Source organism: Procambarus clarkii, chromosome 42 (genome assembly GCF_040958095.1).
Source record: "Procambarus clarkii isolate CNS0578487 chromosome 42, FALCON_Pclarkii_2.0, whole genome shotgun sequence".
NCBI classification, from domain to species: Eukaryota; Metazoa; Arthropoda; class Malacostraca; order Decapoda; family Cambaridae; genus Procambarus; species Procambarus clarkii.
The window spans coordinates 24,071,691-24,133,697 of NC_091191.1; the positions used below are offsets into that span (position 1 = coordinate 24,071,691).

The following is a 62,007-nucleotide window of genomic DNA, read 5'->3' on the forward strand; positions in this document are numbered from 1 at the left end:
CAGCAGTGCAAGGACGCAGCAAACAAGTTTGCCCCAGTCCAAAAGGAAAACAGAGAAATGACGATGAGAAACCCATGGTTTAATCAAAGATGTAGGCTAGCTAAGCAGCAAAGTAAAAGGGCATGGAGAAACTATAGGAATAACAGGACACTGGAGAGCAGAGAAAGATACCAGAATGCCAGGAATGAATATGTCAGGATGAGAAGAGAGGCAGAAAGACAATACGAAAATGACATCGCAAGCAAGGCAAAGACTCAGCCTAAATTGTTGCATAGCCACATTAGGAGAAAAACAACAGTAAAGGAACAGGTTATGAGATTAAGGATAGGGGCGGAAGGATTCACTACAAATGACAAGGAAGTGTGTGAGGAATTGAATAAGAAATTCCAGGAGGTCTTCACCTTAGAGCAAGGAGAAATTCCAGAGGTAAGTGAGGGAATAGCTAACCAGGAACCACTGGAAGAGTTTGAGATTACCAGTGGGGAAGTAAGGAAGTGTTTACTAGAGTTGGACGTGACGAAGGCTATAGGCCCAGATGGAATCTCCCCTTGGGTTCTAAAGGAAGGAGCAAGAGAACTGAGCCTACCACTCTCCATAGTGTATAACAAATCACTGGCAACAGGGGAACTGCCAGATATTTGGAAAGCAGCTAACGTAGTCCCGATATACAAGAAAGGGGATAGACAGGAGGCACTGAACTACAGGCCAGTGTCCCTAACCTGCATACCATGCAAGCTGATGGAGAAGATTGTGCGAAAAAAACTAGTGGAGCATCTGGAGCGAAGGAACATTGTAACACAGCATCAACATGGGTTCAGGGATGGCAGGTCCTGCCTCACAGGGTTACTTGAATTCTACGACCAGGCAACAAAAATCAGGCAAGAAAGAGAAGGGTGGGTAGACTGCATATTTTTGGATTGTCAGAAAGCCTTTGATACAGTGCCACACAAGAGGCTAGTGCGAAAGTTGGAGATGCAGGCTGGAGTGAGAGGGAAGGTACTCCGGTGGATAGAGGAGTACCTAAGCAACAGGAGACAACGAGTCTGTGTGAGGGGTGAGGTCTCAGATTGGCGAGACGTCACAAGTGGAGTCCCGCAGGGGTCAGTCCTTGGACCTATACTGTTTCTGGTATATGTAAATGATCTCCCAGAGGGTATAGATTCGTTCCTCTCAATGTTTGCCGACGATGCAAAAATTATGAGGAGGAATGAAACAGAGGATGATAGTAGGAGGCTACAAGATGACCTGGATAGACTGAGTGAATGGTCCAACAAATGGCTGTTGAAGTTCAACCCGAGTAAATGCAAAGTAATGAAACTAGGCAGTGGAAACAGGAGGCCAGGCACAGGATACAGAATAGGAGATGAAGTACTTAATGAAACAGACAGAGAGAAAGATCTAGGAGTTGATATCACACCAAACCTGTCTCCTGAAGCCCACATAAAGAGAATAACGTCTGTGGCATATGCGAGGCTGGCTAACATCAGAACGGCGTTCAGGAACCTGTGTAAGGAATCATTCAGAATCTTGTACACCACATATGTAAGACCAATCCTGGAGTATGCGGCCCCAGCATGGAGCCCGTACCCTGTCAAGCACAAGACGAAGCTGGAAAAAGTCCAAAGGTATGCTACTAGACTAGTCCCAGAACTAAGAGGCATGAGTTATGAGGAAAGGCTGCGGGAAATGCACCTTACGACACTGGAAGACAGAAGAGTAAGGGGGGACATGATCACAACCTACAAAATCCTCAGGGGAATCGACCGGGTAAACAAGGATGAACTATTCAACACTGGTGGGACGCGAACAAGGGGACACAGGTGGAAGCTGAGTACCCAAATGAGCCACAGAGACGTTAGAAAGAACTTTTTCAGTGTCAGAGTAGTTAGTAAATGGAATGCATTAGGAAGTGATGTGGTGGAGGCTGACTCCATACACAGTTTCAAATGTAGATATGATAGAGCCCAATAGGCTCAGGAATCTGTACACCAGTTGATTGACGGTTGAGAGGCGGAACCAAAGAGCCAGAGCTCAACCCCCGCAAGCACAATTAGGTGATTAGGTGAGTACACACACACACACACACACACACGCACTTCTCAGTAGGCTGAGAAGTGCGTTCTGGCTACTAGGTGCGACATATATATATATATATATATATATATATATATATATATATATATATATATATATATATATATATATATATATATATATATATATATATATATCCGAGTGCCAGCGGGGAAGTGGTTCAAATAGCTTCGGCTATCACTTCCTTATGTCCGGTCGTGATGGTCAAGCGGATTAAGGCGTCCTGTAGATACCAGTTGCGTTGCTCCTGGGAGTATGGGTTCGAGTTAATTCTGGGGTGTGAGTTTTGTCACATATAGTCCTGGGGACCATTCAGGCTTGTTCGCATTTGTGTTCCTCACGTGTGTCCCAAAGAATGAGGTGATTTGATAAAATGCTATGCCCAAGATTACCATCCTAGTGCCGGGGAGGAAGTGGTTCAAATAACTTCGGCTATCACTTCCTTATGTCCGGTCGTGATGGTCAAGCGGATTAAGGCGTCCTGTAGATACCAGTTGCGTTGCTCTTGGGAGTTTTGGTTCGAGTCACTTCTGGGGTGTGAGTTTTCAGTCTCATATAGTCCTGGGGACCATTCAGGCTTGTTCGTATATATATATATATATATATATATATATATATATATATATATATATATATATATATATATATATATATATATATATATATATATATATATATAATTCCGGTGGCTCTAGGAATCACATGAGAGAAGCCCATGACATCACCCTAACATGAGAAATGCTGAATAAAAACACTTGTATAATAGATAAAGCCCAAGATGAAAGATGATTACAAATTCATGAATTACAATTACAAATCAATTACCATTGAATACAATTGAATTACAAATCCACATAGAAATAGGACAACCTACCATGAACACCCAAATCACGGAACTATTTACTCTACCCGCCATGAGAGTAAGAACAAGACCGGAACATAACGATGCCAACACAGAAGACACTGCTCAACATAATAGGCTTACTACACCTGATTAATTATTTGATGTGCCCTTATTTTCCCCTTGCCTTTTTCCTTTATTCTATTTGTTTGTTCACCTGACCCTGTACTTGTATCAATCTAAGGCGTAGTACATACAGAGTATGTACATACAGAGCCATCGCTCTGTATGTACTACAACAGATTCTTTGTCCTGTTTGTGAAAGATAGACTAAGATGATAGCTTTGAAAAGCAAATTCAATCCCTATATGATATCTAACAGATCTCTTACCCTGTCCACCCCCCACCCCCCCCCAAAAATGTATATATTCTGATTAGAAATATAAATGTATAGCCAAGTCTGTGGTTGAAAAGATATATAATAAAAATAGTGATTAGTAGCCCCTAAAATAGTCTTTTTGGTAGATGTGTGTACAACATGTGTTGCCATCACAGAGACGTCTCGGGTTCGCATCTCCATGTCTGAAGCAACTTTGGCTGACTTCTGTCATGTCATGTACAACTGTATCTCTGACACCTGTAGTGAACCACATCTCTGACACCTGTAGTGAACCATATCGCTGACACCTGTAGTGAACCACATCTCTGACACCTGTAGTGAACCGTATCGCTGACACCTGTAGTGAACCGAATCTCTGACACCTGTAGTGAACCGTATCGCTGACACCTGTAGTGAACCGTATCGCTGACACCTGTAGGGAACCGTATCACTGACACCTGTAGTGAACAGTATATCTGACACCTGTAGTGAACAGTATCTCTGACACCTGTAGTGAACTGTATCACTGACACCTGTAGTGAACTGTATCACTGACACCTGTAGTGAACTGTATCGCTGACACCTGTAGTGAACTGTATCGCTGACACCTGTAGTGAACTGTATCACTGACACCTGTAGTGAACTGTATCGCTGACACCTGTAGTGAACTGTATCGCTGACACCTGTAGTGAACTGTACCGCTGACACCTGTAGTGAACTGTATCACTGACACCTGTAGTGAACTGTATCGCTGACACCTGTAGTGAACTGTACCGCTGACACCTGTAGTGAACTGTATCGCTGACACCTGTAGTGAACTGTACCGCTGACACCTGTAGTGAACTGTACCGCTGACACCTGTAGTGAACTGTATCGCTGACACCTGTAGTGAACTGTACCGCTGACACCTGTAGTGAACTGTATCGCTGACACCTGTAGTGAACTGTACCGCTGACACCTGTAGTGAACTGTACCGCTGACACCTGTAGTGAACTGTACCGCTGACACCTGTAGTGAACTGTATCGCTGACACCTGTAGTGAACTGTACCGCTGACACCTGTAGTGAACTGTACCGCTGACACCTGTAGTGAACTGTATCTCTAACAACTGTATTGTGAGGCATCATACCCTTATTGTGAAGTTTTGTGATGCTTTGTGACGCACCGAAATGCCTTAATTGTGGCACATGGTGACTGAGTCAAAACAACTGCAGGGTGAAGGGACTATTTATCAGACAGAGCTGCAAGTTGGCATGACTGGGAGTTTATGATGTAAACAACTGGAAGTCCACTGGCATGGGAGACCACTAACATGGGAGGCCACTATCATGGGAGGCCACTAACATGCTAGGCCACTAGCATGGGAGTCCCTCTCTCACCAAACATTCCAGTCATATCCTAACAACGCAACCATAGACAATGCGGAGCTGAAATATTTTCCCAATTTCCTGGTTGACGAGTGGCTTCTGAATTGAGATGTGTAACAGTAAACAGGAGAACATGGCCAGAAGTACCCTGGCCGCCCCGCTGTTAGTGATCACCACCCTTGTTGTTGCGTATCAGTTGAAGGTCAGAAGCCAGAGAGGTAGGTGTGTGTGGGGCGCCTCTTGCCTGCTGCACAACACAGTGTTGTTGATGTCAGTGGAGCTGTCTTTATTTATTAAGCAATATTTATTAACAGGCCTGTGGTGTGGTCTTGAGTAAGCCTGGTGGTGTAGTGTAGCTATGGTAATCTTGGAACAAAAATCGGGAATGTAAATTAAGCGGGAGTAGGTCGGAAGGGTTGGAAGTTCAGGCAGAATGTGAACATTATTGAAGGTGATCTGGGTTGAAACCATCAGTGATAAACCATCAGCACATTATATGACAATGTTAACGTAAAAATTACAGCTGGGGTCTGATAAGTCCTGCTTTGTCTTTACTAATCACTTTGCGCTTCCCGTCACAGTATGAGTATGGTGCACAACAAAGTAGACGCCTCCAGCGGCAACAATTAAAAGTGATCTGTACATAAATGAATTTATTAGAGCAAACTTTAACTCCTAACTGACCCCGAATGTCGCGACACATCTATAAAATATATCTAGAATCGTCTAAGTCCGGCATTTCCAACAATTGCACCACAAAATATGATTGCAATGGCCTAGCAACTGTGCAGGTGCCGTGAGTGTTGCTTGAGTGCCAGCTAAGGTAGCAGGTGGAGAGGATCCTTGTGTTGAAGTAATCAATGTATCAGAGTAGTGGAACCAGTGGTGTTGAGCATGTGTGAGCGCCCTGTGTTCTACATGGGGGATACAGGTGTTTGACGACCTCTACGATGGCAGTTTACAAGTCCCTAAACTCCCCCACAGGTTAACTAGTAACTATCGGTGCTGAAGAATCTTATGAGAAAGAGTCAAGCACTGAGAGTATAATGTTGGTTTGTGGAGTTTTGATTGATTAATTTACTTGAATTTACCTGAGGGGCACAATCGTACTAGTGACCTCGAACGAGAACAGGAAGCCGGTGGCTTGTCAAATGTCCCCCAGTTGTACCTGATGATTTAATCCAACTGGATCTTGAATTCATGCAATGCTTCGGCATTTTCGTGTTAACTCCAGTACTGTTTGTTGTTTGACGAGACAGTCACTGTCACGTTAAGGTCAGACCGCAGGGGACAAGAAAAGTAACCCTTAAAGTTTCAGCATGAATGACAGGCATTAGGACTGGTGCTCTTGATTGTAATTACGAGTTCTTGATCTTTCTTGGTGTTTAATAGCCGTCAGAGTTAACCATGAGACTAAATTAATTCTTAACACCTGGTGTTGGTGTGAGACGCCATGGTTGTGTGCATCAGGCGAGAGAGAGAGATCTCAGGGAATGATTGGGAAGTTGAGAGTCGAAATGAGCAGTAGAAAGATAGTGAAGGGAATATACATAATAACCAAACACATCCTCTTTAATATGATAGAAAATAGTCCAAGAGGACATCAGTAGAAACTCGAAATACAAATGAGTATTTTCATTTACTTGAATTTACCTGAGAGTCACCATCTCTATATTGACCCCGACGAGGACAGGAATCCGACGACTTGTCCGGTCACCTCATTTTTCCTTATTATTTTATTTAGCAGAATTTTGAACTACAACAATATCCTGGCATTTATGACTTCTGCGGGTAGGCGGTTCCAAGGTTTTAAAACTCTATGGGTAAAAACGCATCTCCTGTTTTTTGTCCTACATAAATGTAGCTTCTTGAGCAGAAGACCGTTGTTCATCGTGTGTGCTGTATCTGATCTTTTAAAGACGTGGTCTGGATCAGTATTTTACTTGTTCAGTATTTTAAGTTTCAGTGAGATCCGCCCTCTCATGCCTAGTTTGTAGTGTTGTTAACCCTGTGGCCCCTCAACCGTTCCTGGTACGAGAGACCACTTAATTCTGGAATGATTTTTGTCGCTCGGCGTTGAACGTTCTCTAAAGCAGCTGTGTCTTTCTGAAGATGAGGTCTCCATGTGTGGATGCAGTAGACGATGAGTCACAATCACGTGGCTGAGGATATCATGACCAAATTACACATCAGAAGATGGAGAAACGACGACATTTCGGTCGGTCCTGGACCATTATCACGCCAAAACGTCGACGTTTCTCCACCAGGCGGGGGTCGCAACAGAGTATTTATTATTTATACAGTAGAATAAAGACTTATTTTCTTTGAAGTCAAAGGTTTGTTTGACTATTCCTAGAGTTTGGTTCGCTTTTTTTTCTGGAGCTCCCACTTGAAGTGGAGCTCCCACTTGTTGTGCTACTTTCAATGACTTCAATGGTTCTGACGCCAAGGTTCTTTTCTTCGTCAATCTGCTGCAACATAATGTTGCTAATTGTGACGTACACTGTTTTACTCCTTTGCAAGGTCTGCATTTTACAGTCCCAGTGGTACAGTGGTAAAGAACTCGCCCGGCGCTTCTCGAGCGCTTTGGCCTGGGTTTGTATTCTGGCCAGGGAGGATTGGGAGGCGCCAATCCTTGATTGTAGTCTCTGTTCACCAGCAGTGAATGGGTACCTAGGTTGTTAAACGATTTCACAGGTCGTACTCCTGTGGAGGGGGATTAGGATTTAGGACCTGCCACGATGCATGCTAGTGGCTGTACAAGATTGTAAGAAATCTTGTATATAAATAAATAAATAAAATATATTTTCATTATTAAAAAGTATTTGCCACTCTTCCGGTCATTTCAGGAGTTTATGTAGATAGTTTTGTACGGCCAAAATATTATTTTCACTTCCCAATTTACCATAAATCTTAGTGTCATCTGCAAATTTGATGATGTTAGTAATATTCTCATCTATATAATTGATATAAATTACAAAATGTTTGGCCTCAAAATGGGGAAAAGCCAGACAGAAGACCTCAAGTGACCCCAGGACATCACACCGCATCACCACTAGTCCTCCTGCCGCTGAAGAAGAACTCAAGCTATAGGCTTTGACTGAAAAAAAACATCTCCAATCCGCGGTGGACAGGCCACCAAACTATAAGCCTCCTCTCTCCATTTCCAAAACCTCTTCCAAGAATTTTACCGCCCCATCCTTCTTCCTCTCACATCCTCTCCAAGCTCTTTGGACATCAAAGCTCAAAATGAGCCCCTGAGGCACCCCGGCCGCTCACCACATTCCTCAAGTCAGATTGATTTAAATTTAGGATGACGCATTGCTTCCTTTGTTTTAACCATTGTTTTATTTATCTCCCATTTATTCCATGTGTTTGTAATTTCCTTGCCAGTCTTCCATGTGGAACGTTATTAAATTACACCACAGGTAAATCAGAAAAGTCTATGTGTACTACATAAACTGAAAGTTCTTTGTCTGAAAAGTTGAACAGCTGAATTATTGGTTAGTAGTCAAAGAAATGTATGAAAATACTGGTGCCCAGCACGAGGTCAACAAATTAAATGCATTGAAAGAGGAAATCGTGGAACCAACCTGTAAAGCCAGACACGACAAAGAACTCGGACATCAGTAAAGCTGAAACAAGCGCACCAAGCACAGGAGGGCTAGGAGGCTGCACATGCAAGGCTAGACTTCACCTCCCCGTGATCACTGCTGGGTACGGGCCACACACAACTGATGGAGGTGGATGAGCTAGGGCAGGCGAGGAAGGGAGGGAGCAACTGGTGTCAGGAACATGGATGGTCGCAGGGGAGGGGTAGGGAAGGTGTGTACTTGTGACTCGCAGGGGAGGAGTAGGGAAGGTGTGTACTTGTACTCACCTAGTTGTGTCTGCAGGATAGAGCATTGACTCTTGGATCCCGCCTTTCGAGCATCGGTTGTTTACAGCAATTGACTCCTGTCCCATTTCCCTATCATACCTGGTTTTAAAATTATGAATAGTATTTACTTCCACAACCTGTTCCTGAAGTGCATTCCATTTTCCCACTACTCTCATGCTAAAAGAAAACTTCTTAACATCTCTGTGACTCATCTGAGTTTCAAGCTTCCATCCATGTCCCCTCGTTCTGTTACTATTCCGTGTGAACATTTCGTCCTGTGTCCACTCTGTCAATCCCTCTGAGTATTTTATACGTTCCTATCATGTCCCCCCCTCTCCCTTCTTCTTCCTATTGTCGTAAGGTACAGTTCCCTCAGGCGCTCCTCATACCCCATCCCTCGTAGCTCTGGGACGAGTCTCGTTGCAAACCTCTGAACCTTTTCCAGTTTCATTATATGCTTCTTCAAATGGGGACTCCATGATGAGGCGGCATACTCTAAGACTGGCCTCACGAAGGCAGTGTAAAGCGCCCTAAATGCCTCCTTACTTAGGTTTCTGAATGATGTTCTAACTTTTGCCAGTGTAGAGTACGCTGCTGTCGTTATCCTATTTATATGTGCCTTAGGAGATAGATTAAGTGTTACGTCTACACCCAGATCTCTTTCGCGCGTCGTCACAGGTAGGCTGTTCCCCTTCATTGTGTACTGTCCCTTTGGTCTCCTATCTCCTAGTCCCATTTCTATAACTTTACATTTGCTCGTGTTGAATTCCAGTAGCCATTTCTCTGACCATCTCTGCAACCTGTTCAGGTCCTCTTGGATGATCCTGCAATCCTCATTTGTCACAATTCTTCTCATCGACTTTGCGTCATCCGCAAACATCGACATGTAGGACTCTACGCCTGTAAACATGTCGTTAACATATACAAGAAATAGAATTGGTCCCAGCACCGATCCTTGTGGTACTCCACTTTTTACTGTTCGCCAGTCCGACTTCTCGCCCCTTACCGTAACTCTTTGGCTCCTTCCTGTTAGGTAGTTCCTTATCCATGCTAGGACCTTTCCCCCCACCCCCGCCTGCCTCTCGAGTTTGAACAGCAGTCTCATGTACGGTACTGTATCAAAGGCTTTTTGGCAGTCCAGAAATATGCAGTCTGCCCAACCATCTCTGTCCTGTCTTATCCTCGTTATTTTATCATAGAATTCCAGAAGGTTTGTTAGGCACGATTTCCCTGTCCAGAACCCATGTTGATGTTTGTTCACAAACCTAATGTTCTCCAGGTGTGCAACCAGTCGTAGCCTAATTATTCTTTCCAGTATTTTACAGTGGATGCTTGTCAGTGATACAGGTCTATAATTAAGTGCCTCCTCCCTATCGCTTTTCTTGAAGATCGGCACGACATTTGCCTTCTTCCAGCAACTGGGCAATTCTCCCGACATAAGTGACTCATTAAAGATCATTGCCAGAGGCACGCTGAGGGCCTGTGCTGCTTCTTTTAGTATCCACGGTGATACTTTGTCTGGTCCAACTGCTTTAGTTGCATCTAGAGTTGTCAACTGTTTCATTATCCCCTCTGCTGTCACCTCTATATCTGATAGTCTTTCATCTAGGGTAACCCCTTCCAACAATGGGAGCTGCTCAGGCTCGGTAGTGAACACTCCATGGAAACTGGCATTCAGTGCCTCGCAGATTTCCTTGTCACTTTCAGTATATGCCCCCTCTGTCTTCCTTAGTCTTGTCACTTGGTCGTTCACCGACATTTTTCTTCTTATATGACTGTGTAGTAGCTTAGGTTGTTTTTTCGCATTGATTGCAATATCGTTCTCATAGTCCCTTTCCGATGTTCGTCTTATGTTAATGTAATCGTTCCTAGCTCTGTTGCATCTGATCCTGTTGTCCTCTGTCCTTTGTCTTCTGTACTTCCTCCACTCCCGCCTGCTGGCCATTTTTGCTTCCTGACACTGTCTATTAAACCATGGGTTATTATATTCCTTCTTATTTTTTCTCTTTACTGTTGGTATAAATCTCTCTTTGGCCTCCTGGCATTTCTGTATGACTAGGTCCATCATAGGGAGCCGGTCGGCTGAGCGGACAGCACGCTGGTCTTGTGATCCTGTGGTCCTGGGTTCGATCCCAGGCGCCGGCGAGAAACACTGGGCAGAGTTTCTTTCACCCTATGCTCCTGTTACCTAGCAGTAAAATAGGTACCTGGGTGTTAGTCAGCTGTCACGGGCTGCTTCCTGGGGGTGGAGGCCTGGTCGAGGACCGGGCCGCGGGGACACTAAAAAGCCCCGAAATCATCAAAAGATAACCTCAAGATAAGATCATATCTTGGACTGTTTTTCCTCTAATTTCTTCCTCCCACTGCACTTCACCCAGATAGTCCCCTTTCCTGTAGTCCACTCTCTTTTCCCAGATCTCTTGTCCCATGGTCATAAGTTTGAATTCCATCATGTAATCAAAGACTAGGACACAATGGTCACTGGCCCCTAGAGGTATTTCATGCTCTAAATTCTCGATATCTTCTACGTTCTGGGTGTAAATCAGGTCTAATAGGCTCGGTGCATCTCCTCCTCTTTCCCTTGTGTCTTCCTTCACATGTTGTGCTAGGAAATTCCTGTCTATAACATCTACTAACTTTGCTCCCCACGTTTCGTCCCCTCCATGGGGATTCCTTGATTCCTAATTTATCTCTCCATGATTTAGGTCCCCCATGATCAGCAGCTTCGCTCTCATTCTGTGGGCTAGTGTTGCTGCCTTCTGCAATTCATCTATACATGCCTTGTTGTTGTCATCATACTCCTGCCTGGGTCTTCTACTGTTTGGTGGGGGATTGTAGATTACCAAGATCACAATCTTCCTCCCATCTACTGTCAGAGTTCCATGTATGAAGCTTGTGCACTCATTGGTAACCCGATTTCCCAGGTCTTCAAACTTCCATTTCCGCTTTAGTAGGAGTGCTACTCCCCCTCCCTGTCTCTGTGTCCTCTCTTTTCGTATCACCTGGTACCCTTCAGGAAAGATTGCATCTGAGATCATGTCATTAATTTTAGTTTCCACAATTGCATCTATATCAGGATCTGCCTCACTCACTCTTTCTTTTATCTCTTCTGCTTTATTAGATACCCCATCAGCATTGGTGTACCAAACCTTGAGACTCTTCATGGAAACTCCTGTACCAGAGTTCTCCCTTTCTCTGGGGGTCTGGGGGGATCTGGGGGATGTCTGGGGGGTAACTGGGGGCAGGGGGGATCTGGAGGGTGTCTGGGGGATGACTGGGGTCGGGGAGGATCCGGGGGTGTCTGGGGGGGTCCGGGGGTGTATTGGGGGTTAAAGAGGTCAGGAGGAGTGCTTGGGAGGCTAATGGGGGCTGGGCTTCTAGGAAGGTAGGTAGGAGGGTCTGGGGTAGGGCCTGGGTAGGTAGGTCTGGAGTAGGAAGGGCATACTGGGTCTGAAGATTAGGGAAGGTCTGATAGGCATAGAGGGGTTGGGAGATAGCGTAAGGTTGGGAGTCAGATAGAGGTTGAGAGGTTGGGAGGGGTAAGGATAGAGAGGGTGGGGGAACCTCCCACCCCCCTCGCAACGGTGGGGGGTCACATGGAAGGAGAGGGGATGAGGAGGGGTGAGGGATGGGTAGGTTTTGGGGGTTGAGGGGATGAGGGCTGGGTGGGTTTTTGGGGTTGAGGGGATGAGAGCTGGGTGGGTTTTGGGGGTTGAGGTGATGAGGGGGCCCTTGGAATGACTCGCAGGGGAGGGGTAGGGTAAGTGTGTACTTGTGACTCGCATGGGAGGGGTAGGGAAGGGGTAGGGAAGGTGTGCACTTGTGACTTGCAGGGGAGGGGTAGGGAAGGTGTGTACTTGGGACTCACAGGGGAGGGGTAGGGAAGGTGTGTACTTGGGACTCACAGGGGAGGGGTAGGGAAGGTGTGTACTTGTGACTCACAGGGGAGGGGTAGGGAAGGTGTGTACTTGGGACTCACAGGGGAGGGGTAGGGAAGGTGTGTAATTGGGACTCACAGGGGAGGGGTAGGGAAGGCGTGTACTTGTGACTCACAGGGGAGGGGTAGGGAAGGTGTGTACTTGTGACTCACAGGGGAGGGGTAGGGAAGGTGTGCACTTGGGACTCGCAGGGGAAGGGTAGGGAAGGTGTGTACTTGGGACTCACAGGGGAGGGGTAGGGAAGGTGTGTACTTGGGACTCACAGGGGAGGGGTAGGGAAGGTGTGTACTTGTGACTCACAGGGGAGGGGTAGGGAAGGTGTGTACTTGGGACTCACAGGGGAGGGGTAGGGAAGGTGTGTACTTGGGACTCACAGGGGAGGGGTAGGGAAGGTGTGCACTTGTGACTTGCAGGGGAGGGGTAGGGAAGGTGTGTACTTGTGACTCACAGGGTAGGGGTAGGGAAGGTGTGTACTTGGGACTCACAGGGGAGGGGTAGGGAAGGTGTGCACTTGTGACTTGCAGGGGAGGGGTAGGGAAGGTGTGTACTTGGGACTCACAGGGGAGGAGTAGGGAAGGTGTGCACTTGGGACTCGCAGGGGAAGGGTAGGGAAGGTGTGTACTTGGGACTCACAGGGGAGGGGTAGGGAAGGTGTGTATTTGTGACTCACAGGGGAGGGGTAGGGAAGGTGTGTACTTGGGACTCACAGGGGAGGGGTAGGGAAGGTGTGTACTTGGGACTCGCAGGGGAGGGGTAGGAAAGGCGTGTACTTGTGACTCACAGGGGAGGGGTAGGGAAGGTGTGTACTTGGGACTCACAGGGGAGGGGTAGGGAAGGTGTGTACTTGTGACTCGCAGGAGAGGGGTAGGGAAGGTGTGTACTTGTACTCTCAGGGGAGGGGTAGGGAAGGTGTGTACATGTACTCGCAGGGGAGGGGTAGGGAAGGTGTGTACTTGAGACTCACAGGTGAGGGGTAGGGAAGGTGTGTACTTGGGACTCACAGGGGAGGGGTAGGGAAGGTGTGTACTTGTACTCTCAGGGGAGGGGTAGGGAAGATGTGTACTTGTACTCGCAGGGGAGGGGTAGGGAAGGTGTGTACTTGTGACTCGCAGGAGAGGGGTAGGGAAGGTGTGTACCTGTACTCTCAGGGGAGGGGTAGGGAAGGTGTGTACTTGTACTCGCAGGGGAGGGGTAGGGAAGGTGTGTACTTGAGACTCACAGGGGAGGGGTAGGGAAGGTGTGTACTTGGGACTCACAGGGGAGGGGTAGGGAAGGTGTGTACTTGTGACTCACAGGGGAGGGGTAAGGAAGGTGTGTACTTGGGACTCTCGCTGGCACTGCTCGCCTCACACCACTTTGGTTCCCTCGCATAATAGCACTATTAAGGACACTTTAACTATATCATTACATTATACGTGACGAGCACCACACAGTAACACTTCATGTTCAGTCGCCCAGGAACAACACTGGAGAGTTAGCAACGTTTTCAATAAGCAAGTTATGCACGGACTCCAGAAGTTTACCCACCACTGTGTGTGTGTGTGTGTGTTTGTGTGTGTGTGTGTGTGTGTGTGTGTGTGTGTGTGTGTGTGTGTGTGTGTGTGTGTGTGTGTGTGTGTGTGTGTGTGTGTGTGTGTGTGTGTGTGTGTGTGTGTGTGTGTGTGTGTGTGTGTGTGTGTGTGTGTGTGTGTGTGTGTGTGTGTGTGTGTGTGTGTGTGTGTGTGTGTGTAGGTGTGTGTACTCACCTATTTGTACTCACCTATTTGTGCTTGCGGGGGTTGAGCTTTGGCTCTTTGGTCCCGCCCCTCAACAGATCAGTCAACTGGTGTACAGGTTCCTGAGCCTAATGGGCTCTATCATATCTACGTTTAAAACTGTGTATGGAGTCAGCCTCCACCACATCACTGCCTAATGCATTCCATCTGTTAACTACTCTGACACTGAAAAAGTCCCTTCTTACGTCCCTGTGGCTCATGTGGGTACTCAGTTTCCCCCTGTGTCCCCTTGTTCGCGTCCTGCCAGTGTTGAATAGTTTTTCCTTGTTTACCCGGTCGATTCCCCTGAGAATTTTGTAGGTTGTGATCATGTCCCCCCTTACTCTTCTGTCTTCCAGTGTCGTAAGGTGCATTTCCCGCAGCCTTTCCTGATAACTCATGCCTCTTAGTTCTGGGGCTAGTCTAGTAGCAAACCTTTGGACTTTTTCCAGCTTCGTCTTGTGCTTGACAAGGTACGGGCTCCATGCTGGGGCCGCATACTTGTGTGTGTGTGTGTGTGTGTATACTCACCTAATTGTGTTTGCGGGGGTTGAGCTCTGGCTCTTAGGTTCCGCCTCTCAACCGTCAATCTACAGGTGTACAGATTCCTGAGCCTATTGGGCTCTATCATATCTACACTTGAAACTGTGTATGGAGTCAGCCTCCACCAGATCACTTCCTAACGCATTCCATTTGTCAACTATTCTGACACTAAAAAAGTTCTTTCTAATATCTCGGTGGCTCATTTGGGCACTCAATTTCCACCTGTGTCCCCTAGTGCGTGTGCCCCTTGTGTTAAATAGCCTGTCTTTATCTACCCTATCAATTCCCTTGAGAATCTTGAATGTGGTGATCATGTCCCCCCTAACTCTTCTGTCTTCCAACGAAGTGAGGTTTAATTCCCGTAGCCTCTCCTCGTAGCTCATACCTCTCAGCTCGGGTACTAGTTTGATGGCAAACCTTTGAACCCTTTCCAGTTTGGTCTTATCCTTGACTAGATGTGGACTCCATGCTGGGGCTGCATACTCCAGGATTGGCCTAACATATGTGGTATACAAAGGTCTGAATGATTCTTTACACAAGTTTCTGAATGCCGTTCGTATGTTGGCCAGCTTGGCATATGCCGCTGACGTTATCCTCTTGATATGGGCTTCAGGAGACAGGTCTGGCGTGATATCAACCCCCAAGTCTTTTTCTCTCTCTGACTCTTGAAGTATTTCATCTCCCAGATATTACCTAGTATCTGGCCTTCTTATGTTCTTAAACAATGGGTATAAATTGGATAAGTTAAGATTTAGGAAAGACCTGGGGTAAATACTGGTTCAGAAACAGGGTTGTTGATTTGTGGAAACAATTACCGTCTAACGTGATGGAGGTGGGGTCCCTTGATTGTTTCAGACGTGGATGGACATGTACATGAGAGGGATTGAGCGGTTATAAATAGGAGCTGCCTCGTATAAGAACATAAGAACAAAGGAAACTGCAGAAGGCCTATTGGCCCATGCGAGGCAGCTCCTATCTATAACCACCCAATCCCACTCATATACATGTCCACCCCGCGCTTGAAACAATCGAAGAATCCCACCTCCACCACGTTACGCGGTAATTGGTTTCACAAATCAACAACCCTGTTACCGAACCAGTATTTACCCAAGTCTTTCCTAAATCTAAACTTATCCAATTTATACCCAATGTTTCGTGTTGTCTTGTGTTGATACTTTTAATACCCTATTAATATCCCCTTTGTTATGTCCATTCATCCACTTGTAAACCTCTATCATGCCACCCCTAACTCTTCGCCTTTCCAGTGAATGCAATTTAAGCTTTGTTAATCTTTCTTCATATAAAAGATTTCTAATTTGTGGAATTAACTTAGTCATCCTACGGTGGACACGTTCAAGTGAATTTATATCCATTCTATGGTACGGCGACCAAAACTGATCTGCATAATCTAAATGGGGCCTTACCAGAGCAAGATATAGCTGAAGAACCACACCAGGTGTCTTATTACTAACGCTTCGATTAATGAATCCCAGTGTCCTATTTGCCTTATTACGAACATTCATGCATTGATCCTTTTGTTTTAAATTCTTACTAATCATAACTCCCAGATCCCTTTCGCAATCCGAATTAGAAATCTCAACACCATCTAGCTCGTATCTTGTAACTCTACCATCATTACCTAGCCTCAGAACTTTACATGGTATGGGCCAATAGGCCCTCTGGAGTTACCATTATTCTTATGTTCTTTGTTATAAACCTTTCCTCCTGTGGAGGTTAGTTCCTATTATAAATTGTTGGTGGACACATTGGAGAATGTTTTCTCGAAATAAATCTGCAGCTGATAACTGGGAGGCCGCGAGTCACCAGTAATACTCCGCCAAGCAAAGTAGTACCTTCTCAGCTGGAGATTGTTTATGAATAATGTGTACCGGAATAGCCAAACTATGTGAGGAGAAAATGGACTCAATCAAAAGGTATGCATGGGGGAATATGATAAATGAAGTCAATAAAAGATTTGATTGGAAATGTATAAAACAGAGTATTCGATGGGGCGATGAAGTCGGTCAGGTGAAGTCACAGTGAGAGGTTGTGTTAACCGGAGCTCCTGAGTGTTGTTATATTATCATAGCAATATGGAAGTTGTAGTGAAGGACCTGGTGACTCTAGTGGGAGCCCTGAGGACAGAGTTGGACTCTCTGCGGGAGGAGGTGCGTCAGCTTAAAAAACAACGAGAAGTAACGAAGGAGGAGACCAGCAGTAAAGGGACCTCGTCTTGGAGAGTTGCGAAAGACAGGGGCCTTAAGAAGACTTTGATAAAGCCGCCTTCAAACGCCATAGCAACTTCAAATTCATTTGACGTTTTGGAGGACGAGTGCTGTGGAGAGACTGTGGATCGCGCAAAAGGGAAAGCAACGAAGAGAAAGGAAGCGCAGGCCCCTCAGAAAGTAAAGGAAGTACCTAAGCAAACATTAGTTGTGGGAGATTCCCAGATAAGGTATTTGGATAGAACGTTTTGTGCTAGAGATAGGGGGAACAGGTTAAGGGTTTGCTATCCCGGAGCTGGCATTGGTGATATTATAAACAACATGAATGATATTATGGCTGGTAATGGGAACAATCCCATTATTTGCATTAGCGTGGGAGGAAATGATGTTGGTCGAGTCAGGAGTGAGGAACTGATTCAGAGGTATAAAACAGCCATAGAGTTAGTTAGGAGCAAGGGAGGAATCCCGATCATATGTGGCATTCTTCCAAGAAAGGGAGTGGGAAATGAATGGATATCGAGGGCACTTGGTGTCAATTGCCGGCTGGAAAGATATTGCAAATCAAATGCAATATCTTTCATAGACAACTGGGAACACTTCTATGGAAGAAATGAAATGTATGCTCGTGATGGGGTGCATCTATCGAGAGCTGGGGTTGTTGCTGTTGCGAACTCGCTAGAAGAAGTGGTTAGAGGTGTTTGTTTGGGTTTAAACTGTTAGTAGATAGAGGTATGGGAATTGATTTGGAGGAAGGAGGTAATAAAAGTATGTGTTTGTGGGAGAAAGGAATTGGCAAAACGATCAGGGAAAGAGAAGGTCCGCAAAATAACAATTCACTTAGGGTATATTACACTAACAGTAGAAGTCTAAGAAATAAAATTAACGAATTAAATGCTCTTGTCTGCACAGAAAAAATAGATATTATTGCACTTACCGAAACGTGGATGAATGTAGAAAATAGAGAACTATTAGCTGAATATCAAATATATGGATTTAAACTATTTCACACAGATAGATATATTAGACGAGGAGGTGGAGTAGCCATATATGTTAGGGACAATTTGAAATGTAGTCTCAAAGAGGGAATCAAAACAGAGCCACACACAGAAACTATTTGGATTGAATTAAACGAAAAAGCTAATAATATTATAATAGGAGTAATATATAGGCCACCAAATTTAGACAGAATGGAAGCAAAGCATCTATGGGATGAAATATCTAGAGCATCTAGATCTAACAGTATTTATGTCATGGGTGACTTTAATTTTAGCGGAATAAACTGGTTGAACAAAACAGGGAATAGTGAAGCAGAAGATTTTCTAGAATTAATTGACGATTGCTTTCTTACGCAACACATTAAGGAACCAACACGGGAAAATAATATTTTAGATTTAGTGTTAACTAACAGGGAAACGCAAATTAATGACATCGAAATAGGGAGTGAGCTAGGGAGCAGTGATCACAAAGAAATCAGATTTAGCATAGAATGGAATAGACCAGTAGGAGAAAATTCTGTTAAAGTGCCAGATTTTCGAAAAGCTGATTTTAATAGCCTAAGAAATTTTTTGGGTCAAATTGATTGGAAAGTCTTGGGTATGGGGTGTGGGCCGGTCTTGGAGCGAGACATGAACCCAGCGATAGGTGACTTAAATGGTGATTTCGATGTGGATTCAATATATAACTTATTTAAGAATATTCTAAACAAAGCACAGGAACGTAGTATACCATACAAATTGAATAGATCGTATACTAATGACCCAAAGTGGATAACAAAGAATTTGAAGAACCTTATAGGTAAAAAGAGAGCTTGGTACAAAAGGATTAAAAATGGGGAGGTCACTTTAGAACAGGAATTCGTACAACTGGTTAGAAATGTTAAAAAAGAGATAAGGAAAGCAAAAAGAAACTATGAAGTTCGCATAGCAGGGCAAGCAAAGACAAATCCTAAAGGGTTTTTTCAGTTATATCGTACTAAGACTAGGGAAAGGATAGGTCCATTAAAAACTGTGACAGGTCAAATAACAGATAGTGATGAAGAGATGAGTAGTATTTTTAATAAATATTTTGTATCTGTATTTACTAAAGAGGAACTTAACAATATGCCTTCAGCCGAACAAGTCTATGTGGGTGGGGACGAGGACAGGTTGACGAGTTTAGCAGTTACCAGGGAGGATGTTCTTAAACAAATAGTAAAACTCAAACCAAACAAATCCCCAGGGCCGGATGAAGTGTTTGCTAGGGTGCTTAAAGAATGCAAAGAGGAGCTTTGTGACCCACTGTCAACCATATTTAATAAATCAATAGAGTCAGGCAGAGTGCCAGAGTTTTGGAAAGTTGCTAATGTGATACCAGTTTTTAAGAAAGGAGATAGATCACTTGCGTCTAACTATCGACCAATTAGCCTAACGTCTATTGTGGGAAAGTTACTCGAATCTATAATAGCAAATAAAATTCGTCTTCATCTTGAAAAACATAAATTAATAATTGAGTCGCAACATGGTTTTATAAATGGCCGTTCATGTTTAACAAATTTGTTATCTTTTTATTCTAGCATTGTTGAGGCAGTTGATAGTGGTAAGGATTGCGATGTTGTATACCTTGACTTTAGCAAAGCTTTTGATACAGTGCCACATGAAAGACTGATTAAAAAGATAGAGTCTCATGGTATTGGGGGTGCTATATTAAGCTGGATTAGGACATGGCTATACCAAAGGAAACAGAGAGTTAGTATAAATGGAATAAAGTCAGAGTGGGAAAATGTTGTAAGTGGAGTGCCTCAAGGCTCTGTCCTGGGACCTCTGTTGTTTATAATATATATAAATGATTTAGATTCAGGTTTGAGTAGCAACATTTGCAAATTTGCCGATGATACGAAAATCGGTAGGGAAATTAATTCGGAGGAGGACTCACTATCACTTCAAGTTGATCTAGATAGGGTTTTGAAATGGTCAAAGGATTGGCAGATGCAGTTTAATGCTGATAAATGTAAAGTTCTGAGGTTAGGTAATGATGATAGAGTTACAAGATACGAGCTAGATGGTGTTGTGATTGCGAAGTCGGATTGCGAAAGGGATCTGGGAGTTATGATTAGTAAGAATTTAAAACAAAAGGATCAATGCATAAATGTTCGTAATAAGGCAAATCGGACACTTGGATTTATTAATCGCAGCGTTAGTAACAAGACACCTGGTGTGGTTCTCAAGCTATATCTTGCTCTAGTTAGGCCCCATTTAGATTATGCAGTTCAGTTTTGGTCGCCATATTATAGAATGGATATAAATTCACTTGAACGTGTCCAGCGTAGGATGACTAAGTTAATTCCCCAAATTAGAAATCTTTCATATGAAGAAAGATTAACAAAGCTTAAGTTGCATTCACTGGAAAGGCGAAGAGTTAGGGGTGACATGATAGAGGTTTACAAGTGGATGAATGGACATAACCGGGGGGATATTAATAGGGTATTAAAAGTATCAACACAGGACAGAACACGAAACAATGGATATAAATTGGATATGTTTAGATTTAGGAAAGACTTGGGTAAATACTGGTTCAGTAACAGGGTTGTTGATTTGTGGAACCAATTGCCGCGTAGCATTGTGGAGGTGGGGTCCCTCGATTGTTTCAAGCACGGGTTGGACAAGTATATGAGTGGGATTGGGTGGTTATAGAATAGGAGCTGCCTCGTATGGGCCAACAGGCCTTCTGCAGTTGCCTTTGTTCTTATGTTCTTATGTTCTTATGATGACACAAGAGTGGTGAACACAATCTTTGATTTAAGGGGAGGTGGAACGCTGACGACCAGACCTTGCTTACTGAGGGTTTTTCTTCGGCCGTGCAATCAGATAAGCGATAGTTTTATCTTAACAGGTTTGCAAGATAAGTTAGAGTGCTCAGGCAGCCTATGGTGCTGTTTTATGAGAGAGTCCAGGTTGTTGTTGTTGTTTAAGATTCGATACTCAGAACAATAAGTTCCAGTAGCACGGGCTATGGTGAGCCCGTAAGTGGAGGCTCTTTGGAACCATTATCTGTATCAGTGGGTGATACTAGAGATCTGGCGATGGATCGGGGTCTTCATGATGGTTTTCAGCCTGGGGGGCTGGCTATACCAGTTATGGAGCTGGTGGGATTAGTGTGGACCTCTAGATTTTCCGTTTTTTCTTTGCCTGCGACTTTGGTTGAGCAGTGCTGTCGTTGGAGTTTGGCGACGTGGCCTACATGAGGAAGTCTTAAACCGTGTAGGTGTCGTATTTATGATGCGGCAGTGGAGATCCTTCTGTGATTTCCTCGTCTGAGGAGTCCGTAACCTCCGTAGTGGGCGTTTTTGTCTTTCGCCTCGCAGCCTTAGGTAGGCTTAGGTGTCGTTGATTGGTGGTTGTAACTATTTCAGGAGCGCTTGTGATGCTGTTATCGTTTGTAGACAGCACGTCTGCTAGCGCGGCTGCTGAGATAGTGATGGTAGGAGTGTTAGGAGCTGGAGAAGGAATTACCTCTGTTTGTGTCGCCCGGGTCATGGGCGGTTCTGGAGTCGGTGTTGAAGTTGACCACATGGTTGTCCTGGTGGTAGTCTCCGGAGTGGTAGAGGAGGCAGTGAGATTTACGCTAGTGGCTATGATGGGGGCCAGGCCATTGTCTATGTATAATGCGTTTAGTTCACTGACAAAGCGCTGGTTGTCTGGTCCTGCTAGCCTTTCCGCAAGTCTAATAAGACCAGAGATAATGCCTGCACGTAATGCAGGGGGCTGTAAAGGAGTCTGCCAATGAGAAGGCTGTGTCGCCTGCTGGGAGGAGCCACATGTTGGTAAGACTGGAAAGGCTTCTGGTCGACTAGTGGGAGCTAAGGTGGTGGGTTGAACGCTTGGGGCTCTGGTTAAGGAGGTAGAAGGGTTGTTTCTCTTGGCTTCAACCTGGGCCTTGATGCTTTCCTATCTGCGAGGGCAGCGTTAGGAAATTGCAGGGTGATTGTCATCACAGAGCAAGCAGCAATGGACTGTTGCCTTGCATATGGAGTAGTGATGGTCCAGTGCGCACAGGCTGCACCTCTGGACAGGGTGCTGACACTTGTTGGTCGGGTGGGAGAGCTCGTAGCACTTAAAGCACTGCTGGATCTCATGGTATTGTTCCTTTTTTATTTGGTGGGGTGGAATTTTTAAGCCAAAGCAGTAGAATCCTTGTGTGGCAGCCTGGGTGGCCGCAGCTATGGTGGTGAACGTAATCTTCATTGATGTTTTGTTGGTGTTGGAGAACTCTAGTTTGAATACAGCCAGGTTTGGATTTTCGTCCTCGATATTGTCCTTGATATGATGTTGAGGTCGGTCAGCGATCCACTGGCTGGTCCTGCTGATAAAAACAGTTCTTCCGGCCAGGAACTGACGTGGGAAGTGAGGATGTAGGTGGTGCTCTCTACGAAGAATGGCATCGTTAGTCAGGAGTTTTTCTAGCTCCTCTTCACATGAAAAGAAGAGCACGATATCTTCACCTTCCTGACTAATGTCAGCGGGTTCGAGGCCAGTAACGTCCTTCAGGATCTTTAAAATATTGCTTCTCCCGATAGCATGACCGTCAAGTGGAGTAGCTCTGACCTTAAGACGTTTGGGTCGTATTGTGACCACACTGCTGCTTGTGGTGTGTGGTGTCAGACTGGACCACTGCCGGACTGTGAGAGTCCAGGTTTCCTAGTTGTTTATATGTGTCACCAGATGATAGGTTCGGTGGCTGTGAGGACAGTTGTTGGAAATTTCCAACACCCAAATACCAAACCCTAGTGCAATATTATGAATTTATTGTACTAAGGAATATAATTTACTAATACTACTAACCCGTAGTGTAGCAATTATTAATTTATTTAACTAAAGGGTAATAACGGCAGATTCTTCCTAGAAATTATGGCTGCGATTACGTCAGCTACCCAGCCCAGGAGAATAAATTCCACATATTTATAAATTGAATTAAATTCAATCCAACCTTGTAGTATTTATTAAGGAATATCGATTGGTAATAGATTTATTTCTATTTAATAAATTATATAGCTATTTAATGTGGTTATTTTTTATACAGCTGCGATCAGCTGTTCCAGTAAATAAAGTAATGAACTGAATTTCCATTACGAATATTAATTTCCATCTAACGTCATTTAGGTTAAATGATTTGCAGGTGGTTCGCAGGTGGTACTTTGGTGTGAATTGAGCGCACTGAGCGTCGGTACAGTATCTCGCAAGTGTCTGCTCTAGACCACACTTGAAAGTAGACTGGTTAATATTTTGATTGATAAAGATTAAGCCACCCAAGAGGTGGCACGGGCATGAATAGCCCGTAAGTGGTACAATTTTTTTTTCTCAGGATTCTGAGGTTGCATTTAACCATCAAGCTGTTATCGCGGGGGAGGATACTGCTTCACAGTCTTTATGAGGGTGTCCAGCTGCTGGACACCTTTGTTGACCAGGAGAGTGGCTGTGTTGATGGCTTCAGGGTGGCCACTGCATGATTCAGGAACTCTTAAAGCTCTTCTAAGGTCATTGGTTGCTTCACATTCCAGAAGATAGTGAAGTAATGGCTTTTCTGTGACAGTTTGGCAGAAGATGCACTCTCTCTGTCGGGGTTCACCAATCTCCCAGTTGCATCTGTAACCTAGACGTAGTCTATATAACCTAACTGCTATTTCCCTGTGGATTCCTTTTGGGATATTTAACCTTTCTAATTTGGTTGCCTGAAGATACCATGTTGCAGATGGCGAACCTTCAGCTATTCTCTGGTGCAGGTCGGCTTTGTTGAGATGTGAGAGTTTTTTGGTGATGATGTTTTTTATGTTCTCTAGGCTGGGTTGAATTGTTTTATGTATCACTGGATGACGAGTTGCCAATTTAGCAATTTCATCAGCTTTTTCATTTAATGGGATTCCAATATGGGATGGGATCCAGTTTAAAGTTATGTTGAGTCCTTTGCCTTTAGCGACTGCTCCAAGATACAAAATGGTGGTAAATATTTGCTATTCTGCTTCTTATATGCTCGGGCAACACCTCACCGGGTTGCTCGGGCAACACCTCACCGGGTTGCTCGGGCAACACCTCACCGGGTTGCTCGGGCAACACCTCACCGGGTTGCTCGGGCAACACCTCACCGGGTTGCTCGGGCAACACCTCACCGGGTTGCTCGGGCAACACCTCACCGGGTTGCTCGGGCAACACCTCACCGGGTTGCTCGGGCAACACCTCACCGGGTTGCTCGGGCAACACCTCACCGGGTTGCTCGGGCAACACCTCACCGGGTTGCTCGGGCAACACCTCACCTCATTCATCTCCAAAGGTTGACAGGAATATTAACAATGCATTTGGAGCGAGTATATTATTAACCCTCAATATATATAACCCTCGTTGTATACGATTATACAACGCGGGTTATACAACCCACGTTGTATAACCATCAAAGTTAACTACCTCTTCTTCGCTGATGTCATCTAACTGGGGTCGTAGGGTAGGAGGTCGCACTGGATCGTCCGTCGTCGTAGGATCAGGTGGTGGTGCAGCTGGTTACTGGAGATGTAGGGTTGGAGGTCGTACAGGATCGTTCGTAGGTGGTGGTGTTGCTGGTAACTCCCGATAGCCGCCGTAGAAAAGTGAACGGCGGTGTCGGCGGATGTGTCTCTGGAGGGATGTCTGGGGCAGCATCAGTGTGCTGGTTTAAGGCGATCGATGGAGATTTTACAAGCTGTCCTCGGCGTTCAATGGTGAAGAACTTCGGTGTTCGAGAAACCACTTTAAATGGTCCTTCGTAAGGTGACTTTAATGAGGTGACTTGATAAAATGCTATGCCCAAGATTACCATCCGAGTGCTGGCGAGGAAGTGGTTCAAATAGCTTCGGCTATCACTTCCTTATGTCCGGTCGTGATGGTCAAGTGGATTAAGGCGTCCTGTACATACCAGTTGCATTGCTCCTGGCAGTATGGGTTTGAGTCACTTCTGGGGTGTGAGTTTTCAGTCACATATAGTCCTGGGGACCATTCAGGCTTGTTCGCATTTGTGTTCCTCACGTGTGCCCCAAAGTATGAATTGATTTGATAAAATGCTATGCCCAAGATTACCATCCGAGTGCCGGCAGGGGAAGTGGTTCAAATAGCTTCGGCTATCACTTCCTTATGTCTGGTCATGATGGTCAAGTAGATTAAGGCGTCCTGTATATACCAGTTGCATTGCTCCTGGCAGTATGGAGTTCGAGTCACTTCTGAGGTGTGAGTTTTCAGTTGCATATAGTCCTGGGGACCATTCAGGCTTGTTCGCATATATATATATATATATATATATATATATATATATATATATATATATATATATATAGACATATGTCGTACCTAGTAGCCAGAACGCACTTCTCAGCCTACTATGCAAGGCCCGATTTGCCTAATAAGCCAATTTTTCATGAATTAATGATTTTTCGACTACCTAACCTACCTAACCTAACCTAACCTAACTTTTTCGGCTACCTAACCTAACCTAACCTATAAAGATAGGTTAGGTAGGGTTGGTTAGGTTCGGTCAAATATCTACGTTAATTTTAACTCCAATAAAAAAAATTGACCTCATGCATAATGAAATGGGTAGCTTTAGCATTTCATAAGAAAAAAATTAGAGAAAATATATTTATTCAGGAAAACTTGGCTTATTAGGCAAATCGGGCCTTGCATAGTAGGCTGAGAAGTGCGTTCTGGCTACTAGGTACGACATATATATATATATATGTCGTACCTAGTAGCCAGAACGCACTTATCGGCCTACTATGCAAGGCCCGATTTGCCTAATAAGCCAAGTTTTCCTGAATTAATATATTTTCTCTAATTTTGTTCTTATGAAATGATAAATCTACCCATTTCATTATGTATGAGGTCAATTTTTTTTTATTGGAGTTTAAATTAACGTAGATATATGACCAAACCTAACCAACCCTACCTAACCTAACCTAACCTATCTTTACAGGTTAGGTTAGGTTAGGTAGCCGAAAAAGTTAGGTTAGGTAGGTTAGGTAGTCGAAAAGCAATTAATTCATGAAAACTTGGCTTATTAGGCAAATCGGGCCTTGCATAGTAGGCTGAGAAGTGAGTTCTGGCTACTAGGTACGACATATATATATATATATATATATATATATATATATATATATATATATATATATATATATATATATATATATATATATATATATATATATATATATATATGCCGTACCTAATAGCCAGAACGCACTTCTCAGCCTACTATGCAAGGCCCGATTTGCCTAATAAGCCAAGTTTTCATGAATTAATGTTTTTTCGACTACCTAACCTACCTAACCTAACCTAACCTAACTTTTTCGGCTACCTAACCTAACCTAATCTATAAAGATAGGTTAGGTTAGGTTAGGTAGGGTTGGTTAGGTTCGGTCATATATCTACCTTAATTTTATCTCCAATAAAAAAAATTGATCTCATACATAATGAAATGGGTAGCTTTATCACTTCGTAAGAAAATAATTAGAGAAAATATATTAATTCAGGAAAACTTGGCTTATTAGGCAAATCAGGCCTTGCATAGTAGGCTGAGAAGTGCGTTCTGGCTACTAGGTACGACATATATATATATATATATATATATATATATATATATATATATATATATATATATATATATATATATATATATTTTATTAAATATGACCGAAAAAGTAAGATTAATAATTCTAACACGAATTTTCTCAATCTTTCGTACATTATGCTTCACTGTTGGAGGTAAATCAAAAATCACTTCTCCAAAATTCATTTTTATTTCTAGTCTGACGCGACACGGGCGCGTTTCGTAAAACTTATTACATTTTCAAAGACTTCACAAATACACAACTGATTAGAACTTGCGTTTCCCTGATTTTATATCTACATTTGAGTGAGGTGGGAAGGGTGATGTGGCATTACATTTGAGTAAGGTGGGAAGGATGATGTGGCATTAGAGGATATTAATAGGGTATTAAAAGTATCAACACAAGACAGAACACGGAACAATGGATATTGAATAGAAGTGTTTGTAGAAAGCCTATTGGTCCATATTTCTTGATGCTTCTATATTGGAGCGGAGTCTTGAGGTGGGTAGAATATAATTGTGCAATAATTGGCTGTTGATTGCTGGTGTTGACTTCTTGATGTGTAGTGCCTCGCAAACGTCGAGCCGCCTGCTATCGCTGTATCTATCGATGATTTCTGTGTTGTTTACTAGGATTTCTCTGGCGATGGTTTGGTTATGGGAAGAGATTATATGTTCCTTAATGGAGCCCTGTTGTTTATGCATCGTTAAACGCCTAGAAAGAGATGTTGTTGTCTTGCCTATATACTGGGTTTTTTGGAGCTTACAGTCCCCAAGTGGGCATTTGAAGGCATAGACGACGTTAGTCTCTTTTAAAGCGTTCTGTTTCGTGTCTGGAGAGTTTCTCATGAGTAGGCTGGCCGTTTTTCTGGTTTTATAGTAAATCGTCAGTTGTATCCTCTGATTTTTGTCTGTAGGGATAACGTTTCTATTAACAATATCTTTCAGGACCCTTTCCTCTGTTTTATGAGCTGTGGAAAAGAAGTTCCTGTAAAATAGTCTAATAGGGGGTATAGGTGTTGTGTTAGTTGTCTCTTCGGAGGTTGCATGGCTTTTCACTTTCCTTCTTATGATGTCTTCGATGAAACCATTGGAGAAGCCGTTATTGACTAGAACCTGCCTTACCCTACAGAGTTCTTCGTCGACTTGCTTCCATTCTGAGCTGTGGCTGAGAGCACGGTCGACGTATGCGTTAACAACACTCCTCTTGTACCTGTCAGGGCAGTCGCTGTTGGCATTTAGGCACATTCCTATGTTTGTTTCCTTTGTGTAGACTGCAGTGTGGAAACCTCCGCCCTTTTCCATGACTGTTACATCTAGAAAAGGCAGCTTCCCATCCTTTTCCGATAAATGATAGCCGACAGAGTGTATCGTGATCCAGCCTGTACTCCTCTTGACATGCCAGAAAGTATTCTGAGGAAACTACTCCAAGCTTGTACTAAAGAGGCACCCTTCTTGAGCCCGGATGGGCACATGTATAAGCAAGTAGATGGGGTCGCTATGGGTTCTCCCCTAGGTGTCCTGTTTGCAAACTTCTACATGGGTACCATCGAGCAAAAAGTCTTAGTCGACATGAACTTGAAACCGGCCATATACTGCAGGTATGTTGACGACATTTTTACACAGGTACCTGATGTCAGACATCTGCAGGAGCTGAAGGAGGCATTTGAGCAGAGTTCCGTGCTGCGTTTCACTTACGAGACGGAAAAGGATGGGAAGCTGCCTTTTCTAGATGTAACAGTCATGGAAAAGGGCGGAGGTTTCCACACTGCAGTCTACACAAAGGAAACAAACATAGGAATGTGCCTAAATGCCAACAGCGACTGCCCTGACAGGTACAAGAGGAGTGTTGTTAACGCATACGTCGACCGTGCTCTCAGCCACAGCTCAGAATGGAAGCAAGTCGACGAAGAACTCTGTAGGGTAAGGCAGGTTCTAGTCAATAACGGCTTCTCCAATGGTTTCATCGAAGACATCATAAGAAGGAAAGTGAAAAGCCATGCAACCTCCGAAGAGACAACTAACACAACACCTATACCCCCTATTAGACTATTTTACAGGAACTTCTTTTCCACAGCTCATAAAACAGAGGAAAGGGTCCTGAAAGATATTGTTAATAGAAACGTTATCCCTACAGACAAAAATCAGAGGATACAACTGACGATTTACTATAAAACCAGAAAAACGGCCAGCCTACTCATGAGAAACTCTCCAGACACGAAACAGAACGCTTTAAAAGAGACTAACGTCGTCTATGCCTTCAAATGCCCACTTGGGGACTGTAAGCTCCAAAAAACCCAGTATATAGGCAAGACAACAACATCTCTTTCTAGGCGTTTAACGATGCATAAACAACAGGGCTCCATTAAGGAACATATAATCTCTTCCCATAACCAAACCATCGCCAGAGAAATCCTAGTAAACAACACAGAAATCATCGATAGATACAGCGATAGCAGGCGGCTCGACGTTTGCGAGGCACTACACATCAAGAAGTCAACACCAGCAATCAACAGCCAATTATTGCACAACTATATTCTACCCACCTCAAGACTCCGCTCCAATATAGAAGCATCAAGAAATATGGACCAATAGGCTTTCTACAAACACTTCTATTCAATATCCATTGTTTCGTGTTCTGTCTTGTGTTGATACTTTTAATACCCTATTAATATCCTCTAATGCCACATCATCCTTCCCACCTTACTCAAATGTAATGCCACATCACCCTTCCCACCTCACTCAAATGTAGATATAAAATCAGGGAAACGCAAGTTCTAATCAGTTGTGTATTTGTGAAGTCTTTGAAAATGTAATAAGTTTTACGAAACGCGCCCGTGTCGCGTCAGACTAGAAATAAAAATGAATTTTGGAGAAGTGATTTTTGATTTACCTCCAACAGTGAAGCATAATGTACGAAAGATTGAGAAAATTCGTGTTAGAATTATTAATCTTACTTTTTCGGTCATATTTAATAAAATATGTCTACAGGAAAGACTGCTACCAAAATATACTAATATATATATATATATATATATGTATATATATATATATATTGTGACGGTAACGCGTTGGTGTTCGGCTGTTTCAAAAGCTAGGGGTATGGCCTCGTCACATAAAGAAAAAAAAAGAAAAAAGCTGAAACTTTCGTCTGTGGTAAGGTAATGGGAAGACACACAAAACACAAGTAAATTTAACAATGAAATTTTAATTGTGTTAGAAAAGCAAGACATGAATAAAATTGGGCATAAAACTTGTAACAGATAAATCAACAAACAAAATAATAAGAATAATCACTGGCAAATGAAAAGTTACGTTAAGACAAGTGAATAATAGCAAAGTAAATTATATTAGTGCAGGAATATTGGCTTCAAGCTGCCACCTCCCTTAGTACACGTAAGCCAAGGCTTAGTCTACCAATGAGACGTGTTAACTTGTGTGGAGCACGATATATTCTGCCTTCCCTAGGTCGCGGTGGCCCAGACATCAGCTCGTGTGGCAGGTGGTGGAGCAGGTGCGACGGGCACCAGCCAATCAGCGATGGGCAGGCGATGGACAAGCAGTTTGCCGGTTTAACGGTGGCGGAGGCGAGCAGGTGTGCTGGTGCTGGATACGTTTTGCTCTCTGGCAAAACTTGTTGTACTTGTTGGATATATCTTCTATATTAGTTGTTACTGGGACGTAGTCTGGAGGGAAGAGCAGGCTCAATCTCTCTTGAAGGAGATTATCGTCACAATATATATATATATATATATATAAATATATATATATATATATATATATATATATATATATATATATACATATATATATATAAATATATATATATATCTATATATATATATATATATATATATATATATATATATATATATATATATATATATATATACATATATATATATAAATATATATATATATATATATATATATATATATATATATATATATATATATATATATATATATATATATATATATCGTGAAGCAAAAAATGCAGCACATCACGGGAAAAAAATGCCTCCTGATCCCGACTCCGTGCTGCTCCAGACTGTGCATACACGTTCAAGAGAGAGAACTCAGAGCCCAAAGAGGAGACCTGAACAAACAGCGCCCGACCATCCTCATCCGTATCCGTGTGAAACATGGAAATCGGGGCCAGCTTAGATTAGCAGGATCAGTGTACTCCCATGCAAACCACGCGATGGGTTCAACACCACCGTAAAACCTTCAACCAACACATGCAACAACCCCACCGTAAAACCTTCAACCAACACATGCAACAACCTCACTGTAAAACCTTCAACCAACACATGCAACAACCTAACTGTAAAACCTTCAACCAACACATGCAACAACCTCACTGTAAAACCTTCAACCAACACATGCAACAACCTCACTGTAAAACCTTCAACCAACACATGCAACAACCTAACTGTAAAACCTTCAACCAACACATGCAACAACCTTACTGTAAAACCTTCAACCAACACATGCAACAACCTCACTGTAAAACCTTCAACCAACACATGCAACAACCCCACTTCCTGCACAAGAGCCACATCCCTTCTCCACTCACGCAGCATTAATACCAGTCCCAATTGCACAGCCACAGAATGCAAACCATTCACATTCAGTGAAGCACACGTTATTTTTAGGATCCATTTAGAAAAACAGAAAAACCCTACCTAACCACAATACCGTCAGACCTGTACGGCCGACACCCCACCCAGGGAAGCAGCAACAGCTACTACTGAGACTTCAGGGGGGGGGGGGGAGGGGAGGCCCAGATTCCTGTCGTAACTTCACCACAAGGCCGCGATCCTCACTGTCACGGTCCCCCCTGACCCACCACCTCCCACTCTGGGCTCTGCACCCATGACGATCCACATGAGAGATCACCAGGGGGGGGGGGGGGTCCACAACATACCCTCCATCCCCCAGCACCGACGGGGCCACTACTGACACTGCCACATCCTCACTTAGCACCCAGATGAGCCACAGAGACATTAGAATGTTTTTTTTTCAGTGTCAGAGTAGTTAATAAATGGAATGCACTAGGAAGTGATGTGGTGGAGGCTGACTCCTTACATAGTTTCAAATATAGGTATGATAGAGCCCAGTACGCTCAGAAATCTGTACACCAGTTGATTGACGATTGAGAGGTGGGACCAAAGAGACAAAGCTAAACCCCCACAAGCACAACTAGGTGAGTACTATCACATACACCCGCAGCAGACTCCAGTCTCCACACTGAAGGCCCCCGGTCCCCCAAGCAACCACTCCTGGCCGTCTTCCGGTGCTTCATCTGAGAGCCAGGTTGACCCAGAACCGCAAAGGCTGAAGGACGACGAGAGGGGCGACCACCATCATATTGACACATCCGCCTCCTATGGCTCCACACCCAGGGCTGAAGCACACACCGTTCCAGGCTCATCAGAACTTGGCGTGACATCACCCACCAGTGACAAAACAGGGTCACGTCCCACTGAAGTGTCAATATCCACGGCGACGACATCCGGATGAGGATGCACCTCCACATGCATGACCTTTTCACAATCCGGTCATGGGTGGGTGCGGGTGCACCCACAATCACTGTGGGTGCATCAATCAATCTGATTGCACTGTGCAATCTGATTGCACTGATGCACTGTGGGTGCATCAATCAATCTGGGTGCGGTGCACCCCATTCTGGGGTGCACCGCACCCAGAATGTACACCCATCATATCTACACCTGAAACTGTGTATGGAGTCAGCCTCCACCACATCACTGCCTAATGCATTCCATTTGTCAACCACTCTGACACTAAAAAAGTTCTTTCTAATATCTCTGTGGCTCATTTGGGCACTCTGTTTCTACCTGTGTCCCCTAGTGCGTGTGCCCCTTGTGTTAAATAGCCTGTCTTTATCTACCCTATCAATTCCCTTCAGAATCTTGAATATGGTGATCATGTCGCCCCTAACTCTTCTGTCTTCCAGCGAAGTGAGGTTTAATTCCCGTAGTCTCTCTTCGTAGCTCATACCTCTCAGCTCGGGTACTAGTCTGGTGGCAAACCTTTGAACCTTTTCCAGTTTAGTCTTATCCTTGACTAGATATGGACTCCATGCTGGGGCTGCATACTCCAGGATTGGCCTGACATATGTGGTATGCAAGGTTCTGAATGATTCTTTACACAAGTTTCTGAATGCCGTTCGCATGTTGGCCAGTGACCTACTATACACTATGGAGAGTGGCAAGCAAAGTGCTCCTGCACACTCTTTCAATACCCATGGTGAGATTCCATCCGGCCCAACAGCTTTTCTCACATCCAGCTCCAATAGGTGTTTCTTGACCTCATCTCTTGTAATTTCGAACCTTTCCAAGGTCACCTGGTTTGCTGCCACCTCTCCTAGCGCCGTGACTTCTCCCTGTTCTATTGTAAAGACCTCCTGGAACCTTTTGTTGAGTTCTTCACACACCTCTTTGTCATTCTCTGTGTACCTGTCCTCGCCCACCCTAAGTTTCATGACCTGTTCCTTTACTGTTGTCTTCCTCCTGATGTGACTGTGTAGTAGCTTTGGTTCGGTCTTGGCTTTATTAGCTATATCATTTTCAAACCTTTTCTCAGCTGCTCTTCTCACACTAACATACTCGTTCCTGGTTCTCTGGTATCTCTCTCTACTTTCTGGTGTTCTGTTATTACGGAAGTTCCTCCATGCCCTTTTGTTCAGCTCCTTTGCTTTCATACATTCCCTATTAAACCACGGATTCTTGTGTGTGTGTGTGTGTGTGTGTGTGTGTGTGTGTGTGTGTGTGTGTGTGTGTGTGTGTGTGTGTGTGTGTGTGTGTGTGTGTGTGTGTGTGGGGAGGGGTATTGGGTGAGGAGGAGGGGATGAAGGCGTGGTGGCTAGTGACTTGAGAAACTGGTCCAAATTGAGTCGCATATTTCTCGAGATTCGTTTACTTTTTTTTTTTAGCTTAAGTCAAAGCCTAAATTTTATAATAAAAGAATACTGTACACCGTATGATTGACACAAGAGTCACCGGCCACTTCAACCCCCAAGTGCATAAGCTAGGATAGTTTTTGAAGTATTCCGCGATCTGAAAGCCTTGTTTGTGCTCGCACCGCTGCCAGGCGCGAGGTTTCCTCCATAACATTGATGTCGTACTATAGGTTTAATTGATTTCTTAGCACCATAAGGGCTCTTCCGAGCAAGAGAACGCAATTGCGGAATTAGCGTAGCACAGGAACGTGTGCCCCCCCCTCTCTCTCTCTCTCTCTCTCTCTCTCTCTCTCTCTCTCTCTCTCTCTCTCTCTCTCTCTCTCTCTCTCTCTCTCTCTCTCTCTCTCTCTCTCTCTCTCTCTCTCTCTCTCTCTCTCTCTCTCTCTCTCTCTCTCTTTCTCTCTCTCTCTATCCCTCTCTATCTCTATCTCCTCTCTCTCTCTCTCTCTCTCTCTCTCTCTCTCTCTCTCTCTCTCTCTCTCTCTCTCTCTCTCTCTCTCTCTCTCTCTCTCTCTCTCTCTCTCTCTCTCTCTCTCTCTCTCTCTCTGTCGCTCTCTCTCTCTCTCTCTCTCTCTCTCTCTCTGTCGCTCTCTCTCTCTCTCTCTCTCTCTCTCTCTCTCTCTCTCTCTCTCTCTCTCTCTCTCTCTCTCTCTCTCTCTCTCTCTCTCTCTCTCTCTCTCTCTCTCTCTCTGTCTCTCTCTCTCTCTCTCTCTCTCTCTCTCTCTCTCTCTCTCTCTCTCTCTCTCTCTCTCTCTCTCTCTCTCTCTCTCTCTCTCTCTCTCTGTCTCTCTCTCTCTCTCTCTCTCTCTCTCTGTCTCTCTCTCTCTGTCTCTCTCTCTCTCTCTCTCTCTCTCTCTCTCTCTCTCTCTCTCTCTCTCTCTCTCTCTCTCTCTCTCTCTCTCTCTCTCTCTCTCTCTCTCTCTCTCGTGAACATGACATCTGATCACCTCCCCAACCTTTGCCCGGCCAGGTGAGGACAAAGATGGTGACGGAGGCGCTGCTGGGGGTGGTGCTGCTGGTGCTGCTGGCTCTAGTGCTCAACAGGAGACCCAAAGGTCTTCCTCCAGGTGCGTAAGACTCATATGAGGATGTTAAGGTAAGATATGTACAGACTTGTGATTGTCAGAAGTGGAATGTGAACTGAAGACTCCATAATTACAGACAAAAGGTTGTACAGGAAACAGTTTACTAAATTTAACGTATGTGAGAATAGTTCAGAAATATGGCAGATGTATTATTCTCTTTTTTCTCGTCTTTCCGTCGAATATTTATAAAGATTTGAACCGTTTGATGGTGTGTTTGCGTGTGTGTGTGTGTGTGTGTGTGTGTGTGTGTGTGTGTGTGTGTGTGTGTACTCACCTAGTTGTACTCACCTAGTTGTGTTTGCGGGGGTTGAGCTCTGGCTCTTTGGTCCCGCCTCTCAACCGTCAATCAACAGGTGTACAGATTCCTGAGCCTATCGGGCTCTATCATATCTACACTTGAAACTGTGTATGGAGTCAGCCTCCACCACATCACTGCCTAATGCATTCCATTTGTCAACCACTCTGACACTAAAAAAGTTCTTTCTAATATCTCTGTGGCTCATTTGGGCAATCAGTTTCCACCTGTGTCCCCTTGTGCGTGTTCCCCTTGTGTTAAATAGACTGTCTTTATCTACCCTATCAATTCCCTTCAGAATCTTGAATGTGGTGATCATGTCGCCCCTAACTCTTCTGTCTTCCAGCGAAGTGAGGTTTAATTCCCGTAGTCTCTCCTCGTAGCTCATACCTCTCAGCTCGGGTACTAGTCTGGTGGCAAACCTTTGAACCTTTTCCAGTTTAGTCTTATCCTTGACTAGATATGTACTCCATGCTGGGGCTGCATACTCCAGGATTGGCCTGACATATGTGGTATACAAAGTTCTGAATGATTCTTTACACAAGTTTCTGAATGCCGTTCGTATGTTGGCCAGCCTGGCATATGCCGCTGATGTTATCCGCTTGATATGTGCTGCAGAAGACAGGTCTGGCGTGATATCAACCCCCAAGTCTTTTTCCTTCTCTGACACCTGAAGAATTTCCTCTCCCAGATGATACCTTGTATCTGGCCTCCTGCTCCTTACACCTATCTTCATTACATTACATTTGGTTGGGTTAAACTCTAACAACCATTTGTTTGACCATTCCTTCAGCTTGTCTAGGTCTTCTTGAAGCCTCAAACAGTCCTCTTCTGTTTTAATCCTTCTCATAATTTTAGCATCGTCCGCAAACATCGAGAGAAATGAATCGATACCCTCCGGGAGATCATTTACATATATCAGAAACAGGATAGGACCGAGTACAGAGCCCTGTGGGACTCCACTAGTGACTTCACGTCAATCGGAGGTCTCACCCCTCACCGTAACTCTCTGCTTCCTATTGCTTAGATACTCCCTTATCCACTGGAGCACCTTACCAGCTACACCTGCCTGTCTCTCCAGCTTATGTACCAGCCTCTTATGCGGTACTGTGTCAAAGGCTTTCTGACAATCCAAGAAAATGCAGTCCGCCCAGCCCTCTGTTTCTTGCTTAATCTTTGTCACCTGATCGTAAAATTCTATCAAGCCTGTAAGGCAAGATTTACCCTCCCTGAACCCATGTTGGCGATTTGTCACGAAGTCCCTTCTCTCCAGATGTGTTACCAGGTTTTTTCTCACGATCTTCTCCATCACCTTGCATGTGTGTGTGTGTGTGTGTGTGTGTGTGTGTGTGTGTGTGTGTGTGTGTGTGTGTGTGTGTGTGTGTGTGTGTGTGTGTGTGTGTGTGTGGGGCAGGTAAATATAGGGAGTGATGTGTGTGTTGACAGGTGAGTGGGGCTGGCCGGTGCTGGGGGCGCTGATGCCCTCTGGGATCTCCATGGAGGAACACGCCACCAACCTCATGCAGAAGTACGGCGACATTTTCACGTAAGTTTCAGGCAGTCTTTGGTAAATGATGGTCGGTATATCTATATCTGTTTTGTCTATGTTATAAGTACATTGCATTAACATACATTAGTCAGCTTGCAGCAACAGTCGCTACAAATAGAAAAAAAGACATCTTATAGTAAGATGTCTTAGGTAAGTCCTCCTTACACCGGACCCGAGTTATACAGAACGAGGTTTGTGAAAACTTGGGGGCAAGATTTTGGGGGGGGGGGGTGTTGTACAAGCTGCTTTAGTGGTATGTCCACTCACAAGATGAGTGGCGCTGCCTACTAAACTCACCCCTCGGGGCAAAATTAATTAAATTCTTAAGGAATCTCACCTCGCCGAGGACCCACGAACAGTAAGCGGGAGATCACGTTAATTTCGCCAGCCACTACCGTTTTCTAGCTCCACAGTTTTTGGCCTTAAAATGTACGCCAAAATGCGACGTACTATTAGGAGGACTGGTTGGACCAGGAGAGAGAGAGATGAGCCACGGGCATGTGAGCAAGAGCCACAGATGAATCACAGGGATATGTGAAAATACTTCTTTAGCATAATAAGAGTAGCAAGACAATGGAATGAAATAGACGAGAAGTAAGTAGAAGCCAACTTCAGTCACAGCTTCAAAACTTGTCATGAGAAGAGGCGTGTAGGTAGAAAGTCATTGCATTAGATGACTGACAATTGTAAAAGATACTCCAGGAGCTGAAGATGGAAGCTGCATGAACAGATAAGTAAGTACGCATTCAGGAATGTGGAATACAATGTGATCTCACACCCGAGAGATGATTGCAGTAATGGCAACCAAATTGTTGACTAAGACAAATAAGTTGCGTGGGTAGGAGCAGTATTCTGCTCATCTCTTTGTCATTATCAGTTATCTCACCTGTCTCAGTTTTTAATGGACCTATCTTTCCCAAAAAAATTTTATGTAACTGAAAAAAAACTTTAGAATTTGTCTTTGCTTGCCCTGCTCTGCAAACTTCATAGTTTCTTTTTTTGCCCTGCTTATGTCTTTTCTTTTTAACTATCTAACCAGTTGAAGGAATTCTTGTTCTAAACCAGGGGTGGGCAACCTTTTCGAGAGTGCGTGCCAAAATCAGCCAAGTCTCTGACACAAACTTTTTCCACATGCCAACCATTTTTTTTAGAACATATTTGGTATCTCTTAAGAACTTTTTAAACGAAAAAATAATAAATTACCTCAGTGCAGTAAAACACCTTCTTCTCGGGGAGGAGACAAGTGAGCAACTGTGAGAAACACTACGAAGCAAGACTGCGAGAGAGAGTTACGAGTCTGAGATCGTCTGAACATGTGTTCATTACGGGGACTTCATGGGGGTGGGGGACTGTTGATTTCACTGGTTATATTTCGGCCGTCAATGGAGAGAAGGGGAGAGCATAAGAATTCTTACATTTCTTTAGCTTTCGAAGGTGAAGATGCTTTAGATTTAGATAGTAAAGTGAGTTTAATTAATATGCGTCAAACTGAAGTCGGGCGGCATTCAAACACATGAGGTTTAGGGGGGGGGGGGAGATGTTGTGGGGGTTTAAATTCAAAGTTTACGAAATTAATTTTTAAAGGTGGGCAGGCATGGCGTATTTTGCCTTCACAGATATGATTGTCAGTGTACACTATGGTTATGGGTGCAGCCTTTAGGTTAGAAAGGCTTATTACATAAAATATGAGCCAAAGTAAATAGAGGGGAATCATCATACATCAGCATGATCGATGACGTAAAAAAAGAAGGTAACTATGGCAACAAGATCAACTTCTTTTTCTTGAGACCTCTTTAGCTTCGTAGAGCTTAAACCTCTTCACCACCAGGACGTCTTGAGACCTCTTTAGCTTCGTAGAGCTTAAACCTCTTCACCACCAGGACGTACATATACTGTCATGGCATGTAAGCTTATACCCCAAGGAAAGTAGTTTTTTTTTGTCTGTGCTTAGGGTAACATGTGCTTGCGTCTGTGCTTAGGGTAACCAATGCTCTTGCGTGCCAGAGACAATCATCAGCGTGCCAAGTTTGGCACGCGTGTCAGAGGTTGCCCACCCCAGTTCTAAACTGACTTCCCCATTCTTAATCCTTTTGTACCACGCTCTGTTTCTATCTATACTTCTTCAGATCCTATGTTATCCATTTTGGGTCATTATTATTCGATCTATTGAATTTGTATGGTATACTATATGTATACCATACAAATATGTATACCGGTCGTATATACTATACGACCGGTATGGGGAGCCGGTCGGCCGAGCGGACAGCACGCTGGACTTGTGATCCAGTGGTCCTGGGTTCGATCCCAGGCGCCGGCGAGAAACAATGGGCAAAGTTTCTTTCACCCTATGCCCCTGTTACCTAGCAGTAAAATAGGTACCTGGGTGTTAGTCAGCTGTCACGGGCTGCTTCCTGGGGGTGGAGGCCTGGTCGAGGACCGGGCCGCGGGGACACTAAAACCCCGAAATCATCTCAAGATAACCTCAAGAGATACTATGTTACTGTGATTTGCTTAAAATATTGTTAAATAAGTTATATTTTGAATCCACATCGAAATCCCTTTTTACATCACCTATCGCTGGGTTCACGTCTCGCTCCGAGACCGGGCAACCCCCCATACCCAGGACTTTCCAATCTATTTCACCAAAAAACAATTCTTAGGCCATTAAACTCAGCTTTTCGAAAATCTGACACTTTTAACTGAATTTTCTCCTACAAATCTATTCCATTTTATACTAAATCTAATTTCTTTGTGATCACTGTTCCCTAGCTCACTCTCAGTGTCGATGTCATTAATTTCTGTTTTCCTGTTAGTTAACACTAAGTCTAAAATATTATTTTCCCGTGTTGGTTCCTTAATTTGTTGCGTAAGAAAACAATAGTCAATTAATTCTAGAAAATCTTCTGCTTCATTATTCCCGGTTCTGTTAATCAAGTTTATTCCACTAAAATGAAAATCACGCCTGACACAAATACTGTTTGACCTAGATGCTCTAAATATTTCGTCCCATAGATTCTTTGCTTCTATTCTGTCTAAGTTTGGTGGCCCTGTATATAACTCCTATTATAAGATTTCTAACATTTTCGTTTAATTCTAGCCAATAGTTTCTGTGTGGCTCAATTTTAATTTTCTCTTTGAGACTACATTCCAAATTTGCATTAATATTTATTGCTATTCCCCTTCTTCATCTAATATATCTATCTGATTGAAATAGTTTAAACCCGTTTATTTGATATTCAGCTAATAGTTCTGTTTTCTACATTCATCCATGTTTCGGTAAGTACAATAATATCAATTGTTTCATTTAAATCGTTTATTTTGTTTCTTAAACTCCTACTGTTCGTGTAATATACTGAAGTGTATTGTTATTTTGAGGCTCTTCTCCTTCCCTGTTCATTTTGCCATTTTTCTCCCCCACCAACAAATATTTTTATTGCCTCCTTTCTCCATATCAATTCCCATACCCAATTCCCTTCTATTAACATTTTAAATCCAAAACAAACCCCTCCAACCACAGGTTCCAACGAGTTGGCACAGCAACAACCCTAGACAAATTCACCCCATCCCGAGCATGTCATTCCTTCTATAGAAGTGTTTCTAGTTATCTGTGAATGATATTGCATTTGATTTACAATATTGGTTCAGTCGGCAATTGACACCAAGTGCCCTCGACAACCATTCATTTCCAACTCCCTTTATTGGAAGAATGCCACATATGTTCGTGATTCCTCCCTTGCTCCTAACTAATTCTACGGCTTTCTTAAACCTCTGTATCAGTGCCTAACCCGTAACTCGTCCTACATCATTTCCATCGACACTGATACAAATAATGGGTTTGTTCCCATTACCAGTTATAATATCGTTCATGTTGTTTACTATCTCACTACTCCCGGATAGCAAACCCTTAACCTGTTCCCCCCTGTCTCTGGCATAAAAAGATCTATCCAAATACCTCACCGGAGAATCTCTAAGTTCCTAAATTCGCTTAGGTACTTCCATTACTTTGTGAGCACCTTGAGGGACCTGCGCCCACTTCGCTGTCTTGCCTTTCAAGCGAACTGCAGTCTCCCTACAGCATTAAATAAACTGTCTTTGTCTACCCTATCAATTCCGTTGAGAATCTTGCTTGTGGCGATCATGTCCTCCCTAACTCTCCTGTCTTCCAGCGACGTGGTTTAATTCCCGTAGTCTCTCCTCATAGCTCATCATAGGGCCCCTTCAGTTTGGGCACCAGCCTGGTGGAAAAACTCGAAGGCTTTTCCAATTTAGTTTTATATTTGACATGATATGGACTACGTGCTGGAGCTGCATATTCCAGGATTGGTCTGACATATGTGGTATAAAAGGTTCTGAATGATTCCTTACTCAGGTTCCTAAAGGCCGTTGTTATGTTGGCTAACCTGGCATATGCCGCTGATGTTATCCTCTTGGTATGGGCTTCGGGGGGGGGGGGGGGGGGGCAGGTCTGGCGTGATATCAACCCCAGGTCTTTCTCTCTCTCTGATTTAGAAGAATTTTATCTCCCAAATGGTACCGTGTATCTGCCCTCCTGCTCCCTTAACCTACCTCCAATACATTACATTTGCTCGGGTTTAACTCTAACAACCATTTGTTGGACCATTCCTTCAATTTGTCCAGGTCTTCTTGAAGCGTCATGCTGTCCTCAGTAATCATGTGTGCTACATACACACATGAAACCTCATGTATTCACTTGGTTGTGCTTGCGGGGGTTGAGCTCTGGCTGTTTGGGCCTGCCTTTCAACTGTCAATCAGCTGATTTTTTTATTCAAACACACCCCAGGAACCAGCCCGTAGAAGCTGTGTAACTACCAGGTACCTATTTACTGGTAGGTGAACAGGGGCATCAGGGTGAAAGAAACTTTGCCCATTGGTTTCTGCCACTACTTGGGATCCAACCCGGACCCTTAGGACTACGAATCCAAGCGCTAACAACTCGGTTCTTCAGGCAAAAATAGGAACTAATACAAAGAGTTGAATATAGAGGTTGGGGAGAGTGATGACGGAGCCTCTCAGGAGAGCTATACAAGGCCGAGTCCTTGAGTCTCCCCCCCCCCCCACCTGAGGGCACGCCAGCCTGTTTGTGTCACAACACTGCAGCCTGAGGCCTGACAGCTGAGAGGACAGCGCTTGGGTTTCGTAGTCCTAAGGTTCCGGGTTCGATCCCATATGGAGGCTGAAACAAATGGTCAGTTTCTTTCACCCTGATGTACCTGTTCACCTAGCAGTAAATAGGTACCTGGGAGTTAGACAGCTGTTACGGGCTGCTTACTGGGATGAGTAACAAAAATTAGGTTTGGTCAAGGACCGGGCCGCCGGGACGCTAAGCCTCGAAATCATCTCAAGAATAACCTCAAGATAACCCCTTGTTTTCCGAATGGTAAAAAGAAGCACGACCATTATTTCCTCAAATTCATAATTATTCATATTTCAAAGACTTTTAAGATCATATTAGCCAGAAACCGCAGACATAATACAGTATTATGCTGTACATGTTGACGCCTCTCTAATGCTGCCCGTAAGTCTATTACAACAAACGACCAACAAAACTGGCCACTACCACCAGCTGCCTAGGAACTGAGCCCCTGTGTGACGCCCATGGATGTAAATGGACAGTAAGAACGGCTACAGCATCACTGCCCAAGTCAAACCTGACGGCTGAGTGGACAACGCTCGGTGTTCGAAAAATTTACCCGAAACGCTATGCGTGCTAGTGCTGTACAAGAATGCAAGAACTCTTGTATACAAAAAAAAAAACTGTGGTTGGGCCACCACGATGTAAAGTCCTAAGATCTTTATAAGACAATGACTTGTCCTCTGAATTGTACCCTGTTTCCTGCTCAAGTTTTTGAACCTCGCCCCATCCTTCCACTCCCTGCTTACCTGCCCCTAGGGTCTGGCATTCAATTCGATAAGGCCAACTCTGCCGTTTGTAGTAAACTTTATGGGAAGAAATGTTATCCCTATGAATGATAAAGATACTTACAGGTGGCGGCTGGGGAGTCGAACCATGGTCTTCCTCAACAACTTCCAGCTGATCAAGGAAGCCTTCTCCAACCCAAGCCTGCAAGACCGACCTCACTTCTTCTCCTTCGACTCCTTCAGTAGCTTCAAGAAGATCGGTAAAGATATACCAACATTTCATCTCCTTATAACGTCGAGGGGCGAACCCCCTCTTTCTCGCTCCCTTTATATTACACCGTACCTCCCCTCTAGAGCTCCCCATCGAGAGGTAACTGGTACCTGTGTACCTGGTTCCGCTTGCCTCTATTTAAACACAAATGCTCCCACCATCTTGCTTTTTATTGGTTTCAGGGATGGCACATGATACTTTTGTACTTAGTTCATGGTAAACCTTCGCTGTAATAGTAAGTTGGGAGAAATCTAATGTTAATTAGACTCGGGTCCTGGATTCCAAACGCGTTTGTACTGGACCTATTTGCCCCTAATTCTTTCATTACTCTGTCACTGCAAATGTGAGCACCACATGTCTCGATACTCACACTGTATTGTGGTATTTCATTATATATTATATAATATATATTTGTATAAATATAATTCTTTTCTTCATGCTACATACTGTTACTAATATAATGTGTTGGGGACCAGGCTTATTCAACAGCAACGGCCTGACGTGGCACAACAACAGGAGGTTCTCCCTGCGTCAGCTCAAGGACCTGGGAATGGGCAAGTCCAGCCTGATGGAGGCCATCCAGAACGAGGCCGAGATGCTGGTAGAAGACTTTGGGAAGCACACAGGGACACCACAACCCATCCCCTGGTCACTCAATGTTGCTGTCCTAAATGTTATATGGAAGATTGTCTCAGGTGAGTGGTGGTCTAAGGTGGTATTTTGGGGGAGAAAATCTTGAGCGGGCCTTAAGCCTCTGGCTGCCGCACTGTAAGTGTTATTTGCTTCTGTCTTATGCGTATTTATGACTTGTGTGTTGGTTTCAATAAGATTATGTACAATATTAACAACTTCTGCGATGATAAATCTCAGATGGAAATCTTATTTAGTTTGTAACTGTGCACTGTGTAAGATGGTCTGTAAGATGTTCCAGTGGTCTGTCGAACATTTCTCTGCAATGCTGACATTTCTTTCCGTCTTCTGGAACCTGTATGACTATGTCCCATGCACATGTGTATCCAATCCTGATGTAAGTGTGAACTAATTGATCTAAAAAGCCATCTAGAGAGAGAGAGAGAGTCAGTACTCCGATTTACAAATAAAAATAGTAAAAATAACAGTCTGCCATTCTTGGATGTACTAATAACAAAAACAGGAACCTCTTTAAGCACCAACGTATATACCAAGCCCACCAACATAGGATTATGCCTGAACGGTAGAAGTGAGTGCCCCCAAAGATACAAAGCCAGTGTTCTCAATGCTTATATTCGTCGAGCGCTTACCCACTGCTCCGAATGGAGCAACGTGAGTAGAGAGTTTGAAAGAGTAACTCAGGTATTGGTGGACAACGGATATAGCAACGCGGAAATAAATGCTGCTATAAGAAGACACTTGGACCGTTGGTATAATCCTGAACCCAGAACAGAAACCACAATACCTCCAATAAAATTATATTACAAATCAACCATGCACAGTGAACATATAAAAGAGGAAAGAATAATGAAAGAAATAATCCGTAAAGGAGTAAAAAGCATTACTCCTAACCAAAACATAAACCTGATAATATTCTACAAAACCAAGAAGACTTCCGAACTCCTTATCAAAAACAGGCCGAAGCCGACGGAGAACCCTCTACAGCAGTCAAGCGTTGTATACATGTACACTTGCCCCCACGAAGGATGTAACCTTCAATCTAAGTATGACGTTGACCAAACTGACGAGGCGTTTGACATGCCATCTTCAATCTGGTGCCCCCAGGAATCACATGAGACAAGCCCATGACATCACCCTAACAAGAGAAATGTTGAACAAAAATACCTGTATAATAGACAAAACTCAAGATGCAAGAAGATTACAAATTCTTGAAGCAATTCACATAAGAATAGAACAACCTACCATGAACTCCCAAATCACGGAACTACTTACTCTACCCACCATGAGAGTAAGGACAAGACAAGAACATAACGATGCCAACACAGAAGACACTGTTCAACATAATAGGCCAATTACACTTGATTAATCTTTGTATGTAGTTAGCAGCTGCCTCGTATGGGGCAATAGGCCTTCTGCAGTTACCTCTATTCTTATGTTCTTATGTTTCACCCCCACTTTATCCTTTATGTATCCCCCATGTTTTCACCTTTATTGTTTTATCACCTGACCCAGTGCGGGTATAAAATCAACCAAACCTGAAAATTCTTTTCACTTGGGAATAAACCATGGAGGTTCGAGACGTTGTGCAAATTGTATAAATAAGTGTAATACATTCTATAGTGTGACGGTGTTCCCCCCCTTATATTTCTCCCATGCCAGCTGTAAGAGTCATATCCACTTTACCCGAGCGTTCTCTACGTTACGGGCATCAGCTTGATATATGTGGGAGAGTGTAGTGTTCTCGCGTTGGCGAGAAATTCGTAAAAGAAGAGTATATTGGCCTGTGGTATAGGCCCTTTAGGACACCAATATGGTGCTGGCCCCTCCGTTTTGCCGCCAAAACTGTGTGACGTCAGTGGCACCAGATTGGTCACTGACAGTGACGTGGCACAGGGGGCCAATGAAAACCGCCCCTGACAAGTATTACATCACGAAGGAAGGGGGTTCCGGTCATCGCGCCACTTTGGCGCCACCAGTCTGAGACAGCAGGCCAAGGAGGTCGGACGTGCGCTGGGGGATCCTGTCAGTTTGACAGTTTACCCCATCTCCGGACAATTTACGCATCACCGGCGGTCTGCCAGCACCTGTGGGGTTTTCCTTCGTTCATGTGTTGGACCAGAGAGGGAATTGACGGAATATTGAGCAACAAGTGCTCCAGGAACAGGTGTTGTGCAAGAGTGGAGTCAGGGCAGTGACGTCTGGGACGTCTGATAGCTTCACCGGTGATGACGTAGTGGCTGGGCCAATCCTCCGTGAGGGAACCAATCTGAAACGACACGTCAAGGTGGACGGATGTGCGAAGGTTGGTCCTGTCAGATTTGACAGTTGTACCCCGCTCCCGTGGATTTTACGCGTCACCCGTTGTCTGCAAGTACGCTGTGAGGTCTTCCATTGTTCATGTGTTGGACTGAAGAGGGAATCGATGGAATATTGAGCAATAAGTGCTCCATGGTCGGGTGCTGTGCAGAGTGAAGTCTAGACAGTGACGTCTGGGACGTCTGATAGCTTCACAGTGAAGACGTAGCGGCCGGGCCAATCCACCGGGAAGCAGTGAAAGAAGAAAACTAATTGGGAATCAGGACGACTGCAGCTGAGAAGTAGGTTGGCAGCCGTAGTTGTGAGGAGAAGTCGACGGCGGGGGAGACCGACTCCAACCCTGCAAGACGTTGTGGAGGAGCACGGACCTGTGGAGGACAGAGCATGGTGACGACACGTTTATTTTGAGACTTTGATTGGATTCCTGCAGAAAGCATCAGGGTGTGTGTGGGGGCGTTCCCTACAACGAGGCGAGAGCCGGGACCAGGAGCTACAATTCAACTCTCACTGCAGGGCGAGTCCACATCAGGGGGGTTGGAAGAAGGTGATTCTAGTTTCCCTCCCAGTTCCCCTTTAGTCAGCTATATATTTAGCCAGAGTATCTTTCATGTTGTGAGCAAGGCTCAATTATGTCTATGTCACAGTAAGGCACAGTTATGCAGAGTGAGGCTGTACAGAGCTCTCACGATATTTATGTGTGGTGTGTGCAGGCACCTGGAATTATTGAGGAATGTATTGTGTCGTTGATGATTTCTTTCATGTGACATTAATATGATAACTTATGCCAGAGAATATATATATAAGTGTACCAGTTATTGGTGTTAGGCTGTGTGCCCAGTATTTATCTTATTATTATTGACATTGATGAATTTATCTATATCTATGTATATGTTGGTGTGATGAATAACATTTCCATGTGTGCAGTGATTAATTGTGTTATCACCTTCGAGAGGAATTACTGAATCTAAGAACAGTACCGTGGTTAATTGCATTCATTGTAATTATTATGAAGTACAGTGCATTACGCTATTGTAGTGAAATATTATGTTAATTGCTATAGAAATGAGTTATTGAACTTGAGATCAGTGTGGTGATTCATTGCGTTCTATTGCCATTATAGAAATATTGTGTTGATTACAAACATAGTGATCCCTGCGAATTTAAAGAATCAGGCGCTTCACGCCAAGGAAAACAAGTACTAAGCATTCGCACGGTGAGGGGGGCCGCTCAGCGGATTATGACATTCACAGGAAGGGAAGAGTATCACCCTCTAGGTGAGCCTCAGTTTTATGAATAGGGAGTGACTTTCTGCATTGTACTTGATGTTTGGTTGTTGATACGGATATAATACCTTGAAGTTTTTAAGTAAAATACAAAATACCTTTGCGTTTGTATCATCCCTCCATATATATCTTGTTGCTACAGAACAGTTCCAAGGAGTGAGAGTATTAGAGACATATACCTGCCTGAGACCAGATTTAATGAGTGAGCTCTGCCATTAGTACCACAATTCCACAATACCACTGACGTGTTACTGGACACGGGAAACACCAGTTGGCGACATTGCAGTTAGTAGTAGAGCCCTTGTCGGGGTGGGCAAACGGTTGGGAGAGAGCAAACTGTGTTCCCACTCATTCTTTGGCTATAAGGCTGGCTGGGGATCGACTGGGATACTCTCCTGGTGAACAGTGGCGCCACGAGGATTGAGTGAAGACCCGCAGGGCTACGGTGAGTAACAGTTATCGCTAATACTACTGGGTGGTGTCCATGAAGAGAGAGAGACACCCCGACGTTGGCGACCGTTGACAGGATAAAGTACTTAGGATATCTTGTATACTGTTACTTACCTCATCGCATACCCTGACAATAGTAATTCACTTCTTTTCGTCACCTTGAAATTACAAAAATGAGTTTTGGAGAACTCCTATTTCAGCTAAGCCCTGATGCTAAAAAAATAGTTAGAGGGATAAAAGCCCTAAATCAAAAGATAGTAAATACAGAATATGCGGTCATATTCAATGAGACATGTTTGAAAGAAAACCTGCTGCCAATATACACCATATATATATATATATATATATATATATATATATATATATATATATATATATATATATATATATATATATATATATATATATATATATATATATATATATATTGATGTAATTGGTATATATTGGTCGACTGAAAACTCACACCCCAGAAGTGACTCGAACCCATACTCCCAAGAGCAACGCAACTGGTAACTACAGGGCGCCTTAATCTGCTTGACCATCACGGCCGGACAAAAGGAAGTGATAGCCGAAGCTATTTGAACCACTTCCCCGCCGGCAACTCGGATGGTAATCTTGGGCATAGCATTTTATCAAATCACCTCATTCTTTGCGGCACACGTGAGGAACACAAATGCGAACAAGCCTGAATGGTCCCCAGGACTATATGTGACTGAAAACTCACACCCCAGAAGTGACTTGTTCGCATTAGTGTTCCTCACGTGTGCCCCAAAGAACGAGGTGATTTGATAAAATGCTATGCCCAAGATTACCATCTGAGTTGCTGGCGGGGAAGTGGTTCAAATAGCTTCGGCTATCACTTAGTATTTACACAACGCACATAGTATTTAGTATTAATGTGCAGTTGGAGGCACCACATGTCGACTCCAGACTGTTACATGTAAAACAAACTACCCAGCATTAAAGATTTATTGAATGTTCTTCCTAAGGTCAGACTAAACATCTTATATCGTTTTAGGAACCTTGAAAATAATTTGTCTGAGAATGAGAACTTGTTATTTATTTAACATTATTCCTGTAATCATTTGTAACTTACTTATCTGCACTTCTGCAAACATTACTTTATATCTTCCTCCTTCCTCCTGACTACCTGCAGATATCCGGTTTGATGTGGATGACCCCAAAGTTCATAACTTCAACAAGCTTATCCACGATGCATTCGAGCTGTCGCAAGGTGGCAATATAATATTCGACATGTACCCTTGGATCATACCCATTGCTCCTAACTCTCTCAGAAGACGACTTGGAGTAGAAGATATGCTTCATTCATTTTCTTCGATCAGAGATTATGTATTGGTGAGTGAAATATTTACTTCGTCTCAAATGGTACCCCTAGTATGTATTTCTCATGGATGAATGTCCTGATTTTTTGGATGATCTGAAATTCTACTTCCTGCTGCCCTTATATGCCGCATGTGTGTCTATAAAATCCTCAGTGAATTTGACTATCATTGACCACCTTATTGGGATTCTGCTCTGTACTGGCATCCTAAGGTCCCCTATAACATGCTGCATATCTATTCTGGTTTAGAGACTTCTAGGGATAATTACTTCCGCACCTCACTCAGTTGTGGTAGTAGTAGTAGTAGTAGTAGTAGTAGTAGTAGTAGTAGTAGTAGTAGTAGTAGTAGTAGTAGTAGTAGTAGTGGCATTAATAGAGGGAGAAGTAATAGTGATGATGGTGATAGTAGCAGCAGAACTATTAGTATCTGCTAATACTATCACCTACTATTATACTATACTACTAGAATAGCAGAATGCTTGGACGATAATAGTCATCAGTGACTTCAGATCATCTGTGCTCACCAGCTTGATGTCAAAACACATACACCATCATAACCGGCATTAGAACATATGTACCATCATAACCGGCATTAGAACACATACACCATCATAACCGGCATTAGAACATATGCACCATCATAACCGGCATTAGAACATATGTACCATCATAACTTGCATTAGAACACAAGCACCATCAATGGCCTGTTTTTTTTTTATATACATAGCATTTCCACGCACATTGCACGATCATTTGTCACGAGGTTCTAGTGCTCAGCTCTGTGGTTAAAAGTGCTTCATAAAGTTATTGTTTCTTGATCTTCATCACACAGCCTCTTGTTGATATTGTTTTGTGTCACTGTTGCTCTCACTTGACGTGGGTCTTACTGGACATTTTAGCAGCACGACTTATTAACAGTCAGACAAGTGTTGCGACCAACTCGTCATAGTTTCTACATTAATTGTAAAACATTGCTCTAGAAAATTTGCATTACCATCCATGAATCTGGAGAACTTATTGTTGACTATACAACACATGCACTCACCTCTAATATGTGCACTCTTCGTCCTGAGTACAGAGAGTGGTGGATGAGCACGAGGCCAAACTAGACCCCAACAATCCTAAGGACTACATAGACAAGTACCTGGTGGAGATGGCAGCACAGCAAGGCCACTCAGAGTCTATCATGAACAGTAAGTGGTGAAACTTTACCTTCATGTTTAAGTATTTAATCCAATTATGTCTTCGATAGCTGGCTTGTTACCAGTACGTGGTACCTCCGTTTACGTTTCTAGTCCGTTCCCAGAGACGCGTCGTACACTAAAAAATCGTAAACTAAAGCGAATTTTCCCATTAGAAATAATGTGTGACGGTAAAGCGTTGGTGTTCGGCTGTTTCAAAAGCTAGGGGCAGGGCCTCGTCACATAATCAAAAAAAAAAAAAGAGAAAAGTTGGTCCTTTCGTCTGTGGTAAGGTAACGGGAAGACACACAAAACACAAGTATATAAACAATGAAATTTTAATTACTCTAGAAAAACAAGACATGAATAAAGGCAATCTCATAAAAATATGCAGGATAAGTCAACAAACAAAATAACATGAATAATCACTGGCAAATGAAAAGTTACGCTAAGACAAGTAAGTTACAGTGATAGCAAATTAAATATAAGTGCTGGAATACTGGCTTCGAGCTGCCACCTCCCTTAGTACACGAAAGCCAAGGCTTAGTCTACCAGCGAGAGATGTCAACTGCATGGAGCACTGAGATATTCTGACGATATTGGCACACTGCAGCCCAGACGTCGACTTGTGGTGGTGGCGGAGGGCTGGGGCGACGAGACACCAGCCAATCAGCAACAGGCAGGCAGAGGATTAGCAGTTAGCTGGTTACGGCGGTGGCCAGGTGTTGGGGTACGATTTGCTCTCTGGGCAAAACGTTTGGCGATACTTGGTGAACGTATCTTGTATATTGACGTAATTATGTAGGGAAGAGCATTCTCAATCTCTCTTGAAAGAGATTATCGTCACAAATGTGAATTGAATTAATCCGTTCAACACCGCCTAAAAATATTAATTTAACTTAAAAATACATTCTATACCGAATACCTCTCATATTTTGTACTACAGTATAGTATGCATATCTCACCATTACTGACGACTCTTGTTGGCGTATGGAAGACGGTGAACAGGTGGGAGGAGGAGAAGAGATGTTAGTGTTTGGAAGGGGGAATCCCCTTCCATTTTAGCATCAAGCAGTGATGACATTTCTGGAGTACTCTCTCTCCTACGTTTTGCAGGCATACCACTAGCTCCTGGTTGTCGCTCACTGCTTCTCTGGCTCACTAAGAGCCGGTCCATTGAGACCTGTTTTTCCTCACGTCTTAACTCTTGTCTGTAGTGAGGCATCACAGTGTCATTAAAAAGGTTAAAGCAACAGCCTACTGCAGCTTGATTTTGGCGAGTCGGACAATCCCCTGCTCGCCTTAAACTCTTTCATATCTGCATCACTCGTTCCAGGGATTTTCTTTATAGGATCTTCATGCAATACCCTTGTTTCTCACAAGTGATAGCCTCTGAAATGCTATCACCTAAAGCTAAAGCGACAGGCTAAAAGCTTGTCGTTTATCCAAATTAATTATAACTTTTCTACATTCTCAGTTGTTTCTGTTCTTTGTTTCGTAATTGTTGTTACACCTTTTGCCACGTTAGCACTCAATGTCCTTTTTCTTAGCAATTATGGTGGATATCGTTGACATAGATTTGTTGTAATGCCTATCTGGTTCAACAACCCTCATACCATTTTCATGTTTATAAATGATCTCTTGTTTTACCTCTATTGTCAACCCTCACAACTATTTTCTTAGGTTGAACTTTACCACTGACTTTCTTGGGACCTATGGCATGATATATAATAACTTTTATGTTCAGAAACGAAAAAAAAGCAGAAAAAAACAAAGAAATTCTTTACAAAGAGTTCGAGCATGGTCGCGGTCGTCACTTTGCGGGATACTCTGGTAAACAATTGAGCATGCCTCGCCTCGCACCAACAGCACCACACTCTCGTTTGATTAATACACGTGTCAACAGACGTCGTATTGCAAGGAAAACGTCGTACACCAATTCAATTTTTACCGTGAACTTTACGTCGTAAACCAAACAAATCGTACTCTAGGGCAGTCGTATACCAAGGTACACTGTACTATTAACCCCATTCTCACAGTACCAGAGATAAGGTACAGTACTTTACTGTAAATAAGAGGTGTGGTACGGATCTCTCTTGGGCAGGCGAGACCCATTGAGTCGTAAGGATTACATATCACTGAATATCTTCTCTCGTCGCCCCTCTACAAACAACATCTTCCCTGCATTCGAGTCTCAACAGAGTCCTAAGTGGGTCTCAGAACACTAACTTAAATATTGGAGTCCTTCTTAAACATTTTCCAGATAATTTTCACCATGTAAATGTACATGTATATTTTTACATGTACATATATATATATTTACATTGGTGTATACTGGCCGCAGGTTTTCATTGATACACGTTTCATTGAATGTGACTGCATATTCTGCATTGATTATTTTCTTGTTTAAGGCTTCTATCCCTCTAGCTAGTGTTCTTGCATCTTGGTTTATTGGAAGAGGATTTCTCCAAATGTCATCTTTGTTCGAGGAGAAGAAAAAATAATCATTAGCTGTAGAAAGTTATTATTTACCTTATACCTTATTATATAACTTATTATATATTTACACAACATTTCGAACCTACATGGTTCATTCTCAAGTAAAGGGGCAGTACAGAGCATATTGGATTTAATGTGAAGATGTCAACATAGAAGACACCGTTCAAAATGACAAGCCCACTACACCTGATTAAAGTTTGTATGTGCTTCCTCACCCTTTTTTTTATTCGTCCCCCATTTACGCCCTATTCTTCCTTTATGACGCACTCATCTATTTGTTCATATATATACATGTACATATCAATATGTACTATCAATATTTACATGCACAGTATATCATATGTATATACAGCACTCCACTACACATGTTGATATATACCCTGACTTAACAAAATATCCTGAAGTACTACTGAACCCTTATCTTGAGGTTATCTTGAGATGATGTTGGGGCTTAGTGTCCCAGCGGCCCAGTCCTCGACCAGGCCTCCACCCCCAGGAAGTAGCCTGTGACAGCTGACTAACTCCCAGGTACCTATTTACTGCTAGGTAACAGGGCATCAGGGTGAAAGAAACTCTGCCCATTGTTTCTCGTCGGCGCCCGGGATCGAACCCGGGACCACAGGATCATGCGCCCAGTGTTCTGTCCGCTCAGCCACCGGCTCCATAACTAAACTTCATAATGAGAGATCACATTCAGGCTAAATATCAACGACCTATAGGCTACTTAAGCACGTGTTACCTCTTGGCTTGCGTAATCTTCTTCAACCAATCAATCCTAACTAAACCCTCTACCCTGACCACTGTACCCTAACAGAGGAGGACCTGTGGGTGCAAGTAGCAGATCTGTTCACAGCCGGGAGTGAGACAACCAACCAGACACTTCGTTGGGTCCTAATGTACATGGCCAAGTACCCTGAGATCCAGGCCAAACTTCAACACCAGATTGATGAGGTGGTGCCCAGGACACACCTTCCCTCCCTCCAAGACAAGCCCAGGTATGTTTAGCATGTTGTATTAGGTAAAAATATATATATATAAAATTCTACAAAGTTATTTAGTTAGTAAATTTATTGTCCTTCTATTAGACAAATGCAAAATATTATGGCAAACATTACTGTACAAGACCTGTATAACTGGTCACAAAAACCCTCCCTCACTGTTTATATGTATAAACACAAATAAAATCCTTCTTACTTCAAAATGCATTACTGTTTGGCCTAAGTGAGGCAGCTTCTGTTTACTAGTCCATATAAGGCTGTGCAGAGGAGATTTTGTGATTACACTGCCGTTTTCGCTCATATATTTATCCAACCTATGATGGGAAGTTTCCAGTTTATTGGCTTATATAATGCATCTATTTTTATACACAGATCTTGAACCCTATTTCCTAATCAGTGTTTACCAAATTATTTTCTTAACATACGTTTTTATAGCTTGAATCCATGATAATGCTGCTGATAACTTATCATCATCTTTAACACATCTCTGCCCCTCAGACTTGCCTATCTTGAAGCTGTGATCAATGAGGTGAGCCGACAAGTATCCTTACTACCCTTGGGAGTGTCTCACTCTGCAATTACTGACACCCAACTTGCTGGCTACACCATACCAAAGGTAAACACACTCACACTACATTTAATCGATAAATACACAGTAATAGTACTGCCGATATCCCTATACCACAGGTACTCAGCTTCACAATATTAAAAGTACACACTCTTAGAATACCGTTCCATCATACAAAATGCCCACACACACACAGTATCACCAGTAACCCTGTACTAATGTTTATGCTCAATGAGTGGCCAGCTTCACCATGCTAAATGTACACAAAACTTGTTTTTGTTATACTATAATTGTCTGCAAAGCTCACCACCTCTGTATTATTGCCTCTACTCCGTATTTCCTACCATTCTGTTTACTCCAGCATGTTATGTTATGTTATTGTGCAAATTTAGGACCTGACCCTCCTGTATCTTCCATGTAAGTGGTGCTTCTTTCACATCTTCTTTCTTGTGAGTACATTTTGTGAGCTTTGAGACAGTCCTAATAACTTAGGAGCTCTATCATGTTGATGCATGCTGCATGTTCTCTGAATTCCCACTGTTTTAGTAATTGGTACATGTGGGACAGAGATGCAGTACATATGGGAGATTGTTTATATCCATCTGATATAAGTCATGGAATATCTTTGAATATATCTTAAAATAACTGATAAATTTCTCCTTTGTGTTCTCCATTACTGCAGAATATCACCTGAAATGTTCCCCTTACTGTTAAAGGAAGTTATGCTGTGCAGCTTATCATAAAATTTACCATGGGAACCAATACAAAATATTTCAGTGAGAATATATGAATAAGTTATTTTATGTCAACTACAACAAATATAATTGACGCTGCAAAATCGTATACCAGTAAGTTTTTGAATACATCAGAAATCCTTTATTAAATTGTCAAACAATTTCACTTTATTATTTAATTTGATCTTTCCCTCTGCATTCAGTGAGTGTTTAATACCATTGCTAAATTTGTTTCTTAGGGCACAATAATCATTCCTAACGTCGAAATGTGCCACAATGATCCAGCCTACTGGGAGAAGTCTAACGAATTTTATCCAGAACATTTTCTCGATAGTGAAGGCAAATATGATACCAAGAAGAAGAGTTACATTCCCTTTTCCATTGGTAAGTGAAGAAAGTTTTATTACATGAAAATTATTATTTCTCGTGCATTTATCTAATTTCGAAGACATGAAGCAATAACGTAACAAAATTGCTTTTAACAATAATTTAGATTGGTTGTGCATGATTCATAGGCATTAAATGCCAACTTTCCAAAAAGAATAAGTTCATAATTTGTTTTAAGCAATGGCTGTCTAAAATATTATTTTGTTTCTTCAAGCATAATAGCTTCTAAAGTATGAAATCCTCTGAAACATTGGCTGTTACGTAACTTACACAATGATCTGCCAGGTCGACGAGTGTGCCCTGGTGAGGCTTTGGCCCGTATGGAACTATACCTTTTTCTGTCAGCACTTCTACAGAACTTCACTTTCTCAGTTCCTGAAGGAGAAGAACTGGACTTGAAGAAGGATCCCAGAGTGATATTGTTTAATTTTCCCAAACCTCTCAACATCATCATTAATAAAAGAAAATAATGCAGAGTAAGCAGGAAATTATTAAGAAAAAGTGCCAAGTCTGGGAAGCCACGATATTTTTCTTTTTAATCCAGTCATGAAGACCTTGTCCCAAATCCAACCATGAAGATCTTTTCCTAAACCCAGCCATGAAGACCTTGTCCCAAATCTAACCATGAAGATCGTTTCCTAAACCCAGCCATGAAGACCTTGTCCCGAATCCAGCCACGAAGACCTTGTCCCGTATATCGCCTTGAAGATCTCACAATCATGATCACTAAATCATGAATATGAATTTTTCTCATTCATTTTCTAAACAAACACTGGGTCCCATTGCATGATGTGCCGAGGCAAGGCTGTGTGCTGTGGCTGTTTGTCTCACTTTGGCAAAATCCGCCGGACTGCTGCCCATGACTGCTGAGTTAGTCTCGAGGCCCTCACACCCAGGAAAGGTGCCCAAGATTTATATTCCCTTGATGAAATCTGTTCACTGGAGACCTCGGAAATAAGCAGTCTGTACCCACAGAAGTTTCAAATCTCATAATAGACCTAAAAGCGTTAAAAGATCACTGTACTCACCCCCCAATGAAGCGACCCTGGTCACTGTGTTGAATATTAAAGGTTAAAATCTGATAATTTGGTATGTATCGTGCACACTTTAATTTCTGTTATTTTCGTAAAATGTTTTCCAGAAATTGAATGTCGAGTAAAAGGATAATTAATATATAATATAAAAACTATGACAGGTAGGCAGGGTTTCTTTATTTATTAAAGAAAGACAATATGTCATTGTTTAATAAGTGAAAGTTTTATGGTTGCTGCCAATGTGCTAAATAATAGTCAAGTCAGAGGATGATAGGTATAGAAATGGTACAGCAATGAATCAATAATGAAGCCTGGTTCTAACTTAATGATGCACAATTCTGCTGTTAACTAATAAAGAGAAAACCTTTATTTAGAAACATATTAATAAAGGAAAAAAGTTGCTTTGACCACCAAATGGACAAATGGCCTGCTATGTGAGCAGAGAAATTTTAACGGAGTTTGTATAAGCTATGCGTATGAGGCAACAGTATAACTGAAGAAAAAAAGTAACTATTTCTTGTTTGTTGGTGTTAATTCCAAGCCTCTGATGCACTTCCTTGGTATTTTGCACATTTCTGTAATATAAAAAATTAATATATTTGCAATGACAGGGGAAATGTTTGTGGAAAATAATATTAATACGCCATTTCCCACTATCAAGGAGCAGGACAACAATAACACCCTGTTAATCACCCAACTTCATAAGGTCTGCTCATGCCGTCTACACAAGGATAATAGTCACTCAGGTGTATCATATTTCAAACATGTCTAAAGGTCTGATCCCCCACAACCCTGTGTTAGCCTAGTAAGGCACCGGTTACTTGTGAGGGAGGAACACAAACTCAAGTAAGTATAAACTTATAGTATAAACTTATATTGATGCCTCCACACCCAGTTGATGCCTCCACACCCAGCCGCGGCCTCCACACCCAGTTGATGCCTCCACACCCAGTTGATGCCTCCACACCCAGCCGCGGCCTCCACACCCAGTTGATGCCTCCACACCCAGTTGATGCCTCCACACCCAGTTGATGCCTCCACACCCAGTTGATGCCTCCACACCCAGCCGCGGCCTCCACACCCAGTTGATGCCTCCACACCCAGTTGATGCCTCCACACCCAGCCGCGGCCTCCACACCCAGTTGATGCCTCCACACCCAGCTGATGCCTCCACACCCAGTTGATGCCTCCACACCCAGCCGCGGCCTCCACACCCAGTTGATGCCTCCACACCCAGCCGCGGCCTCCACACCCAGTTGATGCCTCCACACCCAGCCGCGGCCTCCACACCCAGTTGATGCCTCCACACCCAGTTGATGCCTCCACACCCAGTTGATGGCTCCACACCCAGCCGCGGCCTCCACACCCAGTTGATGCCTCCACACCCAGTTGATGGCTCCACACCCAGCCGCGGCCTCCACACCCAGTTGATGCCTCCACACCCAGTTGATGGCTCCACACCCAGTTGATGCCTCCACACCCAGTTGATGCCTCCACACCCAGTTGTTGGCAGTTGCTTGGCCATGGCCCAGCGCGTTTTCCCCCCCTCTATAGAACAATGCACAGTTTAACTCTCCCAACCGAGTTGAAATGGAAGGGGTCCCAGCGGTCGGACAGGACTCCACAAGCCTTGAGGTGCCAACAACTACACCTAAAAGAGGTTTTTGCAGAGTATGCAACAAAAGCACCGCCATAAACTCCAACGGTGGTGTTATCCGCTTTCACACCTTCAACGAGGTAAAATGCAGTGGTTCCCACCAGTTTCCAAAGGGAAGCAATGGCCAGCTGCCATTGACAGTTAGGGAAGAGACTCCCATTAACCTAATCTCATCTGACCACCTCACCCAAGCGATCATAGCAACGTCTGCTAGAACATTACCACACATCCCAAAAGCAGCCCGCCCAAATGCAGCAGCCAAACTCTGTAATCTCCTGAAAAGGGTCAATGATGCCCCTGAAAACATTCAAGCGTGGCATAATGTCCTTCTGTTTGGCAATGTATGCCTCACCGTCCCTCCAAGGAGGGACAAATCACTTTCTTCCTCGGTCCTGAGGGCGATAAATGAATACCCAAGGGGGGACAACCTAGTTCGCCTGCCTCTCCGAGCAAAACACATCCACCGCAGAAATGGTAACAACAACATACCGGAAACGTACAAAATCTGAGCACAAATCACCAAGAAAATTGAAGAGGGAAATACCTCAAGTACTATTAGAGTCCTCACCAGTGACGAGAAAATTGCTCCTCGAAACTCAGCCACAGCACGGGCCCTGCAAAGCAAGCACCCACCCAGAGCCCCTCAAGGCGACAACATCGTTCCGCCATCAGCCGACACCATTTCAGACCCATTAACCGTTGGTGAATCTGAGGTCTACAAAGCAGCCCTTTCTTTTCCACCTGGGTCAGCAGGCGGCTTTACAGGGTTAAAACCTCAACATATCAAGCGAATGTTAGGGCCGAGAACAGCACCCTCCTTGGAGCCCCCTCTCGGGTCTAACGCCATTGAGGAGATCCTTGACAAGAAAATCGCAGACCTTAGGAGGATGGAAGACAGAATAGGTGACATCGATGCCCACGATGCTTTTTATCTCCTCACCAAATGCCTATCCCTTCCGAGGCTAACCTACTTTCTGAGGTGCGCCCCATCTTACGACAACCAAAAGCTTGAAGAGTATGATCTCTTACTGAAGACCATGCTGGAAAAAATTGTTAACCTCTCCCTCAACGAATGCCAGTGGAAACAAGCCACTCTTCCTGTTAGGCTCGGTGGCTTGGGTGTCCGCACCGCCACCCAAATTGCTGTCCCAGCCTTCCTGTCTTCCTCCTCAGCATCAGATGACCTGGTTAAGGAAATTCTACCTGACACCCTGAGTGATGTAGCAGGGATACAGGACCCCCACTACAAAGAATGCGACACGAAATGGGGTGCCATGACAGACCCAGCACTCAGACCAGCCATGCCGAAGGCCAAGAAACAATCCAGTCCGAAAGTTTATACCATACATATATACCAGTCAGATATATATATATATATATATATATATATATATATATATATATATATATATATATATATATATATATATATATATATATATATATATATATATGACAATGTCAGACCACGGAGGAAAAATGAAACAGGAAATTTCCTTAAGTACTTTCGTATATTAAATACATCTTCAGAAGGTCTGTATTTAATATACGAAAGTACTTAAGGAAATTTCCTGTTTCATTTTTCCTCCGTGGTCTGACATTGTCACATTCTTAATCACGTGTTTATTTTCGTGATATACACACACACACACATATATATATATATATATATATATATATATATATATATATATATATATATATATATATATATATATATATATATATCTATATATATCTATATATATATATATATATATATATATATATGTCGTACCTAGTAGCCAGAACTCACTTCTCAGCCTACTATGCAAGGCCCGATTTGCCTAATGAGCCAAGTTTTCCTGAATTAATATATTTTCTCTATGTTTCTTCTTATGAAATGATAAAGCTACCCATTTCATTATGTATGAGGTCAATTTTTTTTTATTTGAGTTAAAATTAACGTAGATATATGACCGAACCTAACCAACCCTACCTAACCTAACCTATCTTTATAGGTTAGGTTAGGTTAGGTAGCCGAAAAAGTTAGGTTAGGTTAGGTTAGGTAGGTTAGGTAGTCGAAAAACAATTAATTCATGAAAACTTGGCTTATTAGGCAAATCGGGCCTTGCATAGTAGGCTGAGAAGTGCGTTCTGGCTACTAGGTACGACATATACATATATATATATATATATATATATATATATATATATATATATATATATATATATATATATATATATATATATATATATATATATATATATATATATATATATATATATATATATATATATATATATTAGTATATTTTGGTAGCAGTCTTTCCTGTAGACATATATTATTAAATATGACCGAAAAAGTAAGATTAATAATTCTAACACGAATTTTCTCAATCTTTCGTACATTACGCTTCACTGTTGGAGGTAAATCAAAAATCACTTCTCCAAAATTCATTTTTATTTCTAGTCTGACGCGACACGGGCGCGTTTCGTAAAACTTATTACATTTTCAAAGACTTCACAAATACACAACTGATTAGAACTAACGTATCTCTGCTTTTATATCTACATTTGAGTGAGGTGGGAGGGATGATGTGGCATATAATGATGTGGCATTAGGGGATATTAATAGGGTATTAAAAGTATCAACACAAGACAGAACAGAAACAATGGGTATTGAATAGAAGTGTTTGTAGAAAGCCTATTGGTCCATATTTCTTGATGCTTCTATATTGGAGCGGAGTCTTGAGGTGGGTAGAATATAGTTGTGCAATAATTGGCTGTTGATTGCTGGTGTTGACTTCTTGATGTGTAGTGCCTCGCAAACGTCAAGCCGCCTGCTATCGCTGTATCTATCGATGATTTCTGTGTTGTTTACTAGGATTTCTCTGGCGATGGTTTGGTTATGGGAAGAGATTATATGTTCCTTAATGGAGCCCTGTTGCTTATGCATCGTTAAACGCCTAGAAAGAGATGTCTTGCCAGTATATAGTCTTGCCTATATACTGGGTTTTTTGGAGCTTACAGTCCCCAAGTGGGCATTTGAAGGCATAGACGACGTTAGTCTCTTTTAAAGCGTTCTGTTTTGTGTCTGGAGAGTTTCTCATGAGTAGGCTGGCCGTTTTTCTGGTTTTATAGTAAATCGTCAGTTGTATCCTCTGATTTTTGTCTGTAGGGATAACGTTTCTATTAACAATATCTTTCAGGACCCTTTCCTCCGTTTTATGAGCTGTGGAAAAGAAGTTCCTGTAAAATAGTCTAATAGGGGGTATAGGTGTTGTGTTAGTTGTCTCTTCAGAGGTTGCATGGCTTTTCACTTTCCTTCTTATGATGTCTTCGATGAAACCATTGGAGAAGCCGTTATTGACTAGAACCTGCCTTACCCTACAGAGTTCTTCGTCGACTTGCTTCCATTCTGAGCTGTGGCTGAGAGCACGGTCGACGTATGCGTTAACAACACTCCTCTTGTACCTGTCAGGGCAGTCGCTGTTGGCATTTAGGCACATTCCTATGTTTGTTTCCTTAGTGTAGACTGCAGTGTGGAAACCTCCGCCCTTTTCCATGACTGTTACATCTAGAAAAGGCAGCTTCCCATCCTTTTCCGTCTCGTAAGTGAAACGCAGCACGGAACTCTGCTCAAATGCCTCCTTCAGCTCCTGCAGATGTCTGACATCAGGTACCTGTGTAAAAATGTCGTCAACATACCTGCAGTATATGGCCGGTTTCAAGTTCATGTCGACTAAGACTTTTTGCTCGATGGTACCCATGTAGAAGTTTGCAAACAGGACACCTAGGGGAGAACCCATGGCGACCCCATCTACTTGCTTATACATGTGCCCATCCGGGCTCAAGAAGGGTGCCTCTTTAGTACAAGCTTGGAGTAGTTTCCTCAGAATACTTTCTGGCATGTCAAGAGGAGTACAGGCTGGATCACGATACACTCTGTCGGCTATCATTCCGATTGTCTCGTCCACAGGTACGTTGGTAAACAGCGATTCTACGTCCAACGAGGCTCTTATCCCTGTGGCCCGTGTGCCCCGCAGTAAGTCCACAAATTCCTTTGGAGACTTCAGGCTGAAGGCGCAAGGAACATAAGGAGTCAGCAGGCCGTTGAGTCGCTTCGCCAGTCTGTACGTGGGTGTGGGTATCTGGCTAATGATTGGCCGAAGTGGGTTTCCAGGCTTGTGCGTCTTGACATTTCCATACGCATATCCAGGTTTATATTCCCCAATGATC

The 62,007-nt window shown here is 43.3% G+C and overlaps 1 protein-coding gene across 3 annotated transcripts; it reads left to right on the top strand.

The window, feature by feature from the left end:
* Positions 1-4,695: 4,695 nt before the first annotated feature.
* LOC123770237 (cytochrome P450 2L1) lies at positions 4,696-56,649 on the top strand. Of its 3 annotated transcripts, none has more exons than XM_069339948.1 (11): positions 4,720-4,899; positions 34,574-34,670; positions 36,430-36,529; positions 42,539-42,672; positions 43,160-43,378; positions 48,543-48,742; positions 49,807-49,921; positions 53,223-53,403; positions 53,905-54,022; positions 54,948-55,092; positions 55,381-56,649. In XM_069339948.1, the coding sequence occupies exons 2-11, from the start codon at positions 34,586-34,588 to the stop codon at positions 55,563-55,565; spliced, it is 1,482 nt and encodes a 493-aa protein (XP_069196049.1). In that variant the 5' UTR covers positions 4,720-4,899; positions 34,574-34,585; the 3' UTR covers positions 55,566-56,649. The 3 variants fall into 3 exon arrangements, with proteins under 3 accessions (XP_069196048.1, XP_069196049.1, XP_069196050.1); XM_069339949.1 differs by lacking the exon at positions 4,720-4,899 and adding an exon at positions 30,190-30,213; XM_069339947.1 differs by lacking the exon at positions 36,430-36,529 and having other exon boundaries at positions 4,696-4,899.
* The last annotated feature ends 5,358 nt before the right edge of the window (positions 56,650-62,007 follow it).

What these genes read in the sequence shown, in the direction of transcription:
- LOC123770237 (XM_069339947.1), top strand. Translation starts at nt 4,791, where the DNA reads ATGTGTAACAGTAAACAGGAGAACATGGCCAGAAGTACCCTGGCCGCC. An exon ending in ACCCAAAGGTCTTCCTCCAG is followed by an intron (nt 34,671 to 42,538) that starts GTGCGTAAGACT and finishes AGATACTTACAG; the next exon opens with GTGGCGGCTGGGGAGTCGAA. An exon ending in TTACATTCCCTTTTCCATTG is followed by an intron (nt 55,093 to 55,380) that starts GTAAGTGAAGAA and finishes ATGATCTGCCAG; the next exon opens with GTCGACGAGTGTGCCCTGGT.